Here is a 72,089-nt window from a genome sequence, read left to right as displayed (position 1 = left end):
CACCATGTTGCACAATACTCCTGAACCCTGCACTATATACACTGTGTTGGAAGCTATAATCCTGATCCCGGAACTGCATGCACAGTGTTGTAAATTATACGCCTGATGCCTGTACTGCGTTGACTCTCTTGTACATTATACTCCTAACCCCTGCACTGAATACACTATATTATACAGTATACTCCCGACCCCTGCACTGAATACACTATATTATACAGTATACTCCTGACCCCTGCATTGAATACACAATATTGTTCATTACTCTTCCGACCTCTGCACTGTAGTCACCATGTTGTCCATTATACTTCTGACTCCTGCACGGCATACAATACGTTGCATAATATACTTCTGACCCCTGCACTATATGCACTATGTTGTAACTTATACTCCTGACCCCTGCACTGCATTTTTATCGGTTGTACATTATAGTCCCGATCCCTGTACTGAATACACTATATTGTTCATTACTTTCCTGACCTTTGCACTGTATTCTCTATGTTGTACATTATACTTCTGAATCCTGCACTGTATACACTAAGTTGTATAATATACTCCTGAGCCCCCCCCCCCCCGCATTATATACACTATACACCCCCAATTGACTTCAGCTGAATAGGTTAACAGTACCCTGCCTCCATCCACCAGGGGGAGCTGACAAGCAGAAGGAGCTCAAGAGACTTGATGGTTGGCAGCATTGAATCATGGGAGATGAAATTCAGGAAAGAAAATTTACAATGACAGTTAATGGACTATTGGACTGCATATGTGATCCGGGTATAAGGGGAGAGAGTGTTGTTTTTTCTCAGGCTGAATACCGAGGAACTCTCCCTTTGGTGCGAGGAGACCGAGGTGTGGCACATCACTGCTTCTGTGTGCACAGCAACCTACCACAAGCCCGAGGCTGTGTGCTGAGGACCGGAGTCCTTCCAGGTGGATCCAGAAGTGAGCTGATGAGAAGATACTGCTGCCATTAACCTGCTGCTGCTAGCAGAGACTGAACACACAGAGACTGGCCATCTAACTAGCAGCATTATTTACTGTATGCAGCCTTTACTGGGACTGCACTCATGTGCACCACCGTACAGACTGGGCCCCAATGCTATGCTGAAGAACTAGGGCTAAAGACTGCTCACTCAAATAACTGCTTCCCAAGACCGTGACACCATGAAAATATATTGGGTTCATTTACCTTTAATGAGTTTGATGTTTGCTTTTTGATACTGCAGCACAGCCCCCACAGGAGCCGCTGGATTGGATGGGTCCTCAGCTCTTTGCCTCGACCTTCTCAAGAACTTTAGCTCCCCCGACACACCAGGTTGAGTGTATGAATATACCATATCACATAAAGTCACAATTGGCATCCAGATAGACTATAGCAAGGTCACCTAAAGTACAGCAGTGAGCAGTAGTTAGCTTGATTTACTGAACACAGGAACTATACTGACAAAGCTCACCTATGGCAACTTTGCTGTGCCTAGACCATGGGTGCTCAACCTGTGGCCCTCCAGCTGTTGCAAATCTACAAGTCCCATGAGGCATTGCAAACCCCTGACAGTTACAAGCATGACTCCCAAAGACAGAGGCATGATGGAACTTGTAGTTCCACAACAACTGGAGGGCCACAGGTTGAGCACCTATGGCCTAGACCAGGGTTCTCCAAACTGCTGCCCGAGGGCCAGATGCGGCCCTTTGCTGGCCTTCATCTGGCCCTTGGGGCACTATTGCTTCCTATGATATGAGGCACTATTCCTCCCACTGACAACAACAATGGGGGGGGGGGAATTTCTTCCACTAATACCAATGACGTGGCACTACTCCCCCTCCTACTGACCACCAACACTGAGGCTGTGTTTATTCTCACTGATGCCTGGCCCGGGGCATTTCCTACCCCCACTGGCCACAATCTGGCCCTCCTAAAGTAAAGTTAACTGTCCCTTTGAAAAGTTTGGAGACCCCTCGCCTAGACTGACTGGATGTGTACAGTCCAAAGAAATAAAGGACATGTGAGAAGGGAACAAAGAGGACTTGCAGGAAGGTTTTACAGGAGACCTTTATGTTGTTCTTCTGCTAGCTATTATTGGGGCCCTTTAAGTTCACTTAAAGTGACAGTTTTAATAAACCAGCATACAGTATAGTTTGCAGGTGCAGTATAGATGCGGTAAACTTAATGTCCTGCCTCCAGTAACTCTGTCCCTGCTAGCAGTTGAACAATGGGCAGTGCCCTCTTGCCAGTCCCTGTGGTGGGACTCTCGCTGCACAACTCTCGCTGTAGAAAGAGGAGCACCGCAGTCTCTCCATGGGATGCCTCCATATATTCAGCAGTGGGAAATAGAAATAGAGGGTGAGAAGATGCTCTGGTCTCTCTGCATTAACATTGCAGATGCGTTTGCTGCAGTCCGTGCTGCACCACCTCGGGTGTCTCCACTGGTCTGGCCTCTCAGCTGTCTGGTCAGAGTGCAGCAGATGGGCTCTCATCGGTTCCCCAAGAGGAAAAATCGAGGTCAGGGGTCACCAAACGTTCTAAACAAAGGGCCAGTTTACTGTCCTTCAGACTTTAGCCGGGGGGGGGGGGGGGAAGAAAATGTCCAATTGCTGGTGTCAGTAGAAATAATAGTGCCCCCATTGTTGGTATAAATGGCAGAAATTACGCTTCAATGTTGGGGTCAGAACTGATTTTAAAGATTCGTGTCTGGAATGGACTGAGGCAAGTGCACACTATGGAAGGATACGCTTTGTTCATATTTCATGTCTGAGGTTTACAACCACTTTAAAAGCCCCCGGGGCTTCAAGGCTAATTCAGGTATAATCACAATTGTTTCCTAAATTGTATCTATCCTGTTCACTACTTCACTACTTTGTTTTAGATTTTGTATTTAGAATCACTTAACAAGTGGTTGCATCTTTACGTTGCCTCTGATTTTTATGGACCTGTTTACCATTTTATACCTTTTTTTTAGGTTTTAATCCATGGTCATGGATCGCGCGTGCAACCTCCATTCCTGTCCACCTTTACCGTTTGGGGGGGGGGGGGGGGGGCTACTTTGGAAGCACTAAGGGGGCAATCTGAGGGCACTCTTTAGGCACTAAGGGGCTTTCTGGATGATGTAAGCAAGCACTCTAGAGGCACTAAGGAGGCACTCTAGGGGCATTGTGGAGACACTCTGGATGATGTAAGGGGCACTCTGGAGGCATTAAGAAGGCACTCTAGGGGCACTGTGGATACACTCTGGATGATGTAAGCAGGTACTCTGGATTATATAAGGGGCACTCTGGGTGATGTAAGGGGGGACTCTGGAGGCACTAAAAGGCACTCTAGGGGCACTGTGGCACTCTAGGGGCACTGTGGATACACTCTGGATGATGTAAGCAGGTACTCTGGATGATATAAGGGGCACTCAGAGCGATGTAAGGGGGCACTGTGGGTGATGTAAGGGAGCACTCTGGATGATGTAAGGGGGTACTCTGGGTGATGTAAGGGGGCACTCTGGAAGTACTCTAGGGGCACTATGGAGACACTCTGGATGATGTAAGGGGCCACTCTGGAGTCACTAAGGAGGCACTCTAGGGGCACTGTGGAGACACTCTGGGTGATGTAAGGGGCCACTCTGGGGTCACTAAGGAGGCACTCTAGGGGCATTGTGGAGACACTCTGGCTGATGTAAGGGGACACTCTGGATGATGTAAGCTGCACTCTAGGTGATTTAAGGGGACACTCTGGGTGATGTAAGGGGGCACTCTGGGTAATGTAAGGGGGCACTCTAGAGGCACTAATAGGACACTCTGGGGTACTAATGGGGCAATCTGTAGGCACTAAGGGAGCACTCTAGAGACTGTAAGGGGGCACTCTGGATGATGTAAGGAGGGAACTCTGAGTAATGTAATGAGGCAATCTGGAGGCACCAAGGGATCACTCTCGAGGCATTAAGGGGACACTCTGGAGGAGGATGTAAGGAGGCACTCTGGAGGTACATCCAGAGTGCCCCCTTATGTCCTTGCATCCTCCAAAATGCCCCCTAGTAATAATAAGGTCACACTTGTGACTGGGCCCTGATGTTTCTCCACCAAGCGGGGTCCCTAGATGGCAGGAAAAGGGCCTGCTGCAGAACATGAGAGAGAGTCCCAGGACAAGGTCAGGGGGCCCTTCACGTTTTCTTGTACCCACCAGGGCCTTGAAGGTTCTAGTTATGCCTCTGGTACAGAAGATGCTGTGGGACGGCTCAGTGTTCTCCATCTCCCGGAAGCAAACTGACCATGCCAACACAGATCTGCCTCCATGCTTGATGGACAAACTGGAGGAGGAAGGGAGGGGGACTGGCAGGATCACTGAGGACGCCAAAGGAAATTACTAAGAAATGACATGTAAGGCCGCGTACACACGGGCGGACTGTTCGCCCAACTTTGTCCGCTGAACAGTGTTTGGGCGGACAGTCCGCTCGTGTGTGGGCTTTCAGCAGACAGTTTCAGCGGACAGTTTGACGAACAAGGTTTTTCGGAAATTCCGTAAAACTGTCCGCTGAAACCTTGTTTGAGCGAACAGTCCCCTCGTGTGTAGGCTTGTTCGTCAAACTAAGTTCCGCGCATGCTCAGAAAGGCTTTACACGCCGAAAGTTGTAATGCAGTGTATAGGACGTCGTATTTTTCGTCCCGTCGTACGTGCCGTTCACGTCATCGCGCACGGTTTCAGCGGACTGTTCGTTTGTCGTGTGTGGCCATGTCCGTCCATGCTAATTTTGAGCGGACTGTTTGCTGAAACTGTTTGACGGACAAAGTTGGGCCAACAGTCCCCGCGTGTGTACGCGGCCTAAGGCAAAATTGATAAGATCATATATGAAACCGCCAATGTACACTCCCCGGCCACTTTATTAGGTACACCTGTTCAACTGCTTGGTAACACAAATTGCTAATCAGCCAATCACACGGCAGCAACTCAATGCTTTTAGGCACCAAGATGTGGTGAAGACGACTTGCTGAAGTTCGAACCGAGCATCAGAATGGGGAAGAAAAGGTATTTAAGTGACTTTGGGCGTGGCATGGTTGTTGGTGGCAGATGTCTGAGTATTTCTGGGATTTTCACACGCAACCATCTCTCGGGTTTACAGGGAATGGTGGAAAAAGGAGAAAATATCCAGTGAGCGGAATTTGTGTGGAGGAAAACGCCTTATTGATGTCAGAGGAGAATGGGCAGATGATAGAAAGGTAACAGGAACTCAAATATCCACTTGTTACACCCAAGGTATGCAGAATACCATCTCTGAACACACAACACATCCAACATTGAAGCAGATGGGCTACAGCAGCAGAAGACCACACCGGGTGCCACTCCTGTCAGATAAGAACAGGAAACCGAGGCTACAATTGGCACAGAGCACCAAAATTGGACAATAGAAGATTGGAAAAACGTTGCCTGGTCTGATGAGTCTGGATTTCAGCTGCGAGATTCAGATGGTGGGGTCAGAATTTGGCGCATGGATCCATCCTGCCTTGTATCACCGGTTCAGGCTGGTGGTGGGGGTGTAATGGTGTGGGGGATGGGGTATCACTGGTTCAGGCTGGTGGTGGGGGTGTAATGGTGTGGGGGATGGGATATCCCCGGTTCAGACTGGTGGTGGGGGTGTAATGGTGTGGGGGGGTATTTTTTTGGCACACTTTGGGCCCCTTAGTAACAATTGATCATGGTTTATACACCACGACCTACCTGAGTATTGTTACTGACCATGTCCATCCCTTTATGACTACAGTGTCACCATCTTCTGATGGCTCCTTCCAGCAGGATAATGCACCATGTCACAAAACTCCAATCATCTCACCCCTGGACAATGAGGTCCCTGTCCTCCAATGGCCTCCACACTCACCACATCTCATCCAATAGAGAACCTTTGCAATGTGATGGAACGGGAGATTCGGCATCATGGATGTGCAGCCGACAAATCTGCAGTGACTGTGTGATGTCATCATGTCACTATGGAGCAAAATCTCTGAGGAACATTTCCAACACCTTGTTGTATCTATGCCACCAAGAATAAAGGCAAAAGGGGGTCCAACCCGCTACTAGCAAGGTGGACCTAACAAAGGGGGTCCAACCCAGTACTAGAAAGAGGGATCTAATAAAGGGGGTCCAACCCGGTACTAGAAAGAGGGATCTAATAAAGGGGGTCCAACCCGCTACTAGCAAGGTGGACCTAACAAAGGGGGTCCAACCCAGTACTAGAAAGAAGGATCTAATAAAGGGGGTCCAACCCGGTACTAGAAAGAGGGATCTAATAAAGGGGGTCCAACCCGCTACTAGCAAGGTGGACCTAACAAAGGGGGTCCAACCCAGTACTAGAAAGAGGGATCTAATAAAGGGGGTCCAACCCGGTACTAGCAAGGTAGATCTAACAAAGGGGGTCCAACCCGGTACTAGCAAGGAGGACCTCTTAAAATGTCCGGTGATTGTGTATTGTTTTTGTGATGGTCGGGTGTCTACACATTTTTAGCCATATAGTGTACATCGGTTGTTGGTTTTTCTCCACAACGTAGGTCTTGCCTAACCACTAATCAGCCCCCAGGATGGTTCCAAAGGCTTCCAGAATACGGAGTCACTGGCGTGATTTACAAAAGGCATATTTAAAACTAGTGTGGGGGAGGCATAATGGGAGGACAATGTACCAAATGAACAATCCAACACAATTTTCCAGCCATTCTTCCTGCACCAACCTCTCTGCGCCACTAGATGTCACCAACATCTCAGTGTAGCTCCTCCGATTCTTCAACCGCTGGAAAAGAAGGATTCCCTCTCCTACCCCCTGCAGGAAAGTTTTATAATAACACAGCCGATGTGACTTCAGCACAGTTTTACAACTTATTTATTTCTATTTTGTTGTTTGGGACAGTTTTCCTTTGAAATGAAAAAAAAAATATATAAAAATCAGGAGATATCAATCACCATTTACCACCATATGAAAGCCCAATTTGTCCTGAACAAAACCCGGTATGATCCACCTTGATGCACAAAGTAGTTGTGATGATATGTACGGTTTTACTAACACATGTCAAAGTTGCAAAATTGTGCTGAGGCATTAACATTTGTTTTACCCTTAGGTGGGAAGGGGTTACACTTTATGCCTGTGTGTAGTTTATGGTGGCAACTGCACAGCATATATGTCACCCGTCTTACCCGCTTAAAGCAGAACTTCAGTCATTTTTTTTCAACTTTCCATCTATTAAATCTTCTGCCCTTGTTGTTGTCGTTGTTTTATCTTTGAATAGTAAAACTTTTTTTTTTTTTTTTCTGCCAGTAAATTCCTTATACAGCCCTCTTCCTGTTTCTTGTCTGGTCATTGGCCTAGGATGATGACATCATGCACAGCTCTCTCTTTCACTCTCTTGAAAGTTTGCCAGGAAGGGACGGAGGATGAGTCATAAGAGGACCAATGAGAGCTGCAGAGCTGGAGGCGTGCCTCTGCGTAAATCCAAGAAGTGAACGGGCAGCAGCTTCAGCTGCCCACAGTTAAAATGGCTGCAGCCAGACTCAGTGGAGGGAGATTTCTGCAGCATATTTTAGGCGAGTACAGAATCACAGTATAAATTAAATAATATGCAAAGTGGTTGGAGGGAAGCTTCGGAACGGCAAAGATGTTTTTATTACAAATTATGTGAGCGGACTGCAGTTGCGCCTTAAGTATTTGTGACTCTGCTCAGTCAGTTTTGTGATCCAGGAACCCCCTGCTGGGCAGCTTAGCCAGGATCTGGACCTCCCTTTGACATCTCTATAGACAGTCTGCAGCTGAAGCAATACAGCCCGGTCCCAGGAGCCACCGCCAGCCTCTGATTGGCCAGTGAAGAAGGAACAGAAGAATGATGAGACTGTCACTCTGTTTTCCCCTTACATAAGTTATAGTATGTCAGGCTGAGAAAAGAAAAAGAAGAAAAAGAAAAATGTAACCCACAAACTCCAGTTTGAAGCACACCAAAAAATAAAATAAGGGGGACAAATTGCTTAAAGAGTAACTCCCCTTTTGTTGAGAAAAAAAAAATCCTCCCCCCTCCCCCTGGGAGATCTCTGTACATTCCAGGGATTGTAAAAACCTTTGTTGCAGATTCGTACCTTTTGTTATTCTGAAGACCTGTGTCCATGCGCGGAGTGAATGTGAATGGGAGCGACTTTATAAATGTCAATAAGCTGCTGCACCTGCAGGGCTCTATTGAGTAAAGCGGCAGGGTCTGCATCCCTTTAGAAGTGATTTCCCCTTTGGGAGTACCTCACCAAAAAAATTACATTTTTGTTGCAGGGGATGCCCAAAATCTGACTTGTATCTTAGTGCAGACTTTTGGGTAAATGAGTGAGCCAATCACTGCAGGAAATTACATTTCTGGGGGGGGCTCTGTATACCATCTGTGTACAGAGCGTCTCCAGGTGGCCATATTGCTTTGAAAAGCAAAAGTAATTTTAAATAACATTCAATTACAATATGACCTGCATAGCAATTGTATTCGCTGTATTGTTATTATTTTTTATTTACTTTTTGTTATTTTTTTCCCCAAGTTACCCTTTTAAAGATGGCAACAAACAATCATTTCAACACAAAATAAAAAATAATAAAAATAATAAAAATAATACAAAAAGTATAAACAAATGATTAATGAAAGAACCATGTCAGAGTAATTTTTTTTTCACAAAAACAATAAATATAATAAAACAATGCTCACCATAAGGATGCTATAATGTAATGAGAGATCCCTTTTTATTGCATTTTTTTATTTTTATTTTATCATAAATGTTTTCATTATGTTGATTATTTGGTGTTTTGTGTTGTAGTATTAGACCATCACAGTCTTTAACAAAGTGAGAAATTTGATTAGCTCCCGATACTTCTCTCCGGCTTCCAGTCCCAGTGATGGAGTGTCAAGGATTACCAAGTCGGAGTCGGAGTCGGAGTCGGGTGCAACTGGATTAAGTGATTTATTTTATTAGTTAAGCTGCATTGGCTTTAATTCTTCCACAGAGAATAAGAGAAGACTTTGGGGGACAATTGGACTATATGAAGGGCCTGGAGCTTGGAGGACTTTCCTAAGGTATGTGTAGGTAATTCCTGTGTACCTTTAAAGAGGACCATGAAAAGTATATATTATACTCCTCTCTCCGGTGTCTCCTACCTCCCCTCCATTCCCTGTAATAGAAGAGGTATTATACTCTCCTCTCTGGTGTCCTGTGTCTCCTACCTCCTCTCCATTCCCTGTAATAGAAGAGATATTATACTCTCCTCTCCTGTGTCCTGTGTCTCCTACCTCCCCCCCATTCCCTTTAATAGAAGAGGTATTATACTCTCCTCTCCAGTGTCTCCTACCTCCTCTCCATTCCCTGTAATAGAAGAGGTATTATACTCTCCAGCCTCCCGTGTCTCCTACCTCCCCTCCATTCCCTGTAATAGAAGAGGTATTATACTCTCCTCTCCGGTGTCTCCTACATCCCCTCCATTCCCTGTAATAGAAGAGGTATTATACTCTCCTCTCCGATTCTCTGTATCTCCTACCTCCCCTCCATTCTCTGTAATAGAAGAGGTATTATACTCTCCTCTCCAGCCTCCCGTGTCTCCTACCTCCCCTCCATTCCCTGTAATAGAAGAGGTATTATACTCTCCTCTCCGGTGTCCTGTGTCTCCTACCTCCTCTCCATTCCCTGTAATAGAAGAGGTATTATACTCTCCTCTCCGGTGTCCTGTGTCTCCTACATCCCCTCCATTCCCTGTAATAGAAGAGGTATTATACTCTCCTCTCCGGTGTCCTGTGTCTCCTACCCCCCCTCCATTCTCTGTAATAGAAGAGGTATTATACTCTCCTTTCCGGTGTCCTGTGTCTCCTACCTCCTCTCCATTCTCTGTAATAGAAGAGGTATTATACTCTCCTCTCCAGCCTCCCGTGTCTCCTACCTCCCCTCCATTCCCTGTAATAGAAGAGATATTATACTCTCCTCTCCTGTGTCCTGTGTCTCCTACCTCCCCTCCATTCCCTGTAATAGAAGAGATATTATACTCTCCTCTCCTGTGTCCTGTGTCTCCTACCTCCCCCCCATTCCCTGTAATAGAAGAGGTATTATACTCTCCTCTCCATTGTTCTATGTCTCCTACCTCCTCTCCATTCTCTGTAATAGACCCCTCATTTCTGCACTGCCACCTCCATAATGACCTTGCAGTTTGACACTTCCAGGAGGGTCAGATGATTGAGGCTCCTTCCTCCAACATCTACAGTATTGTAGGACTCAGCAGTGACATAGGGCTCGGCCTGCATTTGTTTAGGGACCTGTCAGGGTTTTTTTACATATCGGGTACACCGTCAATAACTAACATATTAAGAACGAACATTTTTACATGAGCCTGACTGGGGACCGAGGTTTGAAAGCAGGAAGTCATCTATAACTCCGTCTGGTTAGTCGCCAACCTGCAGGAATGTCGGTGTGTGTCTGTTCAGCTGCTTTTATTGAAGAATAATTGTGACAGGTTGTTATGGGAAGGCAAAGGAACAGCGAATATTGGGGAAGCTGCAACATGGATACATCCCATCAGTTCCCATGATATTTAATTAACCCCTTACAGTGACCGGCATACAGAGAAGCCCTGCATGGACAGTTGGTGTCTTGCTTACCATTGTAACTCCTCATAAGATTAACAATAGTAGAGTTGGCCCGAGACCCCCCCCCCTGGCCCCCCCGGTTCAGGTTAATGCCAGAAATCTCGAACATTGCAAAAGTTTGGGCCCGCAAACCCTAATAAAATCTATGGGACCAGAACTTGAAAAATCAAATATCCCCATTTTGAAAGCTTATATGCAAGTTATTGGCCTTAAAAAGGATATGGAGGTCCCGGGTACTGTCCAGGGAGACATGTATCAAAGAAAACTTTTAAAAACATAACTTTTAAAGGAGCAGCGATTTTAATGATGCTTAATGTAAAATGATAAAAATGAAAAATTCCTTTAAATATAGTGCCTGGTGGGTCCCCTAATGCCGCGTACACACAATCAGACTATCCGGCGGACTTAGTCTGGCGGACAAACCGGCGGATAGCCCGCCGGACTTTCCAAACGAGCAGACCTGCCCACACACGACCGGACTTTTCCGGCAGACTAGGTCCGCCGGACTATGGCGGGAGTCCGCCGTACTTTTGAAATGAACAGACTTGCCCACACACGGAGGAAAGTCCGTTCATTTCAAACGCGGCTCCAGGTAGCCGGGACTAGCGAAGAAAGTCAATATCGCCGCCTTTGGCGGCGAGATTGACAAGTCGCTGGCCCCGTTACCTGGTATGAACTTAAAGGGGAAGCCCTATGCCGAAAAAACGGCATGGGGTCCCCCCCTAGGTCCATATAAGACCCTTATCCGAGCACACAGCCCGGCCGGTCAGGAAAGGGGGTGGGGACAAGCGAGCGGCCCCCACCTCCTGAGCCGTACCAGGCCGCGTGCCCTCAACATGGGGGTTGCTTTGGGAAAGGAGGGGCTCTGCGGCCCCCCCCACCCCAAAGCACCTTTACCCCATGTTGATGAGGACAAGGGCCTCTTCCCGACAACCCTGGCCGTTGGTTGTCGGGGTCTGCGGGCGGGTACACACGGTACCATGTACCCCTACCCATTCACCAGTGAGAAAAAAGTGTAAAAATAAAACACAACACACGTTTTTAAAATGATTTATTGCACAGCTCTGTCTTGGGGGGTCTTCTTGCCAGACTCCTCCGCTATCTTCTGCTCTTTTACTAGCTCTTTTACTAGCGGAGGAGCCCGGCTTTCTTCTTCGTCGCCGCAGCCGTCCGGGGGTCTTCTTCCGACTTCAGGGGGTCTTGTCCCCCTCTTCGGTTCTGCTTGCCGGGCCACCGTGCCTTCTTCCAGCTCTTTTACAAGCGGTGGCCTGGTCTTCTATTACCGCCACCACCGCGGCGATAGAAGACCGGGCCACTGCTTGTAAAAGAGCTGGAAGAAAAAGTCCGCCGGAGCCCACACACGGGCAGATTGTCCGGCGGACTCTGGTCCTCCGTACTTTTCCGCCGGATAGTTTGATCGTGTGTATGCGGCATCAGTCTGCCCGTAAAATGGCACATCTGTATCATGTATAGAACCTGCTGCAGCAAAACTAACATTTTTAAAGACAAAAAAAGACTTTTAATTGCCGGTGTTCAGTCAAATATCCAATTCATCGAGATCTGCAATCACATCATTTCCGGTTACTGTAAAGCCTCAGTAATTGGAGATTTAGACGAGTTGCTGTTTTGACACAACACTGGAAAGCGTGTACACTGTGGCACATGAACAGTTTACTGTTTTGGCAGAACAGCGGCTAGGGAGGATACATTTGTCGCCGCCTTGGAGGCGGCCATGTTGTTGGTTAGTATCGGGCGGACTAACAATGTCCGCTCATAATATTGTCTGCGGGAGTGTACATGCTTTCCGGTGTTGTGCCAAAACAGCAATTTGTCTAAATCTCCAATTACTGATGCTTTAGAGTAACTGAAAGTGACGTGATTGGAGATCTCGACGAATTGGCTACTTTGACAGAACACCAGCAATACAAACGTTTTTTTTTATAAACGGTGTGGGGACCCCTATGCCTTTTTCTGTAACACTTTTGTATTGCAGGTAATGGTATTGTATTGCCGGCAATTTAAAAGACATTCATTTTTCTTTAGAAATTTCAGTTTTGCTGCAGCAGGTTCTATACATGGTACAGACATGCCACTTTACAGGCAGACTAATGCCCCGTACACACGAGAGGACTTATGTCCGACAGACCTCCAAAGGAGTTCCGCCGGAGTTCCGCCGGAGTTCCGACGGAGTTCTGGCGGACTTTTCGACCGAACGGACTTGGACACACACCATCACACCAAACTCCGACGGAGTCGAACGTGATGACGTACGACTGGATTCGAATAAGGAAGTTCATAGCCAGTAGCCAATAGCTGCCCTAGCGTCGGTTTTAGTCCGTCGGAGTAGCATACACACGAGCGGATTTTTCGAAGGGGACCGGGTCCGGCGGAGTTCCGTCGGGAAAATTTGAAGCATGCTTCATTTCTAAAGTCCGTCAGACTTTAGCGAAGCTAAAGTCCGTTGCAGCCCACACACGATCGAATAGTCTGACGGACTCAGTCCGTCGGACTTTGGATGTCGAAAAGTCCGCTCGTGTGTACGGGGCTTAAGAGGAACACCAGGCACTATATTTAAAGGAATTTTTCTTTTTTTTTCACTTTAAGCATCAAAAAATCTGAAATCCTTAGTTATGTGGGAGACTTTTTCCGGTGACAACTGTCTAAAAGGGAATTTCCCTCACACAATTCTTCTCAGTTCCTGCTTTCTACAGAAGGAAAATCTTCCCATAGGGCACAGCGAGATACAAAACTACCCTAAACTACAACAAAGTTTTGCATATACTCTATTCTCCTATTTCCATCCTGTAGAGTCCCGTGGCTGTAGACGTGATACCTGCCATCGTCTTGATTCCAGTGAAGGTCTTGACGCGGTTCATATCTCGAGTCGCCTGCAGCCACTCCAATTAAAAGTGAATTGTTACATTATAAATGAATGGACGATTAAGCCATCACCTCAGCTATTCGATACGCTCAGATAAATATCATCCGGCTTCCAAGCCTTGTAAATGTTTGACATCAAAGATCCGGCCTCACGTACACCCAATGCCATTAACTGATGAGAAAGATGCTGGATTTTCCGTGGTCACGTCATAGATTGGCCGAACTGTCAGAGATTTCTCTCCAAACTTTGCTGGGTCCCTTTTTTAATTAACATTGCTTACCAATGATCCAGAATTCCTATGGATATGGGACATGATAATTCTTGGGATAAATCTGACTTGCTTATACAGCGCAGCTCACAGCATCCTCTAACTCCTAAAGCACAGGCAAAATCTGGAAACTATTTTTATTACATTTATAATTATTATCATCATACAGGATTTATATATTATTATTACTATTATTATTATTATGGATGTATATATTATTAATATTATTATATAAAAAAAATAAGTATTGTTATTATTATTATTATTATTATTATTATTATACAGGATTTATACTATTAGTAGTACTAGCACTAATAGTATTCAGGATTTTTATAATTATTAATATTCAAATTCAGGGTTTATATTAGTAGTAGTAGCAGTAGTAGTAGTAGTAGTAATATTATACAGAATTTATATTATTATCATTATTATCATTAGTAGTAGTAATATTATTATTCAGGATTTATATTACTGTTATTATTATTATTATTAGTTGTAGTAGTAGTATACAGGGTTTATATTATCATTATTATTATTATTATTATTATTATTATTATTATAATCATTCAGCATTTATATTATTATTATTACTAGTAGTAGAAGCAGTATTATCATCATTATTCAGGATCTATAGTATTATTATTATCATTATTCAGGGTTTATATTATTATTATTAGTAGTAGTAGTAGTAGTAGTAGCAGTAGTAGTAGTAGTAGAAGTAGTAGTAGTAGTAGTTGTATACAGGATTTATTTTATTATTATTATTATTATCATTATTCAGGATTTATATTATTATTAGCAAAAAGTAGTAGTAGCAGTATGATCATCATTATTCAGGATTTATAGTATTATTATTATTATCCTCATTATTCAGGGTTTATATTATTATTATTATTAGTAGTAGTAGTAGTAGTAGTAGTAGTAGCAGTAATAATATTAGTATTCAGGATTTGTATTATTATTGTTAGTAGTAGTAGTAATAGTATTATACAGTATTTATATTAATGGTATTATTTTTAGTAGTAGCATTCATGATATATATTATTTCTATTTATTTTTATTATTATTATTAGTATTAGTAGTAGTAGTAGTAGTAGTAGTAGTAGTAGTATACCGGATTTATATTATTATTATTATCATTAGTAGTAGTAGTTATAGTAGTAGTAGTAAGTAGTAGTAGTAGTATTCAGGGTTTGTATCATTATTGTTAGTAGTAGTAGTATACAGGATTTATATTATTAGTATTATTTTTAGTAGTAGCATTCAGAATTTATATTATTTATATTGATTATTGTTATTAGTATTATTATTAGTAGTAGTAGTAGAAGTATACAAGATATATTATATATTATATTATTATAGGTATATATTAGTAGTAGAATTATTGTACAGGATTTATATTCTTAGTATTAGTATTATTTTTAGTAGTAGCATTCAGGATTTATATTGTTTATATTGATGATTATTGTTAGTAGTAGTAGTAGTAGTAGTAGTAGTAGTATACAGGATATATATTAGTAGTATTAATATTTTTTATCCAGGATTTACTGTATGCTATATATTATATACTGTATATTGAATATTATTATGTAGGATTATTATTATTATTATTACGCTCATGACAGCTTACAATATCATAGGGTACACGTAAGCCTTTATTGAATTGCATTTCGTTTTCCATTTGTTCTAAGCTTGTTTTTCTTCCTTTGCCTTGCAGCCCCTTTGCAGCCACTTCCTATCTACATGGCTGTGATGGTTGCATGGCATTTTCAGGGCGAGATTCCTGATGGTAACACCAGTGGACCAAGGTTGCGTAATGTGTGTTGACGTGACTCCCATCCTTCCTCCTCCCCCTTCCCTCTCTTCCCAATGGACATTTTGTTTTTTACAATGCACTTTATTTGTGCTACAAAGCAGCACTTCTGCCCGAGGCAGCGGTGTCACCCTGTAATAGGAGGTGCCCAAACAAGGACCTTCTTGGCAGGATCACCGGGTATTATGTAATGGAAGCAGCAGAAAGTCGATTTTTATCTCAGTTGTAAAAACATCCTCTTCCAGTATAGTGAGCGACAGAACCGTCATCTAAATCCCATCTGAGAAATATTCTACAACATTTGACATTTTGAAGAAGGATTTTGGGGAAAACAAAGGTAACGCGGGATTTGGGCCCCCCGGACTGTGCCGGCTCCACCCCAAACCTCACATGATAAATCACACCTTGAAGCGCTTAGTAAAAGGTCACAACATAAACACATTCCCAAGCCATCTCCAAAGGCCTTTTTTAGAACATCGGCCTCGGCACTCCGTCAGTCTTGAAGAGGTCTGGTTACCGCTGGTAGAATTACAGTCTTCTCCGAAAATGGGTCTGCCAAGATTCCAGAGAGATCACGGACCCCCGGGGGGGAGCGGGGCGAGTGAATGCCTCTTATTAATAACTAATCTGCCACGGTGGCATTATAGCCAGAGCTGTGGGTTGGGTCTGGCCTCCTCCATGCTGACCTCCAAGAGGAAACGTGCTTTGTGTATCATGAGACTTGTGTGTGGAGGAGGAATCTGCTACATGAGATCCAGCCCCATTCATGAGCTGTCATTGGGATCTCCGACCTCATCTCATAACTGACATAACTTCAAGGAAACTTAAGCTTATCATATTAACATCTCACAAAATCATTAGGTTGTCCTATATACTATGGGCTCAGTTTACAAGGGAGGGAAGAACAGAGTAGAGCAGTATTAGGCAGGCATGTACTGGCCATCGGGACTACCGGGAGTTTCCCGGTGGGCCGATGGCTCAGTGGGCCACTCTGATGTAAGGGGGCTGGTGATGGGACACTCTGATGTAAGCGGGTGCTGATGGGACATTCTGATGTAAGGGGGCTGGTGATGGGACACTCTGATGTAAGGGGACTGGTGATGGGACACTCTGATGTAAGGGGGCTGGTGATGGGACACCCTGATGTAAGGGGACTGGGGATGGGACACTCTGATGTAAGGGGGCTGGTGATGGGACACTCTGATGTAAGGGGGCTGGTGATGGGACACTCTGATGTAAGGGGGTGCTGATGGGACACTCTGATGCAAGGGGGCTGGTGATGGGACACTCTGATGTAAGGGGGCTGGTGATGGGACACTCTGATGTAAGGGGGCTGGTGATGGGACACTCTGATGTAAGAGGGCTGGGGATGGGACACTCTGATGTAAGGGGGCTGGTGATGGGACACTCTGATGTAAGGGGGCTGCTGATGGGACACTCTGATGTAAGGGGGCTGGTGATGGGACACTCTGATGTAAGGGGGTGCTGATGGGACACTCTGATGTAAAGGGGCTGCTGATGGGACACTCTGATGTAAGGGGGCTGCTGATGGGACACCCTGATGTAAGGGGGCTGGTGATGGGGCACTCTGATGTAAGGGGGTGCTGATGGGACACTCTGATGTAAGGGGGTGCTGATGGGACACTCTGATGTAAGGGGTGCTGATGAGACACTCTGATTTAAGGGGGTGCTGATGGGACACTCTGATGTAAGGGGTGCCGATGGGACACTCTGTTGTAAGGGGGCTGGTGATGTGACACTCTGATGTAAGGGGGTGCTGATGGGACACTCAAAATGTAAGTGGGCCGGTCTGGATGAAGTCCAGGGCCAAATTTCTGTCCCAGTCCAGCCCTGGTATTAGGACATGGTGGGCTATAGCTGAACCTCTTGGAGGCTTTAAAGTCCAGCCTTGGAGGGGGCACCATTAGGCGCTTACTATTACCTTTAAGGCTCGTGTTGATCGGCATTCATGTCAAACTGGCCAGCTTTGTCTGCACCTCAATGGGGCCCATTGTGTCTGAATCCAACGCAAACAGCCTCCAAACTATCATCTGCACCAGCGTTCCTCAACCAGGGATCCATGGGAGCCTAGGGTTCCTCCAGAGGTTGCTAGGGGTTCCCTGAGCAATGAGCAATCTCTGACTCTCAGTTAAAGGCGGACCTTCAGTAATTCAGTTAAAGGCGGACCTTCAGTCATTTTTTCATCTTTCCATCTATTAAATCTTCTGCCCTTGTTGTTTTCACCTTGGAAAGTCAAAAAAAGAATAATTCTGCCCGTAAATATCTTATACAGCCAACTTCCTGTTTCTTGTCTGGTCATTAGCCTAGGCTTATGACATCATGCACAGCTCTCTCTCTCACTCTCGTGAGAGTTTGCCAAGAAGGGAGGGGGGCTGAGTCATAAGAGGGCCAATGAGAGCTGCAGGGCTCTGTGTGACTCTGTAAATCCAGGAAGTGAACAGGCAGCAGTTTCAGCTGCCCGCAGCCAGACTCAGTGGAGGGAGATTTCAGCAGCATATTTGGCAAGTACAGAATCAAGTACAGAATTGCCACTTGCAATTCCGATGTGCAAACACACGCTCTGCCCTATTGTTGTGTACAGGTGACTCACCTGCAGACCCTGTGTTTACATGTATATAACGGCCAATCATATGTAAATAGGGACGACATTCATATGTAAATAGCTGCATCCGGCAAATAAAGGTGGCATTCGTATGTATATCATGCCCCCCTGCAGTGAGGAGATGATGTGCTGTAACCTCTAGCAACCAATCAGTGAGCAGTATTACTGTACAGTAATCTCTAGCAAACAATCAACAAACAGAAACCACGTGCTTTAACCTCTAGCAACTAATCAGTGAGCCTTAATGTGTGCTGTAACCTCTAGCAACCAGTCAGTAAGTGGTAATAATACACTGTAACCTCTGGCAACCAATCGCTGCCTGATTTGATACAGTAAACTGATTTTAAGTCTAGCTGCTATTTATTGTATGTCTCAGAGCAGGTGGAGAGCGAAATTGTATGGGGGGTGGGGCAAGAAAATGTTTGCCCGGGGTCCAATCAATATTAAAGACGGCCCTGCTAGAGGTGGTTGTGTTTTTGTGTCAAATAAAACTTTTTCTACTTTTATAAATAATGTGATTGTAGCCGTATTAGTGCAATTGTGACAGAGAAAATTGAGTACTGTCCATGATACTTTTTTTATTTGCACTAACATACAATTTTTCAGGACAAGCTTTCGGGGTATGTCCCCTTCTTCAAGGTCCAAGCAGTACTGATTTACAAATTTTTAAGCAGAATGTAGAAAAAATTTAAAATAAACACCTCTGAGAGAAAGAAGAGAAAAAAATAAATAAAAGAAAAAAAAAAACAACAACAAAAAAAACACATACAAATCAATGGCAATAAAGATAAGAGAAGAGTTCGTGAGATAAGACAGAGGGAGAGCTATGTAATGGAGGGGGGGTTGCTACCACCAAAAATACTGGCCTGAATTTAGATATAGGTTTCCTTACTCATTATACTAAAGTTTTACAACCCCCTCTGTGACTAGCACCCCCCCCCCCCCCCCTCCATTACATAGCTCTCCCTCTGTCTTATCTCACTAACTCTTCTCTTATCTTTATTGCCATTGATTTGTATGTGTTTTTTTTGTTGTTTTTTTTTCTTTTCTTTTTTTTTTCTCTTCTGTCCCTCAGAGGTGTTTTTTTTTTCTACATTCTGCTTAAAAATTTGTAAATCAGTACTGCTTGGACCTTGAAGAAGGGGACATACCCCAAAAGCTTGTCCTGAAAAATTGTATGTTAGTGCAAATAAAAAAAGTATCACGGACAGTACTCAATTTTCTCTGTCTACTTTTATAAAAAATATATTCGTTCTGAATCTAATTGCTGCAACAAAATCCCATGGGAGACGCCTTCTTTGTTCTTGTCAGTGCGGGGACGGAGCAGCTATGTAACCTGCATTACATTCGCCGTTTTCTTTCTTTGGGTTTTAGCACTAATAAGCCCCCCCCCCAATTTCTTACATGACAGGTGCACTATAAAACACAGGAAAAGATACTTTGTAATCTGTTTGGAGAAATATTCTACAATGGAAACATAAACCGCAGGGGATACAGTATCCGTTCACAGCAAAGTGTCCTTGGAAATTCTTCAAAAATGTTGCGAGCTATGAGATGTTAGCCTTACATGATCTTCCAGAGACCATTCCATCTCTGTAACGATAGTCCGGGCAGGTTGGAGTCCCCGAAGCGCGGACCTGAGCCGACTTGGCCATATTCAGGATGGCTAAGGTGAGAGGCCACAGAGGGGCCCGCCGTTTCTACAACAGTAAACACGTGTCATGCAAAAAGGGCCCTCGTGTTACACCACACGGGTCCAATCTCGTTATAGCCCGGCATGCGCACCATTAAGGACGCATATCGGACACCCAAGCTGTCAGCGCCCTGCAGTTTGAGTGGAGCTGTCAGGAGGGCCAGACAACAGGCTGTATTTTTATTGGAGCATTACGTATTGCCCAACTGCTTGCAGCGGACCTCCGAGCAAATATAAAGAGAGGCCCTTTAGTCCGGTTGGTTTTTCATAGAAAAAAGAAAAAACTAATCCAAGTAGAGAAAAAGACAGGCTGAGGACAAATGAAAAAGCCACCGGTGTTGTCTGAAGTCTCCCTGCAGCGAAGGGCAAAGGACTAGTCCCTGACATTGACTGTGGTCTCCCTGCAGGAGAGGACAAAGAACCATTCACCCTTATTGCCTGTGAGCTCCCTGCAGTTGATCGTTTCCCATTACTGACTTACCATGCCTTATTCTGTTCTTTATCTCTGTGTGGAGGTGGCCATCTTGGCAGAGGCAGGGCTTTGCTTCCTCATGTAAGAGCTTCCCTTCTGATGACTGGTGGGGTAATGGTAGAGGTGAAAGGAGATCAGGTCTACACAGGGCCAGATTAACGTAGGGGCTATTGGAGCTGCAGCTCCAGGCCCCTACCTTAATATATCCCCAGCAGGGACGGACTGACCATTTGGATACTGCACTGCATGAGACGCTCCTTGTACCTCCTGCAGCAGGGGGAATCTGAAGGTCGAGGGTGATCGGTGCGGCGGGCAATCACAAGCACCATCACCATGACAGCCTCCCTCTATGGCTCTCCATGAGGCAGCTGAAAGCCACTCCACCTCCTCTAGAGGGAGATCGGTGCTTGTAATTGCGCCCCCCCTTCCCCCGTACTGATCACCCCAGACTGTCCATTAGATTCCCCCTGCTAATAATAAATGAAGAAAATAATTATTTTTTTTTATAAATAATTAAAAAAAATGAATGGCTCATTCACATGGGTTCTCTTGCACATACAGTGTGAATGAGTGGTTTGTTTAAATGATTTAATTTAATGTTTTCACTTTATTTATTTCCATAAAAAGGCCCATCAAAATCCTCAGCACCCGGCCCATGATACTCTTAATCCGACCCTGGGTCTACAGAATGGATGAAGCAGAATCAGGATGATTCTTGCAGTGCAGATCCTCAGGTACGGCTTCCTCTCCAACAAAGAGAACAGTGGTCATCACAGATCCACAGAATAGATAAATCAGAAGCAGGGAGATCCTTGCACTGCACGTCCTCGGGTATGGCTTCCTCTCCAGCAAGGAGAACATTGATCATCACAGATCTACAGAATGGATGAAGCAGAAGCATGCGGATTTGTACACTACATGACATCAGGTACAACTTCCTCTCTAGCAAGGAGAACAGTGGTCATCATAGATCCACAGAATGGAAAAAACAGAATCAGGGACATCCTTGCAATGCAGGTCCTCAGGTATGTCTTCCTTTCCAGCAAGAAGAACAGTGAGCAGCACAAATCCACTGAAAGGATAAAGCAGAACCAGGGACATCCTTCCACTGCAGGTCTTCAGGTACAGTGTCTTCTCCATCAAGGAGAAGAATGTTCTTCACAGAACCACAGAATAGATAAATCAGAAGCAAAGAGATTCTTTCACTGCAGGTTCTAAGATACAGCTTCATCTCCAGAAAGGAGAACAGTGATCATCACAGATCCACAGAATGGATAAAGCAAGGAGATTCTTTCAATGCAGTTCCTCAGGTACAGCTTCCTCTCCAGCAAGGAGAACAGTGATAAGCACAGTAGTGTAATCACCAATTCTTACTTCAAATCTCCTGAGACAAGCAGTCATAGGCAGCGGTGCCCTAGATGATCTCATACTGCAGATATACATCAGAGGATCACTTCATATTAATGCTCATCGCATGCCCATATCAATGGCTATGGTTCTGGAGTGAGATTTCCAATAAGCCCATTTAAGTGTGATGGCCAGATGTCCACAAACCATCATTTAGTTTGGGTTATAAATCTACTGAACCAAATGTTTTTGGGTTTTCATCTAAAGTTGACAGCTGTCCAATACAATTTGGACTTATTTACAGTATTATTAATGGGAAATAAATCATAGGCTTTGCTGAATCTTGTTTAAAATTTGGTGAACCTGAACTCAGAAGCAAATCCCATTGAAGTCTATGGGAGCTGAAACTTGTAATTCAATTCTGTCCACTTTTAGGGCCAGGGAAGGGGCTGACTTAACCAAGAGCCCCTTATTGGCCCTTATAAGCCGTCTGGCCATGGTTTAAGACCCCTTTCACACCGAGGGCGTTTTGCAGGCGCTATATCGTTAAAAACAGCGCCTGCAATCCGCCCTCAAACAGCTGCTCCATTGTCTCCAGTGTGAAAGCTCGAGGGCTTTCACACTAGAGCGGTGCGCTGGCAGGGCGTCAGGAAAAGTCCTGCCAGCAGCTTCTCTGGAGCGGCGAAGGAACGGTGGGTATACCGCTCCTCCACCACTGCTCCCCATTGAAATCAATAGGGGAGCGCGGCTATACCCCCCTATTGCGGCGCATTGCGGACAGTTTTAATCCTTTCTCGGCCGCTAGCGTGGGGGGGGGGGGGTAAAAGCAGCTCACTAGCAGCCAAATCTGATGGTAAAACCGTCGACGCTATGGGTGGCACAGTGTGAAATTGGTCTTAAGGCCATGCAGTGCATTGGGTAAATCTGCACATCATTTCTCTGGGACCTCAATTCTTGAACCTGAAGGATTCTCCCGACCCCCATGGTAGCAGTCAACCCAAAACGTATCCCTGATTGCTATTTTCTTGGAATTGCCAATTCACTGACCCACAACCAAGCATGCCAGTAAATTCTGAACATGTGATTAGAGTATGCGTTCCAACTCAGACTGCATGGACGCCTTTGGATCAATATGGCTGCCAGTCAATGGGCATTTTAAATGGCAGAGCGTAGCAATGGCACCTTTGTATTTTCTCAGTCCAGATCTCCTTTAAAAAGGCCTGCGGCTCCTGTCAGGCACTTCTCTCCTGTATATAATTGCACATGTAACATTTGTTTTCCCTAGCAGCCCCAGAGTTCATTTTAGTGCGAGTGACGTCTATTATTGTCCCTCCGCTTTACTTAATGAGGGAGGGAAATTCCTGAGGTGTCCAAAGATAAAGTGGAAGGCTGTGCGGTAAACAATTTACATTTTGCGGAGGGAGGCCGGGATCACATGACACGGCGGTTGTCACCTATCCTGTACTGACCCAGTCACGTAAGCTTCCTGGCTGGCCCATACTCTGGGTAACCCTATACCCAGTACAGCATGAGGAGGGGGGAGGAGTGGCAGCAGCTGGCTCTGTGTCCTCTATGTGCAGAAAACACACAAAGTCCATCACAGCCAACATGAAAACCATAAACCACATCGACGCGGCGAGAATGACCTTTCACCTTCTGATCCCCGACCTTCCTAAATAATACTTGTGCTTCCAATCCCTAAAACCTCGTATCAGCTTTACCATGCTAATGAGGGCCCTAACATTGGTCCCAGTGGGTCCATTGGACCCAGGCAGCACTTTAAGTGGGGCAGAAAATTGAACCGCGGCTGCCTCTCCTTCTCTTCTATTTACCCAGCAAATTGATGACCAAGATTATTTTTCCAGCAGTTTTGTGTGCCATGATGACAACTGCCCCCCCCCCCCCCCCCCAGGCTGCTCTGTCTGCCCCTATACTACACTAGCCACTAGCCCACCCCTATACTGCCCCAGCCTTTGTATATTTGTATATACTACTCCATACTGCCTCAATACCACCCTAGCCTGTCCATATACTACCCTAGTCTGTTCACATACTATCCTAGCCTGTCTATATACTGCCCTAGCCTGTCTATATACTACTGTAGCCTGTCTATATACTACTGTAGCCTGTCTATATACTACACTAGCATGTCTATATACTACCTTAGAATGTCTATATACTACCCTAGCATGTCTATATACTGCCCTAGCCTGTCTATAAACTACTCTAGCCTGTCTATATACTACCCTAGCCTGTCTATATACTACCCTAGCTTGTCTATATACTACCATAGTCTGTCTATCTACTACCCTAGCCTGTCTATATAATACTCTAGCCTGTCTATATACTACCCTAGCTTGTCTATCTACTACCCTAGCCTGTCCATATAATACTCTAGCCTGTCTATATAGTACCCTAGCCTGTCTATATACTACCCTAGCCTGTCTATATAATACTCTAGCCTGTCTATATACTACCCTAGCCTGTCTATATACTACCCTAGCCTGTCTATATAATACTCTAGCCTGTCTATATACTACCCTAGCCTGTCTATATACTACCCTAGCTACCCTACCCAATGCTGAGAAATCCAGGCAGATACTTACCCATCATGCCATACCATCAGGGAGAGGAGCAGGGAGCAGGACCAGGGCGGGAACGTGGGGGAACACAGTTCCGGCACCTCCAGTACTGACTGTATGTAATGGCAAGAAAAGCTGGGGTGTGCTGCTGAGTCTGTTGATTGGGGGGGTCTATTCTAGTTGGAGGGGGTCTATTTTTGCTGGGGGGTCTTTTGTTGCTGAGGAGGTCTAATGTTGCCGGTGGGAGACCTATTGTTGCTGAGGGTGGGTCTTATATTGCTTGGGGGGGGGGGGGGGTCAGATGTTTCTGGAAGAGATCTACTGTTGATGGAGGGATCTATTGCTGTTGGCTGACAGAGAGTGGACATTTTGTTGCGTATGGTCCATTGTTGGTAGGGGGATCTATTGTTGCTGGCGGGGGGTCCTATTGTTACTGGTTGCAGGGTATATATTTTACTGCTTTTCTTGCTATAGTTACCAAATTCCATACAAATTACTGAGCACCACAAAATTATATGTGGTTCTGTATTTTTTAAAATGGGGCGGTACTGGGAGGTGGGTAGGGGATGGAACCAAGGAATAGGACTCGGAGGTGGGTTGGGGCGGAGACAAGGGGTGACTCAGAAAGGGGGAGTTCCTGCACCTACTCTCTGAGAAAAAAAAGCCCTCAGCAGGACAATCACCCTAAACATATAGCCTTAGTCATTAAGAACGATCTTCAGTGTAAAGAAGAACAAGGACCGCCCGGAAGTGATGGTTTGGCCCCCACAGAGCCCTGATCTCTTTATCATGGAGTTTGTCTGGGATGAAATGAAGAGACAGAAGGATTGGAGGCAGCCGACAGCCACAGAAGATCTGTGGTTGGTTCTCCAAGATGTTCATAGAGCGACCTACCTGCCGAGTTCCTTCAACAACTGTGTGCAAGTCTACCTAGAAGAAGGAACGGGGGGAGGGGGGCACCCCAAATATTGATCAGATTTGGATTTCTCTTCATTTATTTTCCATTTTATTAATTGATAAAAGTAAAATATTAACACTTCTATTTCTGAATGCACTCTTCATTTACAGCACTTCTTCTTCACACCTGCTTAAGACTTTTGCACAGTACTGTATATATAATTACCACCCTCGACCAGTATAACTATACAATACAGATCAAACCTGGACTGCGGCTTCAACCTCCTACCGGCCGCGCTATAGCAGAAAGTCGGCTACAGCATGGGCTTCCAATATCAGGAGGGCGTCCATGGACGTCCCCCCCATGACCGCACTGTCCGTGCGCCCTCTGCAGCACACAGGTGGCAGGCTCTGTGTCCTTTGGACCCAATCAGTGCCCACCAATGCCACCTATCAGTTCCCATTAGTGCTGTCAAGCAGTGCCTCCTCATCAGTGTCACCTATCAGTGCCACCTCATTAGTGCCGCCTCATCAGAGCCAACCAATGTCGTCTTATCAGTGCCACCTCATCAGTGCCACTGCATCAGTGCCCCCTATCAGTGCCCATCAGGGCCACCTATCAGTGCCCATCAGTGCCACCTCATCAGTGCCTCCTCATCAGTGTCACCTATCAGTGCCCATCAGTGCCACCTCATTAGTGCCGCCTCATCAGAGCGCACCAGTGTCGTCTTATCAGTGCCACCTCATAAGTGCCACCTATCAGTGCCCATCAGGGCCACCTATCAGTGCCCATCAATGCCACCTCATCAGTGCCTCCTCATCAGTGCTGTCTTTCAGTGCCACCTCATTAGTGCCACGTCATCAGAGCCCACCAGTGTCGCCTTATCAGTTCTTATCAGTGCCGCCTCATCAGAGCCCACCAGTGTCGCCTTATCAGTACCACCTCATCAGTGGTGCCGCATCAGTGCCACCTATCAGTGCCCACCAGTGCCACCTCATCAGTGCCTCCTCATCAGTGTCACCTATCAGTGCTGTCTATCAGTGCCCATCAGTGCCACCTCATTAGTGTCACCTATCAGTGCCCATTAGTGCCGCCTCATCAGAGCCCACCAGTGCCGCCTTATCAGTGCTTATTAGTGCCACCTCATCAGAGCCCACCAGTGTCGCTTTATCAGTGCCACCTCATCAGTGCCACCGCATCAGTGCCACATATCGGTGTCCATCAGTGCCACCTATCAGTGCCCACCAGTGCCACCTCATCAGTGTCACCTATCAGTGCTGTCTATCAGTGCCCATCAGTGGCACCTCAATAGTGCCGCCTCATCAGAGCCCACCAGTGTCGCCTTATCAGTGATTATCAGTGCCACCTCATCAGAGCCCACCAGTGTCGCTTTATCAGTGCCACCTCATCAGTGCCACCGCATCAGTGCCACATATCGGTGCCCATCAGTGCCACCTATCAGTGCCCACCAGTGCCAGCTCATCAGTGCCGCCTCATCATTGCCACCTATTAGTGCCCATAAGTGCAGCCTCATCAGCGCACATCAGTGAAGGAGAAAAATTACCTGTTTGCAAAATTTTATAACAAACTATGAAATTTTTTATTAATTTTTTTCAAAATTTACGGTCTTTATTCGCTTGTTTAGCAAAAAAAAATTAAAAACCCCCCAAGGGGTGATTAAATACCATCAAAAGAAAGCTCTATCTGTGTGAAGATAAAAATGTAGTTTGGGTTACAGTGTAGCACGACCGCGCAAATGTCATTCAAAGTGCGACAGCGCCGAAAGCTGAAAATTGGCCTGGGCAGGAAGTGCCCGGGCCAATGGGGGGGTGGGAGGAAGTGGCGGTAGGCAAATGGTTATTCATTCCCTACTGCGTCCATAATGAAGAAAAAAAAAGGGGGGGGGGTTCCCTTTATATACAGACATTAGCATGCTAATGATTATGTGATTTGTATTGATTTGGAATAGATCTAGTCTATATCTGTAGAACTAAAGCAGGCAAGAACATGCAATAAATCTGCTAAAATCTTTACAGTGCACGTAAATGATTATTTTTTATTTTTTTTTGGTTTGTGTTACGTTGTATTTTTTACTTTTTTATTTAATGAAAACACAGGTTGTGCTAATAATAAAGCGCGTTGCCTCAAATGATGGGCGACCTTGTTTTCTTCCGCTCAGTACTGGAGAGAAGTTCCTTCTCCTCCCCAAACGACTTGGTTTGACTTCTCCGCGTGTCTCCAGCAAGTCTGAGAAGTAATGAGATGACAATTGACATCCGCGCTAATTCATCCCATATTAACAATTAATTTCATGTCATCCTCCTCATCTCCCCGGCATATTAAGGCCGGGCATGAAAGGGGGACTCGGCGAGGAGGAGGAGGCTCTGATCTCCTCTGTGCCTGGCATCGGGGAATAAAGGAGTTCTGAGCGGCGTGGAGAACAATGGCAGACAACAGCCACCGGGCCGGGGCGAGACGCAGCACCGATCTCCGGGGACCGGTGACTTTGCAAAGTTGATTAAAGAAGTAATAAGGTAAAAACTCTGTACGGATTTTAGTATTCTGAAAAGACGAAATTTCATCAAGTGGAGGAAAATCCGTTAAAGTTTATTTCAGGTAAAAAAAATAAAAATATTCATTAAAGGGGAACCCCGGGCAAACAGCTAGACATAGTTGGGCTATAAATATGGGGCCAATTATAGAGCGGTACAGGCTGCCCTTCCGTTTGGGGATCGGGACCCCCTGCTAACTCGTTGGGGACTGGGGCTGCCTGTGGGTGGTCTCAATGCAACGTCATACAGGACCCCAACACCAGGGGTCAACTCCAGAGGAGAACAATAAACCCAGGGTCCTGCCCACCAGATGCTGATTGGAGGTTGAGGGTTCATTGCATACACCTGACCCCAGCACTATTTACTTTACACAAACCTGACACCTGCACTCTGTGCATTACCCGCTTCTGATTTCTACAGTCTATACATTGCATACATCTGACCCCTCCACTATTTACTTTAAACACGCCTGACCCCTATACTGTATGCTTTAACTGCTACTGACCCCCCACCCTGTACATTACATACACCTGACCCCTGCACTGTGTACTTTCCACACACCTGACCCCTACGCTATTTCATTTACACACCTGACCCCTGCACTGTGTACTTTACACACACCTAACCCCATACACTGCATACTTTATACACACCTGACCCCTACACTGCGTACTTTATACACATCTGACCCCTACACTGTGTACTTCACACACAGCTGACCCCTAACCTGTGTATTTTACACACAGCTGACTACTACACTGTGTACTTTACACACACCTGACCCCTGCACTGTGTGCTTTACCTGCTACAGACCACCATACAACTTTACATTACATACACCTGACCCCTGCATTATTTACTTTACACACACCTGACCCCTATCTGTGTGCTTTACCTGCTACTGACCACCACACCATGTACATTACATACACCTAACCCCTGCATTATTTGCTTTACTCACACCTGACCCCTGCACTCTGTGTGCTACCCACTACTTATCACCACACTCTGTACATTACATACATCTTAGCCCTGCACTATTTACTTTACACACACCTGACCTCTGCACTGTGTGTGTTACCTATCACTGACCCCCACTGTCAGTTAGCCTCTACTGACCCCCACACTCTGTACATTACATACACCTGACCCTTGTACTATTTAGTTTACTCACACCTGTGCCCTGCACTCTGTGTGTTACCTGCTACTGACCCCCACACTCTACATTACATTCACCTAACTCCTGCAATATTTACTTTGCACACACCTGTGCCCTGCACTGCTATACCCGCTTCTGACCCCCGCACTCTGAATATTACATAAACATTACCCTTGTACTATGTGCCTTACCCACTACTGACCCCTACAATCTGTACATTACATACACCTGACCCCTGCTCTAAGATACCCCCTACTGCACACAGGGACTTTTGGGACCAAAGTCCGTATAATCAGGGTCTGAAGGCTCTTTTCCACCCAAAGACTCTCCAAATTTCAGGTCCCAAATGAGAACTTACCAATCCAGAGAGCATTGTAGATCAGTCCTTGCAATTACATACACCTAACCCCTGTACTATTTACTTTACACACACCTGACCCCTGCACTGTGTACTTTACCCTATACTGACCCCTGCACACTGTACATTACATACAGTAACACCTGACCCCTGCACTTTGTGAACGATCCACTACTGAGCATTGGAACCTGGGACTTTTGGGACCAAAGTCCCTGTAATCAAGGTTTGAAGGCACTTTCCCTGGCCAAGCATTTCTCCAGACCTAAAGCCTATTGATCATCTGTGGGGCATCCGAAAACAGAAGGTGGAGGAGCGCAAGGTCTCCAACATCCACCAGCTCCGTGATGTCATCATGGAGGAGGGGAAGAGGACTCCAGTGACAACCTGTGAAGCTCTGGTGACCTCCATGCCCAAGAGGGTTAAGGCAGTGCTGGAAAATAATGGCGGCCACACAAAATATTGACACTTTGGGCCCAATTTGGACATTTTTACTTAGGGGCGTACTGACTTTTGTTGCCAGCGGTTTAAACATTAATGGCTGTGTGTTGAGTTATTTTTGAGGGGACGGCAAATCTACACTGTTATACAAGCTGCACACTCACTACTTTACATTGTAGACAAGTGTCATTTCTTCAGTGTTGTCACATGAAAAGATACAAGAAAAGATTTACAAAAATCTGAGGGGTGTACTTACTTTTGTGAGCTACTGTATATATATATATATATAAAATGGCATCCCAGTCTTAGTATTGGGACGCCTGCCTTTACACGCTCGTGAACTTTAATGGCATCCAAGTCTTAGTCCGTAGGGTTCAATATTGAGTTGGCCCTCAAGGTTTAGGAGTGTGTCTATGGGAATGTTTGACCATTCTTCCAGAAGAGCATTTGTGAGGTCAGGCGCTGATGTTGGACGAGAAGGCCTGGCTCGCTGTCTCCGTTCTAATTTATCCCAAAGGTGTTCTATCCGGTTGAGGTCAGGACTCTGTGTAGGCCAGTCATGTTCCTCCACCCCAAACTCATCCATGTCCTTGCAGCCTTCAACTCATCATGGCTCCTCAAATCATCATGGACTGTGGAAACATTTGCATTTCATTTGGAAATCAAGGTCCCAGCATCCGGAGGAAGAGTGGAGAGGAACAGAATCCAAGTTGCATGAAGAGGAAGAGTGGAGAGGCACAGAATCCAAGTTGCATGAATAGGAAGAGTGGAGAGGAACAGAATCCAAGTTGCATGAAGAGGAAGAGTGGAGAGGCACAGAATCCAAGTTGCATGAAGAGGAAGAGTGGAGAGGCACAGAATCCAAGTTGCATGAATAGGAAGAGTGGAGAGGCACAGAATCCAAGTTGCATGAAGAGGAAGAGTGGAGAGGCACAGAATCCAAGTTGCATGAAGAGGAAGAGTGGAGAGGCACAGAATCCAAGTTGCATGAATAGGAAGAGTGGAGAGGCACAGAATCCAAGTTGCATGAAGAGGAAGAGTAGAGAGGCACAGAATCCAAGTTGCATGAATAGGAAGAGTGGAGAGGCACAGAATCCAAGTTGCATGAAGAGGAAGAGTGGAGAGGCACAGAATCCAAGTTGCATGAATAGGAAGAGTGGAGAGGCACAGAATCCAAGTTGCATGAAGAGGAAGAGTGGAGAGGCACAGAATCCAAGTTGCATGAATAGGAAGAGTGGAGAGGCACAGAATCCAAGTTGCATGAAGAGGAAGAGTGGAGAGGCACAGAATCCAAGTTGCATGAAGAGGAAGAGTGGAGAGGCACAGAATCCAAGTTGCATGAATAGGAAGAGCGGAGAGGCACAGAATCCAAGTTGCATGAAGAGGAAGAGTAGAGAGGCACAGAATCCAAGTTGCATGAATAGGAAGAGTGGAGAGGCACAGAATCCAAGTTGCATGAAGAGGAAGAGTGGAGAGGAACAGAATCCAAGTTGCATGAAGAGGAAGAGTGGAGAGGCACAGAATCCAAGTTGCATGAAGAGGAAGAGTGGAGAGGCACAAAATCCAAGTTGCATGAATAGGAAGAGTGGAGAGGCACAGAATCCAAGTTGCATGGAGAGGAAGAGTGGAGAGGCACAGAATCCAAGTTGCATGAAGAGGAAGAGTGGAGAGGCACAGAATCCAAGTTGCATAAATAGGAAGAGTGGAGAGGCACAGAATCCAAGTTGCATGAAGAGGAAGAGTGGAGAGGAACAGAATACAAGTTGCATGAAGAGGAAGAGTGGAGAGGCACAGAATCCAAGTTGCATGAAGAGGAAGAGTGGAGAGGCACAGAATCCAAGTTGCATGAAGAGGAAGAGTGGAGAGGCACAGAATCCAAGTTGCATGAAGAGGAAGAGTGGAGAGGCACAGTATCCAGGTTGCATGAAGAGGAAGAGTGGAGGGGCACAGAATCCAAGTTGCATGAGGTCCAGTGTGAAGTTTCCACAGTCAGTGTTGATTTGGGGAGTCATGTCCTCTGCTGGTGTTGGTCCACTGTGTTTGATCAAGTCCAAAGTCAGCACAGCCCTCTACCAGGAAATTCTACAGCTTTTCACGCGTCCCTCTGCTGACCAGCTTTATGGAGATTCTGATTTCATTTTCCAGCAGGACGTGGCACCTGCCCACACTGCCAAAAGTACCGATACCTGGTGTAATGATCATGGTATCACTGTGCTTGATTGTCCACCAAACTTGCCTGACCTAAAGCCCATAGAGAATCTGTGGGGTATTGTCAAATGGAAGATGAGAGACACCAGACCCAACAATTCAGATGAGCTGAAGCAACCTGGGCTTCCCTAACACCTCCAGCTGATCACCTCTATGCCATGTCGTATTGATGGAGTAATTCATGCAAAACGAGCCCCAACCAAGTATTGGTATAATGCATAATACACTGTACATGGACATGCTTTTCACTAATGCCGTGTACACACGACTGGACTTTTCGACGGACTAGGTCCGACGCTCTTCCTGACGGACTTTCGGCGGAGGTCCGACGGACTTTCTGAACGAACGTACTTGGCCACACACAACCAGACAAAGTCCGTTCATTTTGAACGTGATGACGTAAGACGGGACTAAACAAGGAAGTTCAATAGCCAGTAGCCAATAGCTGCCCTTGCGATTCGTATTTGGTCCTCCGGACCAGCACACAGACGAACGGTTTTACACGGCATAAGCCAACATTTCTGTATTAAAAATCCTTTTTTTCGCTTTTTTTTTTTTTTTTCTGGTTTTATGTAATATTTACATTTTCGGGTTTTCACTCGCTGTAAGCCCCAATCATCAAAATTAAAAGAAAGAAATGCTTGAAATATATAAATATATTGCTCTGTGTGTAATGCATCTACAGCATATAAAATATGAGTTTTACTTTTTGAACTTAATTACTGAAATAAATAAACTTTTTGATGATATTCTAATTTTAGGAGATGCACCTGTAGATATATATATATATATATATATATATATATATATATATATATATATATTTAAAATACATATTATGTTATTTATGTATTATCATTCATTATATATATATATATATATATATATATATATATATATATATATATATATATATATCAAATTAATAATAATACATAAAAAAAAATATGTATATTAAATATAATAATTGCAAGCAGTATTTTTAACTTTAATGTTTTATTATGATTATATGATTATTTTTTTGATTTTAATGTTTTATTATGATTATATGATTATATGATTATTATTATTATTTTTATGTAATATTTAAATTTTCGGGTTTTCACTCGCTATAAGCCCCAATCATGAAAATTGATATTCTAATTTTATGAGATGCACCTGTAGATATATATATATATATATATATATATATATATATATATATATATATATATATATATATATATATATATATACAGTATATCTATATATATATATATACAGTATATCTATATATATATATATATATATATATATATATATATATTAAAATACATATTATGTTATTTATGTATTATCATTCATTATATATATATATATATATATATATATATATATATATATATATATATATATATATATATATATATATATATATATATATATATATCAAATGAATAATAATACATAAAAAAATATGTATATTAAATATAATAATTGCAAGCAGTATTTTTAATTTTAATGTTTTATTATGATTATATGATTATTTTTTTAATTTTAATGTTTTATTATGATTATATGATTATTATTATTATTATTATTATTATTATTATTATTATTTTTATGTAATATTTACATTTTCGGGTTTTCACTCGCTGTAAGCCCCAATCATCAAAATTGATATTCTAATTTTATGAGATGCACCTGTAGATATATATATATATATATATATATATATATATATATATATTAAAATACATATTATGTTATTTATGTATTATCTTTCATTATATATATATATATATATCAAATGAATAATAATACATAAACAAAATAATATGTATATTAAATATAATAATTGCAAGCAGTATTTTTAATTTTAATGTTTTATTATGATTATGATGATTATGATGATTATTATTATTTTTTTTTTTATGGCTGTCTCATACAGCTGCTCTAGATTGTATTCTTTAAAATGCATTCAGAATTCCACTTTGTTTTCCATTGTTCCTTCTCCTTTAGACCCTCAGCTCCTACAGAAACTTTTAGTACCCCTCGCAGTAAACGCCAGCTCCTCTGTCGGTGGCGCTGGCACATGGCGCTTCCTGTGACTTGTTTTCTCTGCTGGGTGAGGGTTTCGCTTGGGGGGGGTCTCCTCCCTTTAGGTGTTAATAAGTCCTGTTTACACTCTCTCTCCAGCATCTGCATTAGTACATAGCACCTGCTTCCTCGCACCAGTCATTAGGGGTGGGGGGGCTCCGTCATAATACAGATGACAGATGGCGCGGCAGAGATTTGCCCTCCAAAACTGGCAGAGGTGAACGGCTGGGTTTTTTTTTTTTTTCTTTTGAGGGGGGGATTTACAAGTCCGGGGAGGGCCGAAACAGATGTTCTTACTGTAAGTCAGATTTAAAGTGAACCTGTCATGAAAAAAACAAAGCTGCTACCAGATATAAGATGCAGACGCTTACACCGACCTGCGGGGTCAGAGTTCCGTCCACCAACCAAGATTGGCCTGCCGCATTAGGGACCAAAGCATGGCCAATCAGAGTGGTCCTGTATTTGGGGTGTTGTAATGAGGCAACTGCAGGCATGTACAGATACTTCTAGGCTTTTTACACTTTATAACTGGCTGTTTATCCCAACCGCAGCACAAGATGATACTCATTTCTAACACTAAGGGGTCTATTTAAAAAACAAAAAACAAAAACAAAAAAAAAAAACATTTGTTGCACGAATGTCAGAAGCCTTTGTTCAAGTAGAAAAAAATGTCCCGTAAGTTTTCACCGAGATTAACTCCTGTCAGCTCCATCTAGTGGCCAAAATGCAGTATAGTTTTCAATTTGAGGTATTTCGGAAAGATATATTGCATTTTCACCACTAGATGGAGCTGCCAATGCTGACATTATGGTCTTAATATGGGGAGTTCTGTTCAACTGGCACGAATGCTATTGACATTCGTGCAACAAATGTTTTACAATTAGACCGCCATAATTAGGTTCATGGCTTTCAGTGTGTTGTTGACGTACATTTGTACGTTTTTAACAACTTCAATACCGGGCACTGACCCCCCCCCCCCCCCCCACCCCCCCACCTTCCTGCCCAGGCCAATTTTCAGCCTTTATCGCTTTCACACTTTATGACAATTGAACAGTCATACAACACTGTACCCAAATGAGATTTGTATAATTATTATTTTTTTTTTTTACACAAATAGAGCTTTCTTTTGGTGGTATTTAATCACCACAGAATTTTTTCTTTTTTGCTAAATAAATGAACAAAGACCAAGCATTTTGAAAAACAAAAAACAAAAAAAAAACCCTTTTCATAGTTTTATATAAAATTTTGCAAACAGGTAATTTTTTCTCCTTTATTGATGTGCGTTGATGAGGCGGCATTGATGGGCACTCATAGGCTTCAGTGGTGGGAACTGATGTGGAGGCAGTGGTGGGCACTGATAGGTTGCACTGATGGGCACTGATGGACACTGATGAGGCAGCAATGATGGGCATTGATGGGCGCTAATAGGCTGCATTAGTGGGCACTGATGTGGAGCTACTTGTGGGCACTGATAGCCAGCACTGATGGGCACTGGTAGGCAGCACTAATAAGTGACACTGATGAGGAGGCACTGATGGACACTTATTGGTAGCACTGGTGGGCACTGATTGACAGCACCGGTGGGCATAGATTGACAGCACTGGTGGGCATAGATTGACAGCACTGGTGGGCACAGATTGGCAGCACTGGTGGGCACAGATTGACAGCACTGGCGGGCACAGATTGGCAGCACTGGTGGGCACTGATTGGCAGCACATTTTTATCATTTTTTTGAGAGATAGAACTTTGTTTTGGTGGTATTTATTTACCACTGGGTTTTTTAACCATACATTTTGAAACAAAACAAAACATTTTTTTCTTAGGTTCTGTTATAATATTTTGTAAATAAGTAATTTTTCTCCTTCACTGATGGGCACTGCACTGATGAGGTGCAACTGATAGCCACTGATGAGGCGACACTGATGGACACTGATGGACACTGATGAGACGACACTGATGGGGTGACACTGATGGGCACTGATGCATATTGATGGGGTCACACTGATGGGCACTGATGAGGCGACACTGATGGGCACTGATGGATACTGATGGGGGTGACACTGATGGGCACTGATAAGGCGGCACTAATGGGCACAGATGGATACTGATGAGGCGACATGGATGGGCACTGATGAGGTGACACTGATGGACACTAATGAGACGACACTGATGGACACTGATGGATACTGATGGGGTGACACTGATGGGCACTGATAAGGCGGCACTAATGGGCACAGATGGATACTGATGAGGCGACATGGATGGGCACTGATGAGGTGACACTGATGGACACTAATGAGATGACACTGATGGACACTGATGGACACTGATGAGCCGACACTGATGGGCACAGATGGATACTGATGAGGCAAAACTGATGGGCACTGATGAGGTGACATTGATGGACACTGATGAGATGACACTGATGGACACTGATGAGGTGAGACTGATGGGGTGACACTAATAGGCACTGATGGACACTGATGAGGTGAGACTGATGGGGTGACACTAATAGGCACTGATGGATACTGATGAGGCATCACTGATGGGCAGTGATGGACACTGATAAACACTGATGCATAATGATGGGGTGACACTGGTGGGCACTGATGAGGGGACACTGATGAGGCGACACTGATGGGCACTGATGAGGGGGCACTGATTGGCATCACTAATGGGCACTGATCACAAACGGGGACAGATTGGCTTTACTGCTGGGCACTGTCTGGCATCACTGCTGGGCACTGTTGGGGCTGCACTGATGATCAGTGCCCTAAATATCTGTACAGGTCTCCTCTGTGAGGAAATGCCACCGATCTGCTCTCCTCATGTCAGTGTGAGAAGAGAAGATCCGAAAATGAGGATTTCCTTGTTTACATGTGATCAGCTGTGATTGGACAGAGAAGATCACATGAGTAAAAAGCCTCATTATTCGCTCTTCACTGAGATCGGGGTCAGTGAGAGTGTGGCAACGTTATATGACATCGTCCCAGAACGAGAGAGCCACCTTGCGCCCGTCACTTTACTGTCGGGCAGGCAGGAGGTGGTTAACGCACATTTTCTTGTGCTGCTATTGAAGTCTATAGGTCCAAAAAAAAAAGCACCTACAGTATAGCATTTTCCCTAATACAAAAGAATGAAAATCCACCGGTTGTGCGTTGTCACGCATCAGGCAATATGCGTTAAATCGCAGAGATGTGAATCGGGGGTTACATCAACCCCACTATGTAAAATACTTACCTAATTCTGTGCATGAGCGCCCCGCACCCACACAATTCTGTGCCGAAAAGTGAGATGCCGGAATCAAGAACGCGTAACTCCGCCTATCGGAAACCGCCTGCGCTATTTGAATCTTTCCCAAGGCTGTTTTGTTTTTCTGCAGGACGGAAGCCTCTAAATACCGACCCCGGACAAGTCAGATGTGGCCTCGTCTCATTAATAATACAATGATGTTGACGGAAGGAGGAGCTGACATTACAGGATGTTTCTGCATGTTTGGCGCACCGCGGTAAAAATAAACAAAGGGGCGAAAAGACTGTCGTGGAATTGCGGTAATTGGCTGGCAATACAATTAAAGGTAACGACAAGCCTCCTTTAACCCATTTTTCGCCCCGACTCTTTTCCCCCGCAGGATTTATGGCTCCTTATTAACACGGAACGCCATGAAAGCGATCGAGCGGCAAGCGAGGCGTTAACAATATTTGCATTCTTTTGGGGGCCGCCGCAGGAGGGGGACAGCAGAAATAAACAAGGAATCCAAAGGTCAGGCTCCAGATCGAGTTTCTGGGGGCCATTTGCGGAGATGAAATCCCGACTGTCAACACAATGAACGGACGCGGCGACCTGCCACCTAAATATGGAGCCTTGTGTGTGGGATGGCTGGACGAGCGGGGACGGTCTAAAATGGGGACATCATATGCCGAGGCGAAGAAAGCGAAGGATATTGTTTACAAAGAGCATCGCTGGATGGAACAAACGGAATGCCACGGCCAATCACAGCCACACTGATGAGTTTACTGGAAAGAAATGGCAACATTGTTCCCAATGATGGAGGAAGAAATAATAGTTACAATGTAGACAACCACCTGCCTTCCACGCTTTTTCTGCCACTTTATTTTTTTTTTACAAGTTTAAATCAGTATTTACTTATAACCCCCAAACATGACCCTAGGGAATAAAACGGAGATCGCTGCAATTTTTAATGTCACACTGTATGTGCGCAACGGTTTTTCAAACGCAATTTTTTTGGGGGAAAAAAAAATATACTTTAACCACTTGGCTTCTGGGCACTTTTACCTCCTTACTGCCCAGGCCCATTTTCAGCTTTCGGCGCCGTCGCACTTTGGATAACGATTGCACGGTCATGCAAACTACATTTTTATAAAAAAAAAATTTCCCACACAAATAGAGATTTCTTTTGGTGGTATTTAATCACCTCTGGAGTTTTTTTTTTTCTAAATAAATGCATAAAGACCAAAAATTTTGAAAAAAAACACCAGACTTTTTCATAGTTGTTTTTAAAGTTTAGCAAATAGGTATTTTTTCTCCTTCATTGATGTGCGCTGATGAGGCTGTACTTATGGGCAGTGATTGGCTACACTGATGAGGCTGTACTTATGGGCAGTGATTGGCTACACTGATGAGGCTGCATTGATGGGCACTGACAGGCTCCACTGATGGGCACAAATGGGCACTGACGAGGCAGCACTGATGGGCATTGATGGGCACTGATAGGCTGCATTGGTGGGCACTGATGTGGGGGCACTGGTGGGCACTCATAGGTTGCACTGATGGACTCCGGTGAGGTGGCACTGGCACTTATGGGCAGTGATTGGCTGCACTGATGAGGCTGCATTGATGGGCACTGATGGGCACTAATGGGCACTGACAAGGCAGTACTGATGGGCATTGATGGGCACTGAGAGGCTGCATTGGTGGGCCCTGATGTGGAGGCACTGGTGGGCATTCATAGGTTGCACTGATGGGCACCGGTGAGGCGGCACTGATGGGCATTGATGGGCACTGATAGGGTGCATTGGTGGGCACTGATAGGGTGCATTGGTGGGCACTGATGTGGAGGCACTGATAGGCAGCACTGATAGGTGACACTGATAAGGGCACTTATTGGCAGCACTGGTGGGCACAGATTGGCAGGACTGGTGGGCATCAATTGGCAGCACTGTTGGGCACCAATTGGCAGCTCTGGTGGACACAGATTAGCAGCACTGGGGAGCACTGTGGGGCTACACTGATAATCAATGTACATGTCCCTTTTAGAGGAGCCAGTTATCGGCTCTTTTCTCCTCTCCTCATGCTGTCAGCAGAGGACACGAAGCTGCTGCACCACGCTGCCTGCCACCCGGGGTAAGTACTGGATCGACCAGTGGGGTGGTGGTTGCCGCTGGGGGGGGGGTTGGTTGTTTTTTGCCACCCCCCTCCGAAAAAAAACACCAGCCGCCTCTGCTGACCAGAGTTATCCTTTAATAGAGATTTAACTTTCCATTATTTGAGTTTATCCCTCCCCGTGGTTTCTTTATAAAGTTTTCTATGTATAATAAAAGCCACATCAGACTGTGAAGGTAGGAAGGTAGTCACTTTACGACCACAATGGATTGCGGCCCAAGCAAACCCCCCAGCCTTGCTCCAGACATGTGGCCCACCATCCGTCGTAATGAGCAACCGGACTACGACCGCGCAGCTCCTGCCAGCCACAGAGCCATAAACTAATCCTTCAGGAATGACGCTTGCACAAAAGGTACAAAGGGTCCCCCCATGACTCATGGGGAGTAATGACCAATTATAGGGCTTCTAACATTCTGTCTTCATTTGTTTCAAATTAAAGTCGATGGAAATACTTACTATCAATTGCCATGTTTTTATAAAAAAAATGTTTTATAACGTATTGTTTTCCCATTTTTTCACCTTTTTTTCTCATCTCAGCATCCCAGTGCTGGTCAGTGGTGGCTGGTGGGGGGGGGGGGGGGGGGCAAACAGTGCATCCACAGCCACCACTCTGTGGTCGGATTGCCCGCACCACCCCCAGGTCCGGTCGGTCGAGTCATCTGCATACCCACCCTCCCATCAGTAGTTACGTGTCTGGCACTTACTCCATCTAGCGCTTCCCTCTGGGCGACAGGCATCACACAACTGGGTGGGCTCAGGGCGTACAGCCCACCCTTTTTTTTTTAAAGCCTATCAGAGTCTCAGGCTGTAATAATGAGCTTAAAAAAAAGAACATGGACGGGGGGCGGTGCCCGTGCACCCTGCATTATGGGCCGCCATGCAAATTCCCCTGCAGTTCATTCATATGGCAAACTGAGGGAAGCGCTTCCTTGGCACCAGCCAAGGGAAGGACTTCTTACTGCCATTGCATCTCTATATCCCTCTAGTAGATGAGCTTGAAGGGGGGAGAGGGGCTCTGTACTGGAGGAGAAAGGAGGTCAATACTGGAGGAGGAGCTCTGTACTGGAGGCGAAAGGGGAGGTCTGTACTGGAGGTCAATAATGGAAGAGGGGCTCTATACTGGAGGAGAAATTAACTGAATATTGGAGGAGGGGATCGGTACTGGAGGAGAAAGGAGGTCAGGTCATTACTTGAGGAGGGTCTCTATACTGGAGGAGAAAGGATGTTAATACCAGAGGAAGGGGCTCTGTACTGGGGAGAAAGGAGGACAGTAATGGAGGAGGGCTCTGTACTGGAGGAGAAAGGAGGTCAGTAATTAACTAGGGCTCTGAACTTAAGGAGAAAGGGGGTCAATACCGGAGGAGGGACTGGAGGGCAAAGGAACTGAATACTGGAGGAGGGGCTCAGTGCTGGAGGAAAAGGGAGGTCCTTATTTGAGGAGGGTCTCTGTACTGGAGGGGAAAGGAGGTTAATACTGGAGGAAGGGGCTCTGTACTGGAGGGGAAAGGAGGTTAATACTGGAGAAAGGGGCTCTGTACTGTAAGAGAAAGGAGGTTAGTAATGGAGGAGGGCTCTGGAGAAGAATGGAGGTTGATACTGGAGGAGGGGCTCTGTACTGGAAGGGAAAGGGGGTCAATACTGGAAAAGGGGCACTGAAAGAGAAAGGAGGTCAATGCTGAAGGAAGAGTCTCTGTACTGGAGGATAAAGGAGGTCAGTAATGGAGGAGTGGCTCTGTACTGGAGGAGAAAGGAGATCAATACTGGAGGAGGGGCTCTGTACTGGAGGAGAAAGGAGGTCGATACTGGAGGAAGGGCTCTGTACTGGAGGAAAAAAAGGTCAATACTGGAGGAGGGGCTCTGTACTGGAGGAAAAGAAGGTCAATACTGGAGGAGGGGCTCTGTACTGGAGGAAAAGGAGGTCAATACCGGAGGAGGGGATCTGTACTGGAGGAGAAATTAGGTCAATATTGGAGGAGGGGCTCTGTACTGGAGGAGAAAAGAGGTAAGTAATGGAGAGGGGGGGGGGGGCTCTGTACTGGAGGGGAATGGAGGTCAGTAATGGAGGAGGGGCACTGTACTGGAGGAGAAATGAGGTCAGTACTGGAGGAGGGGCTCTGTACTGGAGGAGAAAGGAGGTCAATACTGGAGAAGGGGCTCTGTACTTGAGGAGGAAATAGGTCAGTAATAGAGGGGGGGCTCTGTACTGGAGGGGAAAGGAGGTCAGTAATGGAGGAGGGGCACTGTACTGGAGGAGAAAGGAGGTCAATATTGGAGGTGGGGCTCTGTACTGGAGGAGGAAATAGGTCAGTAATAGAGGGGGGGCTCTGTACTGGAGGGGAAAGGAGGTCAGTAATGGAGGAGGGGCACTGTACTGGAGGAGAAAGGAGGTCAATATTGGAGGTGGGGCTCTGTACTGGAGGAGGAAATAGGTCAGTAATAGAGGGGGGGCTCTGTACTGGAGGGGAAAGGAGGTCAGTAATGGAGGAGGGGCACTGTACTGGAGGAGAAAGGAGGTCAATATTGGAGGTGGGGCTCTGTACTGGAGGAAACATTAGGTCAGTAATGGGGGGGGGGGGGGGGGCTCTGTACTGGAGGGGAAAGGAGGTCAGTAATGGTGGAGGGGAAGCTCTGTGGTGGAGGAAGGAGGAGCATGTTGAAAAGCCCTGCATGCTACATCCTTGGTGTCCTGCCTAAGGCCCCAGCCACACATTCACAGCTGTGATCCTGCCCACATTTCCAAATCACTGTAAAATTGCACAACGTGCGTTTGGATGCTATTCATTTTTAATGGCACCCCAAGCATGGTGTGATTTTGCCGTGATTGTCGCAAAAACTAAATCGCATTGGAGATCAGAACAAAACACGCCTTTAAAATTCACACAAAGCTCCTTGCCCAAAAAAAGGACAGGAGCTTCTTTTGAACAACAAGCCTGCATAGGGCATCATGTAAATTGCAAACAGGAATGCTCATTGCCCCCAAGCAAGATATGAACGGGGCCTAATAATCAAACCAAGAAACGCACCTTCCATTGAAATCCATGAAAAACGAATGCACCGCACTTGGGTATTTGGTGTGCGTTTTGCCTATGTTTCACAGGTGAGTCAGGCAAGAAAATGCACCAGAAAAAAACGATATGCATTTTTTAGTGCGTTTTTCAAAAGACTGGTTTGAAAGAGCCCTGAGCCATGCTGTGTGAATGAGAACCCATAAGAAACACGTGTAGGGGTGGGGGGGTGGGGGGGGGGCAGTTCTCAAATTTGGCTCCAAAAGTGGAAATACACTTTAGGTCTTTCTCCAATTTGCCCCAAACCTCTCCCAGAACCCTCAGGGTATTATCTTTGCTTTGGTGCTGCCGGTAAATAAAAGTAAATAACTTCATCCCGTTCAGCTCCTCAATATTTGGCCGTCTCACTGACACTGCTGGTTGATTGCTCTATACAGTCCATTGGGATGCATCCTGTTGATCCAGAAATATCTGTAGGGTAGACAGATCCATATTTCATTAAACTGATTCCAGAAGAAAGCGTGGGATTGTGAAGGCTGCATTGTCCTCAGCCCGGGCCTCAGCTCGCGGGAAGTTTTCCCCGGGACTCAGCGGGAAGTGAATACAATGTTATGGAGAGAGTACAACACAACAGGAACCGCAACGCTCATGGTGTAGCATCTATAAAGATGGGAAAGACTCTGATAAGGGAGATCATTTCCTATGAAGTGTGAGAGAGAAAAGAAAGCCGGAGTTCTGACATCAGGAGACGTCCGATGATCTTCGGAGGAGGCCGAACAATCCCGGCTCATCATACAACACTCAAATCCTCATTTATGAAGAAGTATTGTCTACACCAGGGCCCTACAAACGTTTCATTATGAGGGCCACATCGTATATCTTACAATTATTCAGAAAATTTTGTTTTCTAAATGAATAAATATAATCGAAATGAATTAAATAGATAGAAAATGGAGAGGGCGCGATCTAAGTGTAGTAAAAACCGTATTACTCATTCGCACGGGGGAGAGGAAAGTCCCGATCGCCGCACACCAAACCTATACAACTAATTCCCGTGAAAAGTCCAGCAAAACGTATCGAAAGACATGACTATGGTATTCAAGGAGTTTGCAACAATGGCAAAAGGAATATTGGGACTTTATATGAAGCATAGCTAAGAACAAAAAAAGATTTAAAATCACGCGAGGCTTTGATTCCCTTATGACATCCTCTACCTTGAACAATATTACCTTTACACTTTTATGTAATTATAGGTAAGAGCGTCTAGCATATTCTTGCCTCTTTTTCCGTTTTTGTCCAGCAACTTTTCCTCTGGTAATCCTCTACTTTTTATTATAGAATGCTGCACCCGTTTTATTGCTCCTGATGAGTGGGAGTCCCCACGAAACGCGTAGAGCCTTAGCCTTATGCTACACCTTCAACATCATGTGATCTTGAGACTCCGAATTAGTGATATTAATTTTATCATTTATACTCTTATTTATTTATTTTATTTATTTATTTAATCTTATATATATATATATATTTTTTTTTTTTTTAATTGCTTACATGATTGTTTTTTATGAAGCAGTATAATTACATTACCGTGTACCAATGTCTCTATTACCCATAGATTGGTTTTATACTTTATTATTACCAACTTAATCATGTTGTTTATGAATTATTATTACTTTATTACTTTGTATTAAGATAATTATTTTATTTTTTATTATTTTATTTTTTTCTTTGTTCATCAATTATGTCATTATCATGTAACAATAAATTGCTGAGATCTTATTGAATTATATTATCATGTTATTTTTCTGATTTAATGTTTATTTTTGGAGCTCATGATCACGTGATTTTAAATCTTTTTGTTCTTAGCTATGCTTCATATAAAGTCCCAATATTCCTTTTGCCATTGTTGCAAACTCCTTGCATATAACAGGGATGGAGGTAGATGAATTTACCCATTCGTTACCACATATAAAGTCCCATTAATCCCGTCCTCCCCTTTTTTTCGTCATGACAATGGTATTAACCATGGCTTGTTACCTGCTATGCCAATGACCCACCCCCCCCCCCCCCCTTACTTCTAATGACCACACCACGCATAACTGGGATAAACTGCCTGTAGCAGCCGTTTTATTAACCAAATATATAAATATCCAATAATTAACATATCAATAACCTTTTAAACTTTACATACAGCTTTGTTACCAATAATGGAGCCCAAGGTCCCAACAGCATAAGCCAGATCCGTACCTGCTAGTCACTTCTAAGGCCTCCAGTTGCGTAGCAGCGACTCAGAGACAACTAGCAGGTATACATACCAACTGGGAGCCGTACCTTAGACGGGTCCCTACACCAAACCTTTTAAGTGCCTGTATGACCTAAAAGGATCTTGCACCCTGCCAAGTGCCCCACTTTTTTCTCGGGGACACTCCAGTCCCCCAACCCCAACAGAACAAATTACCGCCAACGTTTAGGGTGGGAAGCGACTCCGCTCTATTCCGTTTCCGACTGAGGCTGCCTCCCTCCTCGTACGCGTCACTTCCCCCTCCAAGACTCGGCCCCATCTCCGTTGCCCCACCGCACTCCTCCTTCTCCTCCTCGGTTCCTGATGCCCCGTCATGCTGGCCCTCCGTTATGGTTTGGGGGAGAATCCGGGCATCTCTTGACCTGGACAGAGCTAGGCTGAGGCTGTTATCATTCGCATGACCACCTGGGTTTTTTTTTTCTTCTTTTGGCTGTGTGGCGATCAGGATTTTCCTCTTTTCTATCTGAATACAAGGAGCTGGTACGACTTTTTTAGGTTGCTTTTGTCATTAGATACGTCTCATAGTTTAACGATCGGGGCAGGCATGTACTGGCCATTGGGACAACCGGGAGTTTCCCGGTGGGCCGATGGCTCAGTGGGCCACTCTGATGAAAGGGGGCTGGTTATGGGACACTCTGATGTAAGGGGGTGCTGATGGGACTCTCTGATGTAAGGGGGTGCTGATGGGACACTCTGATGTAAGGGGGCTGGTAATGGGACACTCTGATGTAAGAGGGCTGGTAATGGGACACTCTGATGTAAGGGGGCTGTTTATGAGACTCTCTGATGTAAGGGGTCTGCTGATGGGACACTCTGATGTAAAGGGGCTGCTGATGGGACTCTCTGATGTAAGGGGGCTGGTGATGGGACATTCTGGTGTAAGGGAGTGCTAATGGGACACTCAAAATGTAAGTGGGCCGGTCTGGATGAAGTCCAGGGCCAAATTTCTGTCCCAGTCCAGCCCTGGATCGGGGGGATAAATTGCTGATAGTGAGACCATTTGACCTGTGATTGCTACTAAGTTCCTGGTGATTGTATCCTATCTCATCCTATCTCATGTTGGAACTCATGTCACCGTACCATGGATGGTAGCTGAAATAGATATAGTGGCTGGGCTCCGGTGTGCCGCGTTTCCACCTTCTATCTTCTTATCTGTTTTAGCTATGCTGGGTGAGCTTGTTTGAACGTTGGCACCAGATCTGTGCTTTGGACTTCGGGGGGGGGAGTTTTGCTGTGTTTTGAGCGACGCTTGTTTTGATATATGTGTAGCACCCTCTTAAGTAGTACTAGAGAGAGAGTATAGTTTTGGGTTTCCCTGCATACCAAGGTAGGGTGACCAGACAGTCCCCGGATTGAGGACACTGTCCCCAGACCAAGTCTGTCCCCGGTTTTGTCCCCGGATCGGATTTGAACAGGGGCTCGGGCGATTTCAAAGACAGTCAGTGCAGAATAAAAAAAAAAAAAATCTGAATTAAACCCCCCGCTCTGCCGCTCCGCCACTCCTACTAGCTTAGGGAAGTGTATTTTATTTCCATTATCTGTGCCCGTTTTTGATGATCATGTGCTGGGGGGAGTGGAGGGAATATTTCTTTAGTTTCGGGTGCATGCCCATCCAGCTCTATTCGCATGTTCTTCTGCCTTGGCTCAAGTCCCGGCCAACCGCTGGCTTGCCCGCGGTTGGCCGGGATAACCGGATAACCTTATCTCCTTGCCTTCCCTGGCGGAGTGATTTTCCTCTGCTCCCCACCCAGTAGCAGCCCGGGGGCCCAGAGAGTAAATATGTCCCCGGATTTCATTTTAAAAAATCTGGTCACCTTATACCAAGGGGGCTGTTAGGTAAATGTAGGTGCTCTCTGCCTACCAGGGAGCAGTGATCCATTGGTATGGTCTGCTCAGTGTGCTCAGATGCTGCTCATGTTGTCTGCCTGTTTCACACTGGTCCAATAGGGCGAGGCGTATTGGACAGTGGGGGGGGGGGGGTGGAAACCTGACAAATGGGAGCATAGGCGTAGTTACAGTCCTGGCCAGTGGCAGAAGCAGGTGCCTCAAGGCATGCTGGGTGATTGTATAGGGCACATGTGCTCGTCTTCAGCTGGAGAGCGGGGTTCAGGAGGGATGGAGCTGTTTCCCCTCCTCGTCAGCATACCCAGGGCTGTCTTTAATATTAATTGGACCCTCCCCATAAAATTTCGCTCTCCACCTGCTCCGAGACATACAAGAAATAGCAGCTAGACTTAAAGCGGAGGTCCACCCTAAAGTGGCCCTTCCGCTCATTGGAATCCTCCCCCCCCCTCCGGCGTCACAATTGGCACCTTTTAGGGGGGAGGGGGGTGCAGGTACCTGTACAGTACAGGTATCTGCACCCACTTCCGGCGTAGATTCTGCAGAAGGTACGCCCCTTTCCGCAGAATCTACGCCCCTTTCCGAAAGTCCCCCGCTGCCTGCTGGGAAACACACAGATCCCAGAGACAGCGGGGACCATCCTTATTGCGCAGCGCGACTCGCGCATGTGCAGTAGGGAACCGGGAAATGAAGCCGAAAGGCTCCACTTCCTGATTCCCATACCCAAGATGGCGGTGGCAGCACCCGAGAGACGATCAAGAGATCGGCTTCGGGTGCCGACATCGCGGGCACGCTGGACAGGTAAGTGTCACTATTTTAAAAGTCAGCAGCTGCAGTATTTGTAGATGCTGGCTTTTAAAAAAAAAAAAAAACAGCGTAACTCCCGCTTTAAAATCAGTTTACTGTATCAGATCAGTCAGCGACTGCGTTTGGTTGCCAAAGGTTACATATCATTACCGCTCACTGACTGGTTGCTAGAGGTTACAGCACACATTAAGGCTCGCTGATTAGTTGCTAGATGTTACAGCACATGATTTCTGCTTGTTGATTGGTTGCTAGAGATTACTGTACAGTAATACGGCTCACTGATTGGTTGCTATAGGTTACAGCACATCATCTCCTCACTGTAGGGGGCATGATATACATATGAATGCCGCCTTTATTCACATATCTATGCCGCCAGATGCATATGTCGCCGCTATTTACATATGATTGCCGGTTATTTACATGTGAACACAGGGTCTGTAGGTGAGTAATTTGTACAAAACAATAGGGCAGAGCTGGGCAGCATTAGTAGCAGCACTTCATACTGAGATATCAGGACACAGAATGGGACTAAAACGTCAAGGGGAAAGGGAATTTAAACTGGGATAATTGGCAAGTATGAGGCAGCTGCTTTGGGCCCCACAACAATGACAGGGCCCAGGGCAGCTGCCCCTTTTGCCCTGCCTTAAAAACGGCCCTGAGCATACCAAGACATTTTGGACAATATCATACTCCCAACTTTGTGGGAACAGTTTGGGGGACGGCCCCTTCCTGTTCCAACGTGACTGCGCACCATTTTTCTGATGAAGACGAATTAATTGCAAAACAAAAATGTAATTTGCATCTCTGCGGATGTGCACAGCTGTGGAGAAAGTTGTCAATTCCCATAAACGAGATCCCGGTTATATTGCGACGTGTAGAATCTGTCAGGAACAATCTTCTGGGGAGTTCTGACAGCTTATCAATGTTCGGCTTCCTCTGGGCATTGCTGGGCTGAGTTCTCAGAATTCTCCGACATATTAAAGGGAAAAGACTCTAAAAATGTGTTTTCGTTTTCTGCCCCCCCCCCCTCCCCCCTATTTATCTTCTACCATTTCCCCTCCTTGGCACCTCACCCCAGTTTAAATACATCTCATATACCCAGAGAAAAATGACCTCCCCTTTGATTAAACTTCACCCCTGCTTAGATACATCTCATCTACCCAGAAGTTCTTCACCCCGTCACAGAGCCTCAACCCCACTTAGATACGTTCCTAGAAATTCAGCTCTCCTCCACAGAACCTCGCCCCATCCTAGATATATTTCACACACCCAGAAGGTCACCTCCCCTACACGGCACTTTGCCCCTGCTTAGATACATCGTACATACTCAGGTGTTCACCTCCCCACCACGACATCTTCAGGGCCGTCTTTAATTTTGATTGGGCCCTGGGCAAACATTTTCTTGCCCCCCCCCCCATTCTGAGACATACATTTACTGCAGCAGATCACGCAGTGATTGCAATTGTTTGCCAGAGGTTACAGCCTATCCTTACTGCTCGCTGGCTGGTTGCTAGAGGTTACAACACATCATTTCTGCTTGCCGATTGGTTGCTAGAGGTTAATGCACATCATTACCACTTACTGATTGGCTGCTAGAGATTAAAGCAGATCACTACTGTTCGCTGATTGGTTGCTACAGGTTAATGCACATCATTACCTCTCACTGAGCAGTGGGGCAATCCTAAATAATTGAGCAAGTAAAGGGGCACATTAATACACATACTACAGGAGAGTGTCAGAGAGTGCAGACATACTACAGGAGACAATCAGAGACTGCGGACATAGTGCAGGAGAGGTTCAGAGACTGCAGACATACTACAGCAGACAATCAGAGACTGCGGACATACTGCAGGAGAGGTTCAGAGACTGCAGACATACTACAGCAGACAATCAGAGACTGCGGACATACTGCAGGAGACAATCAGAGACTGGGGACATACTGCAGGAGACAATCAGAGACTGGGGACATACTACAGGAGACAATCAGAGACTGCGGACATACTGCAGGAGACAATCAGAGATTGCGGACATACTGCAGGAGTCAATAAGAGACTGCGGACATACTGCAGGAGACAATCAGAGACTGCGGACATACTGCAGGAGACAATCAGAGACTGCGGACATACTGCAGGAGACAATCAGAGACTGCGGACATACTGCAGGAGACAATAAGAGACTGCGGACATACTGCAGGAGACAATCAAAGACTGCGGACATACTGCAGGAGACAATCAGAAACTGCGGACATACTGCAAGAGACAATCAGAGACTGCGGACATACTGCAAGAGACAATCAGAGACTGCGGACATGCTACAGGTGATGGTCAGAGAACTTTCAGCAACGCACAGCTTGACAGTTGAATAACACAGCTCAGGGTTTAAGCAGTCAGGCATTTTATGGATGCAAGGACATACCTGGGCAGCCAAAACTCACTACATACATTTAGAGGTATGTGGGCGGGGCTTCCATTCTCTGATCTCACTACAACAGCCGGGAGCTCGTTACCCGTGAATTGGGGCCCCGATGAAGGTTTTGCAGAGTGCACAGAGGACACGGGAGGCTGAATTCCCGCGCTAGCCAGCTGAGAGGGGGCGGGGCCAGGAGCTCCACTGATGCTCTGAGAGCCAGTGATCGGAGTGGGAGCGTCAGTGGAGCTCCCGCCCCCGCCCCCTCTATACTGGCTGGGGAATACAGAGGTCCGGGGGCGGGGCCGGGAGCTCCACTGACGCTCTCAATCCGATCACTGGCTCTCACTACAGCCGCACTGTTCCGAGCATACAGGCTGCACGGGGGCGGGTCAGAGCGTCAGTGGAGCTCCCGGCCCCGCCCCCCCTCAGCTGGCTAGCATGGGAATACAGCCTCCCGTGTCCTCTGTGCACTCTGCAAAACCTTCATTGGGGCCCCAATTCGCGGGTAGCAGTGCGGGCCCCCCCCTACAAACATTGGGCCCAGGGCATGTCCCCCGTTTGCTCTGCGCTAAAGATGGCCCTGGACATCTTGCCCCCAGTTAGATACAGCTAGATCAGGGATCTTGAAAATTGTAAAACTCTGACATTCACTGACATGACTAGGCATGATGGGAACTGTAGTTCCTGAACAACTAGAGGGCGGTAGTTTGAAGACCCCTGAGCTAGATACATCTCACGTACCCAGATGTTCTCCTGTCCTCCACGGCATCTCAGCCCCGCTTAGATACATTTCACATACTAAAAGGTTCACCTCCCCACCTGACACCTTGCCCCCGCTTAAATACAGCTCATGTACCCAGAAGTTTACCTCCACAGTATCTCATAACTGCTTAGATACAGCTCACATATCCAGAAGTTCACCTCCCCTCCATAGCACCTCGCCCCTTTCTTAGATACATCTCATATATCCAGAAGCTCACCTCCCCTCCCCGACACCTCACCCTGCTTAGATAAATCTCTCATAACCAGAAGTTCACCTTCTGTCCACGGCATCTTGCCCCCTGCTTAGATACATCTCAGATACCCAGAGGTTCACCTTTCCTTCGAGGCACCTTGCCCCCACTTAGATACATCTCATATATTGCAGAAGTTCACCCCCCCCCCTCCCAGACACCTCATCCCTACTTAGATACATCTCACATATCCAGAAGTTCACCTAACCTCCATGGCATCTCGCTGCTGCTTAGATACATCTCTCATACCCAGAAGTTTACCTTCTGTGCATGGCATCTTGCCCCCTGCTTAGATACATCTCAGATACCCAGAGGTTCACCTTTACTTCGAGGCACCTTTCCCCCGCTTAGATACGTCTCATACATCCAGAGGTTTACCTTCCCTCCCGACACCTCACTCATGCTTAGATACATCTCACATATCCAGATGTTCACCTCCCCTCCACGGCCCCTCACCCCTGTTTAGATACATCTCAGATACCCAGAGGTTAACCTTTCATTCGGGGCACCTTGACCCCGCTTGGATACATCTCATACATCCAGAAGTTTACCTTTCCTCCCCGACACCTCACCCCTGCTTAGATACATCTCACATATCCAGATGTTCACCTTCCCTCCCCGACACCTCATCCTGCTTAGATACATCTCACATATCCAGTTGTTCACCTTCCTTCCCGGATGCCTCACCCCTGCTTAGATACATCTCACATATCCAGATGTTCACCTTCCCTCACCGACACCTCATCCTGCTTAGATACATCTCACATATCCAGTTGTTCACCTCCCCTCCACAGCACCTCACCACTGCTTAGATACATCTCACATATCCAGATGTTCACCTCCCCTCCACAGCACCTCACCGCTGCTTAGATACATCTCACATATCCAGATGTTCACCTTCCCTCCACGGCAGCTCACCGCTGCTTAGATACATCTCACATATACAGATGTTCACCTTCCCTCCCTGACACCTCATCCTGCTTAGATACATCTCACATATACAGATGTTCACCTTCCTTCCCCGATGCCTCACCCCTGCTTAGATACATCTCACATATCCAGATGTTCACCTCCCCTCCATGGAACCTCACCCCTGCTTAGATACATATCATATATCCAGAAGTTCACCTCCCCTCCACAGCACCTCACCTCTGTTTAAATACATCTCAGATACCCAGAGGTTAACCTTTCCTCCCCAAAACCTCACCCCTGCTTAGATACATCTCACATATCCAGATGTTCACCTCCCTTCTATAGCATCTCACTCCCACTTAGATACATCTCACGCACCCGGAAGTTCACCTCCATTACATGGCGGCTTCCTTTCAGCACTTCATCTTCCCCAGCGCTTCCCTTATGGCAGGACACCTCCCCTCAATGGTGCATCTCTTCCAGGCCATCTCAACCCCTCTTCCCAGTTACCTAGATACCTTACCCCAATGTTCAGCGTGCACCAGCTCCCCCACTTACCCCTCATCTCTCCCCACTTTTCCAGTGGTCCTCTTGCTGCCTTTATCCCTTGTTAGCCCCTGTACACACGGTTGGACATTCTGCCAACCAAATCCGTTGGATTTTGTCCGAAACTGTTGCATACACACGGTCGGACCAAGTTGTCGGAAAATCCAATCATTCAGAACGTGATGACGTTATTTCGTTACGACGGGACTACGTTCAGGCTAGTAGCCAATAGCTTTGGTGTAGGAATTTGATCTGAGCATGCGTGGCACTTTGTCCGATCAAAATTCTCTACACATGATCGGAGTATGTCCGATCGGACCAGTTTGTCGGAAAATATTTCCAACAAGTTGGAAAATTGGGTCCGACGGATATTCCGACGGAAACAGTCCGATGGAGACCACACACAGTCGGATTATCCGACAAAGCGGTCCGATAGGACACATTCCGTCGGAATCTCCGACCGTGTGTACAAGGGCATAGACATAAACGAAACTATGCAAAACACAAAAAACAAAAAACAAAAAAAAACCGCACCTTCTAAAAACATGAAAGAAAAAAAGAGATTTATTTTTCAAGTCAATTTTGCCAGCAGCTTAAAGAGTAACTTTGCCTTTGCCAAAATCTCTCCACTCTTCCCTTTTACTTTACATGGCATGTTTATATACAATCAGTCCTAGGCAACGCTCTTTAAATAGACTCCATTCACAGAAAAATAGGACCATTACAATAGCGTAAATCTATATATAGAAATAAATATGACGCAACACTGGCACGCCATGAAAACATACATTGGAAAACAACACACTGAAAGAAAAAAAAAAGAAAAAAAAAATGCGATCGGAGAGGAAGGAGGTGATTGTGGGGTGAATATCTTCTACGTTTTCCACACATTATTATTACCGTATTATCACTGCAGATAAAGCCGTTCCCAGGAGGTATCAAATGCTTCGGCTTTAATAGGGGGTGAATGGAGATCGGAAACTGGAGTATCTATATATAGGAAGAGGAACCAGAGTAACAATGGCTTGATTCACCACCTGCGCAGGACCTTTTCAGGAACTGCAATCATCGCACACCAAGAAGTCATCTCGAAAGTTTCACGGAGTGACAAGTGAAGAGGATGTACTGTAGGACGGTCACCCCAATAATGTGTCACACTTTCCAGTCCTTGTGAGACAAAGCCACTTCCTTGAAGACCAGAAACAGCCAACAAGAAAATGTTGTCAAAGTAGCGATAAGGAAACATTGTAACTGTACAGAAATAAACTCTGCTTCTCTTTACACCCTCTTCACGGGTTAGCAATGCGTTAATTTGCATGCTGATGTGGGTCTCCCTCCCCCCCCGCCTCTCTCCACAGCACCAGGGCCGTCTTTAAGGCAGGGCAAAAGGGGCAGCTGCCCTGGGCCCTGTCATTGTTGTGGGGCCCAAAGCAGCTGCCTCATATTTGCCAGCTATCCGAGTTTATATTCCCTTACCATGACTGGCCCCCGACATCCACATACCATGACTGGCCCCCGACATCCACATACCATGACTGACATCCACATACCATGACTGGCCCCCGACATCTGACTGGCCCCCGCTCCGACATCCACATTGACAGACTGGCCCCCGACATCCGACTGGCCCCCGCCCGGACATCCACATTGACAGACTGGACCCCGACATGCCGCCGTTGGCGCGTGGAGAAATTTAACTGTGGCGCCGCCTACCACACTTTACACTGACACAAACACACACTGGCAGCGGGGGTGGGCGGCGCCACAGGTGTAGACCAACTTCTGGTCTTCTTAAAAATGGCGGCCGGTGGAGACATTGTCTCCGCCGTCCGCCGACCTCTAGCGGCCGGCGGCAAAAAAAATGGAAATTCTATTTCCCCGGACAAACCGAATTTCCCGGGACAAAATTAATTTGGGACAAATGTCATAATCCCGGGAATGTCCCTGGAAATTTGGGACAGTTGGCAACTATGCCTTGTCCTTTGAAGTTTTAGTCCTGTGCTGTGTCCCGATATCTCAGTGTGAAGTGCTGCTACTAATGCTGTCCAGCTCTCCTTTATTGTTGTGTACAGATGACTCACCTGCAGTTTACATGTAAATAACAGACATTCATATGTAAATAGAGGAGGTATTCATAAGTAAATAGCTGCGGCTGGCAGTATTGATATGTAAATAAAGACGGCATTCACATGTATATCATGTCCCCCTGCAGTGAGGAGATGATGTGCTGCAACCTCTAGCAACCAATCAGTAAGCAGTAATACTGTACAGTAATCTCTAGCAAACAATTAACAAGCAGAAATCATTTGCTGTAACCTCTAGCAACTAATCAGTGAGCCGAAATGTGTGCTGAAACCTCTAGCAACCAGTCAGTAAGCAGTAATGATATGCTGTAACCACTGGAAACCAATCGCAATTGCTGCCTGATCTGATTCAGTAAACTGATTTTAAGTCTAGCTGCTATTTATTGTATGCCTCAGAGCAGGTGGAGAGTGAAATTGAATGGGGGGGGGGGGTGGCCCAAGAAATTTTTTGCCCAGGGTCCAATCAATATTAAAGACGGCCCTGCACAGCACCTTGCCCCTGCTTGGATCCATCTCTCCCATACCTAGAAGTTCACTGAACCTCCCCAATGCCTCACCTCAAATTTGATACATCTCTCACAACGTTTTACCGTACTAAAGAGCAGCTCCTTTCCGCAGCACGGCAACGGAACTCCCTCAAGTTCCAAGGCCACAAATACCAGCTATTCGCCGACCTCTCCCAAACAACTATTTCCAAGCGTCAATCCTTTAAACCACAGCTCCAGGTTCTACAACAGCACCACATCAACTACAACTGGGGGTTTCTTTCCTCCCTTCTAGTGATGGCCGAACGGTTCGCCCGGCGGTCGTTTCGCGGCGAATTTCCGACATTCGCGGTCCGCACGTTCGAACGCCTTTTTCCGTCGTTCGCCGCGGCGGACTTACGTGTTTAATGTATACAAGAACTTTAACCTTTGGTGACACGTTTATCATGTGATACAGGACAGCCAATTGAGACATGACAGCACATGGACACTTGTACATTCCCCCTAACCTATAAATACACCCGATCCGGTGGCCATTTTACATTCTTTCTTCTGTTAAGATAGGGACAGGTTCCTGTGTGGAGTAGGGAGAGATAAACCACTAGCTATTTGGTACACAAAAGTTCTTTTCAGGACTGGTATAGGTGTTAGGTGTTGATAGGTTTGCTGTGCTGCTGATTCTTGCAGCAGCCTGAGTGTCTTTTGTTAGTTTAGAGAAAGGGAAAGGACGGTGTATGCTACAGGGACAGCCAGATTAGTCTTTCATCATCATCATCATCATCATCATCATTAGCTGTTACTATCAAGGTCCACAAAAGAGCTGTTCCAGTAACCACTAATCGTTCTCTTTTTTTGCCAATTTGTATAGGGACAGGAAGGAAGCAGTGTTGTCAGGCAGTGAGGGTAATTTTAAAGACTTGCTGTTATTATTAGTTCCACAAAGGTTCTTTTCAGGACTGGTATCAGTGGTACAGTAATAGGCTTGTACATGTATAATATTCTTTCTTCCAAATATAGAAAGGATATTATACTTGACTGCTGCCCTTCTGCTGCAGTCTGCTAAACATTCACAACTCACTTGTTCCACAAAAGTTCTTATAAGGACTGGTAACTTGGTATAGGGTGCTACGGTACATAGGCTTGAGTGCGGTACAGTCTGCTGTTCTGTAAGGACCGCTATCGGTCCACAATAGATAGGGTTGACGTGCACCACTGCTGACCGCTGCCCTATACTGCAGCAGTCCTTCAGCGGTATAGGGACTGACGTACAGTCTGCTAATCACTAACACACAACCTGCTTGTTCCACAAAAGTTCTTATAAGGACTGGTAACTTGGTATAGGGTGCTACGGTACATAGGCTTGAGTGCGGTACAGTCTGCTGTTCTGTAAGGACCGCTATCGGTCCACAATAGATAGGGTTGACGTGCACCACTGCTGACCGCTGCCCTATACTGCAGCAGTCCTTCAGCGGTATAGGGACTGACGTACAGTCTGCTAAACACTAATACACAACCTGCTTGGTCCACAAAAGTTCTTATAAGGACTGGTAACTTGGTATAGGGTGCTACGGTACATAGGCTTGAGTGCGGTACAGTCTGCTGTTCTGTAAGGACCGCTATCGGTCCACAATAGATAGGGTTGACGTGCACCACTGCTGACCGCTGCCCTATACTGCAGCAGTCCTTCAGCGGTATAGGGACTGACGTACAGTCTGCTAAACACTAATACACAACCTGCTTGGTCCACAAAAGTTCTTATAAGGACTGGTAACTTGGTATAGGGTGCTACGGTACATAGGCTTGAGTGCGGTACAGTCTGCTGTTCTGTAAGGACCGCTATCGGTCCACAATAGATAGGGTTGACGTGCACCACTGCTGACCGCTCACCTATACTGCAGCAGTCCTTCAGCGGTATAGGGACTGACGTACAGTCTGCTAATCACTAACACACAACCTGCTTGTTCCACAAAAGTTCTTATAAGGACTGGTAACTTGGTATAGGGTGCTACGGTACATAGGCTTGAGTGCGGTACAGTCTGCTGTTCTGTAAGGACCGCTATCGGTCCACAATAGATAGGGTTGACGTGCACCACTGCTGACCGCTGCCCTATACTGCAGCAGTCCTTCAGCGGTATAGGGACTGACGTACAGTCTGCTAATCACTAACACACAACCTGCTTGTTCCACAAAAGTTCTTATAAGGACTGGTAACTTGGTATAGGGTGCTACGGTACATAGGCTTGAGTGCGGTACAGTCTGCTGTTCTGTAAGGACCGCTATCGGTCCACAATAGATAGGGTTGACGTGCACCACTGCTGACCGCTGCCCTATACTGCAGCAGTCCTTCAGCGGTATAGGGACTGACGTACAGTCTGCTAAACACTAATACACAACCTGCTTGGTCCACAAAAGTTCTTATAAGGACTGGTAACTTGGTATAGGGTGCTACGGTACATAGGCTTGAGTGCGGTACAGTCTGCTGTTCTGTAAGGACCGCTATCGGTCCACAATAGATAGGGTTGACGTGCACCACTGCTGATCGCTCACCTATACTGCAGCAGTCCTTCAGCGGTATAGGGACTGACGTACAGTCTGCTAATCACTAACACACAACCTGCTTGTTCCACAAAAGTTCTTATAAGGACTGGTAACTTGGTATAGGGTGCTACGGTACATAGGCTTGAGTGCGGTACAGTCTGCTGTTCTGTAAGGACCGCTATCGGTCCACAATAGATAGGGTTGACGTGCACCACTGCTGACCGCTGCCCTATACTGCAGCAGTCCTTCAGCGGTATAGGGACTGACGTACAGTCTGCTAATCACTAACACACAACCTGCTTGTTCCACAAAAGTTCTTATAAGGACTGGTAACTTGGTATAGGGTGCTACGGTACATAGGCTTGAGTGCGGTACAGTCTGCTGTTCTGTAAGGACCGCTATCGGTCCACAATAGATAGGGTTGACGTGCACCACTGCTGACCGCTGCCCTATACTGCAGCAGTCCTTCAGCGGTATAGGGACTGACGTACAGTCTGCTAAACACTAATACACAACCTGCTTGGTCCACAAAAGTTCTTATAAGGACTGGTAACTTGGTATAGGGTGCTACGGTACATAGGCTTGAGTGCGGTACAGTCTGCTGTTCTGTAAGGACCGCTATCGGTCCACAATAGATAGGGTTGACGTGCACCACTGCTGACCGCTCACCTATACTGCAGCAGTCCTTCAGCGGTATAGGGACTGACGTACAGTCTGCTAATCACTAACACACAACCTGCTTGTTCCACAAAAGTTCTTATAAGGACTGGTAACTTGGTATAGGGTGCTACGGTACATAGGCTTGAGTGCGGTACAGTCTGCTGTTCTGTAAGGACCGCTATCGGTCCACAATAGATAGGGTTGACGTGCACCACTGCTGACCGCTGCCCTATACTGCAGCAGTCCTTCAGCGGTATAGGGACTGACGTACAGTCTGCTAATCACTAACACACAACCTGCTTGTTCCACAAAAGTTCTTATAAGGACTGGTAACTTGGTATAGGGTGCTACGGTACATAGGCTTGAGTGCGGTACAGTCTGCTGTTCTGTAAGGACCGCTATCGGTCCACAATAGATAGGGTTGACGTGCACCACTGCTGACCGCTGCCCTATACTGCAGCAGTCCTTCAGCGGTATAGGGACTGACGTACAGTCTGCTAAACACTAATACACAACCTGCTTGGTCCACAAAAGTTCTTATAAGGACTGGTAACTTGGTATAGGGTGCTACGGTACATAGGCTTGAGTGCGGTACAGTCTGCTGTTCTGTAAGGACCGCTATCGGTCCACAATAGATAGGGTTGACGTGCACCACTGCTGACCGCTCACCTATACTGCAGCAGTCCTTCAGCGGTATAGGGACTGACGTACAGTCTGCTAATCACTAACACACAACCTGCTTGTTCCACAAAAGTTCTTATAAGGACTGGTAACTTGGTATAGGGTGCTACGGTACATAGGCTTGAGTGCGGTACAGTCTGCTGTTCTGTAAGGACCGCTATCGGTCCACAATAGATAGGGTTGACGTGCACCACTGCTGACCGCTCACCTATACTGCAGCAGTCCTTCAGCGGTATAGGGACTGACGTACAGTCTGCTAATCACTAACACACAACCTGCTTGTTCCACAAAAGTTCTTATAAGGACTGGTAACTTGGTATAGGGTGCTACGGTACATAGGCTTGAGTGCGGTACAGTCTGCTGTTCTGTAAGGACCGCTATCGGTCCACAATAGATAGGGTTGACGTGCACCACTGCTGACCGCTGCCCTATACTGCAGCAGTCCTTCAGCGGTATAGGGACTGACGTACAGTCTGCTAAACACTAATACACAACCTGCTTGGTCCACAAAAGTTCTTATAAGGACTGGTAACTTGGTATAGGGTGCTACGGTACATAGGCTTGAGTGCGGTACAGTCTGCTGTTCTGTAAGGACCGCTATCGGTCCACAATAGATAGGGTTGACGTGCACCACTGCTGACCGCTGCCCTATACTGCAGCAGTCCTTCAGCGGTATAGGGACTGACGTACAGTCTGCTAAACACTAATACACAACCTGCTTGGTCCACAAAAGTTCTTATAAGGACTGGTAACTTGGTATAGGGTGCTACGGTACATAGGCTTGAGTGCGGTACAGTCTGCTGTTCTGTAAGGACCGCTATAGGTCCACAATAGATAGGGTTGACGTGCACCACTGCTGACCGCTCACCTATACTGCAGCAGTCCTTCAGCGGTATAGGGACTAAGAGTTTTGTCACAGGGTCATTTAAAAAATGACATGCAGAGGAAGAGGCAGGCCCTTCCGCAGGGGTGGTAGGGGTAGGGCAGGAGCAACAGGCTTGAGCCAAAGTGGGAAGTTGCAGAAGGTGCGTTCAATTACTTTAAAGGATGCACCAGACTTGGTTGAGTGGCTCGCTCAGCCTTACTCTTCTGCACCCTCCTCATCCTCTCGATCTGCACCCTCTTCTTCACTCTCTGCTATGTGCACCCCCAAAGACACTACCACCAACAACACGACCACCACCACCACCACCACATACCTTCCGCTTGAGTCACTGGAATTATTTTCCGATCCATATCAAGAGGACATTTCTGATGCGCAGCCACTCTTGGTATTGGATCAGGAAGAGGAGGTAGCAACAAGCGCTACTCAGCAGTCTGACGCCAGTACCCAGATCAGCCCAAGGAGGAGGTTGGTCCCCGGTGTTGCTGCCTACTCTACTTATAGCGGTGGGGAAGGTGACGTTGATGATGACGTGTCTAGTGATGTCACGTGGGTGCCCACAAGAGAGGAAGAGGAGGGGAGTTCAGAGGGAGATATGGACCAGCAGATAGGGAGGAGAAGCAGCAATGACTTACATTGCACAGCAGGGACAAAGCAGACTGCAAATGTATCAGGAGCGAGTCATCGACCATGTACGGTCACATCTGGCGCTCCCAGGACACCGGCACATGGCTCCGCAGTGTGGGCTTTTTTTAACGTGTCCGCTGCTGACAATAGCGTTGCCATCTGCAATCTTTGCAGTCAACGCGTTAGTCGCGGTAAGCCCAATACTCACCTAGGGACGACCGCCTTAAGAAGGCACATGAGCAGCCATCACCGAGCCCAGTGGGAGCAACGGAACACACAAAGCCACACTGCAGGCTCTCACCGTCCAGCCTCGTCTTCTACTTCTCCTTCTCCTCTCTCCTCACAATTGTCCTCCACTCCACCTTCCATCACGCCAAGCTCACATTTTTCTGCAAAAAGGCAGGCTTCCGTGGGCCTAATGTTTGAGCGTAAAAAAATGATGACGCCGGATAACCCTCTTGCCCAACGGTTGGCGGCTGGCTTGTCAGAACTCATAGCCCGCCAACTACTGCCATATAAACTGGTGGACTCGGAGGCCTTTCGCAAATTTGTGGCCATTGGAACACCACAATGGAAGGTCCCAGGAAGGAAGTATTTCTCAGAGAAGGGCATCCCAGAGCTATATGGCCATGTTCAGCGGCAAGTGAATGTATCTCTGGCACACAGTGTCGGTGCCAAGATACATCTGACCACAGACACGTGGTCTAGCAAACACGGGCAGGGAAGGTATATCAGTTTTACTGCCCACTGGGTGAACCTTCTGACGGCCGTCAAGCATGTAACCCGTGGCACCCGTGTAGATTTGGTTTTACCGCCACGGATTGCATGCAGGCCTGACTCTTCTTCTCCTCCTCCTACTCCATCCTCCTCCCTCTCCTCCTCAGCTGCCTCCTCCTTTTCCGCTGCTAGCGTCTCTTCCACTGCACCGCCCAAGCTCCCCAGAACCTATTCCACATGCCAGGTGAGACGTTGCCATGCCGTGCTGCGTCTGTTGTGCCTGGAAGCAAAGAGCCACACTGGCCCGGCACTCCTTTCAGCTTTGCGTTCACAGGCAGATGAGTGGCTAACACCGCTCAATTTGACAGTTGGTAAAGTGGTGTGTGACAACGGTGCCAATCTGCTTAGCGCATTGAAACAGGGCAAAATCACGCACGTGCCGTGCATGGCACACGTCTTAAACTTGGTCGTGCAGCGATTCCTTGTCAAATACCCTGGGGTCCAGGACATCTTGCGGCAGGCAAGGAAAATCTCGGCCCATTTCAGAAGATCTTACACGGCCATGGCTCGCCTTGCTGACATTCAGCGGCGACACCATCTGCCGGTCAGACGTCTTATTTGCGATTGCCCGACGCGATGGAACTCAACCTTCTATATGCTTGATAGGCTGCTCCAGCAGAAACGTGCAGTTAACGTCTACCTGTATGAACTCTGCGAAAGAAACGGTTCTGGGGAGCTGGGTTTTTTTTCACCGCGCCAGTGGCTGCTCATGCGCGACACATGCAGACTTCTGCGGCCATTTGAGGAGATCACCAAACTGGTCAGTCGCAGCCATGGCGCCATCAGTGACATGGTACCTTATGCCTTCTTTCTGGAGCGTGCATTGCGTCGTGTCATTGATCAGGCTGTGGAGGAGCAGGAGCGGGAAGATGAGGAAGTCGCAATGCTGGATGAATTCCCAGGGGGGGCTACTCTATCTGAGACAAGTCAACAACAGGAGTCTGATGAGGAGTCAGAGGAGGATGGTGCCGGGGCGGATGAGCAGGAGCAAGAAGAGCATGCTTTAAACCTTTCTGGGATCCCTGTTGTGCGAGGATGGGGAGAGGAGAATGAAGAGGACGACATTATCCTGGATGATGAGCAGGAGCCAGGCCACCACACCGCTTCCACTTTAGTGCAAATGGGGGCCTTCATGCTCCAGTGTTTTAATAGGGACCCCCGTATAAAAAGCATGAGGGTCAAGGACCAGTACTGGGTGGCAACGTACTTAGACCCCCGGTACAAACACAAAATGGCGGAAATGTTACCGCCGTCGCAGAGGGCTGTCAGAATGCAGCACTTCCAGGCCTTGCTTCGAGAAATGCTGCATTCTGCTTTTGCGTGCGCTGGCAGAGGAGCAATTCCCACTCCCAGAGAAGGATTTGCGGGTACCAATCCAACAGCGCCTGCAAGAAGAGGCCGGTTTGAAGATGTGTTGGTGACTTCGGATATGAGGTCATTCTTTCAGCCGACCCATCGACAGGTGTCATCCGGATCCAGCATCAGGGAACGCCTAGACCGTCAGGTGTCCGACTACATTGGGTTAACGGCCGATGTGGACGCTCTGAGGAGTGATGAACCCCTAGACTACTGGGTGGGCAGGCTTGACCTCTGGCCAGAGCTTGCCCAATTTGCAATCGAACTGTTGGCTTGCCCCTCATCCAGTGTCCTGTCCGAAAGGACGTTCAGCGCAGCAGGGGGGATTGTGACCGATAAGCGTACTCGCCTAGCTCACCACAGTGTTAACTACCTCACATTTCTAAAAATGAATGAGGCATGGATCTCGGAGGAATTCAACACATGTGATCAGTAGACCATGTATATGTCTATAAACAATTTTTGGAATCAAGCACACAGACCTTCTTAATTCATTTGGCTCACTTCCCTGACCCAAAAAAGCACACCGTACTATATGCCCCTACCCTCCTCTTTGAAGAGGTTGAGCGGTGTCATATTTCTACTGGGGCTGCTTATTATGAGGGGTTCCCACCATCCCTGTGCTGTGCTGACTTCCTCCTGGGTGTTCTTATTATGAGGGGCTCCCACCATCCCTGTGCTGTGCTGACTTCCTCCTGGGGGTTCTTATTATGAGGGGATCACACCATCCCTGTGCTGTGCTGACTTCCTCCTGGGGCTGCTTACGGTGCTGCTGTCAGCGCTGTATGTCACGGAGCTGCTGTCAGCGCTGTATGTCACGGAGCTGCTGTCAGCGCTGTATGTCACGGAGCTGCTGTCAGCGCTGTATGTCACGGAGCTGCTGTCAGCGCTGTATGTCACGGAGCTGCTGTCAGCGCTGTATGTCACGGAGCTGCTGTCAGCGCTGTATGTCACGGAGCTGCTGTCAGCGCTGTATGTCACGGAGCTGCTGTCAGCGCTGTATGTCACGGAGCTGCTGTCAGCGCTGTATGTCACGGAGCTGCTGTCAGCGCTGTATGTCACGGAGCTGCTGTCAGCGCTGTATGTCACGGTGCTGCTGTCAGCGCTGTATGTCACGGAGCTGCTGTCAGCGCTGTATGTCACGGAGCTGCTGTCAGTGCTGTATGTCACGGAGCTGCTGTCAGCGCTGTATGTCACGGAGCTGCTGTCAGCGCTGTATGTCACGGAGCTGCTGTCAGCGCTGTATGTCACGGTGCTGCTGTCAGCGCTGTATGTCACGGAGCTGCTGTCAGCGCTGTATGTCACGGAGCTGCTGTCAGCGCTGTATGTCACGGAGCTGCTGTCAGCGCTGTATGTCACGGAGCTGCTGTCAGCGCTGTATGTCACGGAGCTGCTGTCAGCGCTGTATGTCACGGTGCTGATGTCAGTGCTCTGTATTACGGTGCTGCTGTCAGTGCTCTGTATCTCCTGCACCCTCTTGTTTGCCTACCCTGGTCCCTGACCTTCCCTCTCCTCCATTGCCTTCATTAGCTCCATAGTCCTGAATTGTCAGAACAATTTCCCAAATAAAAAAAAAATGCTTGTAGTTATCGATCCCAAATTCACCTCATACATGTATTATGCTATTGTCCAGGTGGTGGGACTACGTGCTACCCCCTAATAATTACCCCGTGGCCGCAAATTCGACCTAAAGGTTTGCGAAATTCGCCTCCCATTGAAGTCAATGGAGCCCGCGGCGAACGGTCGTTTTCGCGAACGTTTGTGTCCGTTCGCGTTTCGCGTTCGCGAAACGTCCCGTCGGAAGTTCGTCCATCACTACTCCCTTCGATTCACCTATCAAGGTCGCAGGCATTCCTGCAAAACCCAAGAGGATCTACAATCCTTCTACCCAGGATCGGCACCTTGCTACTCCATCATCTCCGCCCGGGGATTAACGACAGCGCCGACGCTCTGCTTTCGCCTCACCGCCGAAGGCCCCCTCCGCTACACCCGCAGTGGACAAACGAGGCTCTTCCAAGCGAGACAGATCCGTGGCTCCATCTGACTCCATGGACTGAAGGTGACCTCCACCACTGCTGAGCATCCCACTTCACACCCCTGTGGGTACCCTCACTTTTGTCCGGAATGGCACTCGGACACCTCTCCTCTTTTTCCTGGCAATAATGACCTCCCTCTATGATGGTAGACACGTCACCATTCCTACTGCCCCTTTTACCCGCTTCTGGGTGCAGTATGTGGTCACTAGGAGAGAAGGAAGTTGTCCAATGAAGCTTAGTATTGTTCTGTTACTTTTCAGTTCTTATTTCCTGTATATCTTCTGTTTTAATGTTGCCAGCCCGTGGTCTGTTTTAATGTTGCCAGCCCGTGGTCGCAAAATTTAATTCTCTGCTCTAATAACCAATAACATTTTGCTATCCGATTTTGGGGCCATATATCTCGGGGTCACTTATAGCTAGAAACCCCAAATTTGGTATGCAAACACAATAATACTAGCACTACAACATATCCGAATTTTAAGTGTCTAGCACCAAGTTACCCCGAGATACATGGCCTTAAATTCGGGTCAGAAAATATTTTCGAATGCGGTTGAAATAATGTCGAATCATGTTGAAATCATTTCGAATGCAGTTGAAATAATGTCGAATCATGTCGAATTCATTCAAATTCATTCGTTATATTTCTTTCGTATTTGTTGTAATTTGTTATTTTTTTATTCGGACATTCAGATGCATCCAAATGTCCGAAAGATGAAAAATTTGGCCGAATTTCGATTCGTTACGAAACGAATTGCACAAGCCTAGTCCCGTTAAACATAATCACCCTCAACGTCCAAGGCATGAACAACCCACATAAACGAGTCAAGGCCTTCCGATCCTTTGCCTCAACCAAAGCTCATGTAATATGTTTGCAAGAGACACACTTCACTAAAAAGCACACCCCCAAATTCTTTGGCCTGGCCTACCCTCGGGTATTTACTGCTTCTGTGGACACCAAGCAAAGAGGGGTCTTAATCGCCTTTCATCGTCTAACCCCCTTTACGCTCTGGGCAGAGACTAAAGATCCAGAAGGCAGATACATAATTCTCTCAGGGCGCCTTCTTGACGAAGAGGTAACAGTAGTTTCCTACTATGCACCTAACCGTAATCCTACTTCATTTCTTTCCCACTTGCTGCAAGTTATCGCCAAGCATAAACCGGGCACCTTATTGATTGGCGGAGACTCCACGCAAGTGATTTACCCCTTTCTGGATAAAACACCTTTTTCACCCTCCTCTAGCCACAAGAAACTCACCTTTCAGCAACTACTACAGCAACACTCCCTTCTTGACTCCTGGCGAGAAAACAACCCTGCAAGGCGGCAATTTACACAATATTCCCACTCCCACAAAACATTCTCTCGTATAGACCACATACTGATATTCATCGGGACCTCTCTAGCTCTCCTTTCATCCACTATCCTACCCTACGCATAGACAGATCACAATGCCGTCCTCACCTCACTCGAATCCCTAGTACAGCGACAAGTTGATCATTCATAGTGCCTTAATGACACCCTCCTTGCACATCCCTCACACAGAACAGACATTACTTTGGCTATTAAGGATTACCTATCTCATAACTCCACGGATAACACACCTCTAACATTATGGGAAGCCCAAAAACCTGTCCTACGCAGGGTTTGTATAAGCAAAGCCTCATTTCTTATGAAAGAACGCCAAGCCCTACATCGCCAGCTAGAATCTGTCTTCTATCGATCCCATACGGCATTCCAAGACGACTCCTCACCCCATCATAGACAAGCCCAAAACAAAGCTAGACTGGAACTAGACCTCTTCCTAATGGAATCTGCTGAAAAAACACTTTGTCGATCTAGGCATAAACTATACTGTACATGGAAGGCAATAAGCCAAACACTTTCTTCGCTCTGCCCCTTAGAAGATTTGACTGCGCACACAAACCTATCTGCTTGGAACTAGCGAATAATACCTACTCCAGTAATCCTATAAAAATCCTGACCCTGTTCCGTAAACAAGAGACCTGTATTCCGCAAAAAATACTTTTGACGAAACACGCGCAAAGGCCCTGTTCTCCAATCTTCCTCTCCCCACTCTATCAATGACGCAGTGTATGACCCTTGAACAACCCATCTCAGATCTAGAGGTCCGCACTGCAATCAAAACCTTAAAAACGAATAAGCGCCCAGGCCCAGATGGCTTTATGGCCGCCTACTATAAACAATTTGCAGACCTTCTTACCCCTCTACTAATAGGAGCCCTCAATTCCATCCTGAAAGCCCACTCTTTTTCGACCCGACTACCTGTCAGCCATTATTTCCATGCTACCCAAACCCAAATCGGATGACTCATCCTGGAATAATTACCGCCCCATCTCATTATTAAACATAGACATCAAACTGATGGCCAAAATGATGTCCTCACGCTTGACTTTGATCATTGGGTCTCTCATTCACAAAGATCAAGTAGGTTTTGTACCTCTACGGCAAGCTGGAGATAATGTCCACAGGGTCGTGCTCATAGCCTCATAGTCCTCATAGCCCATGCAGCCCATAAGCACAGCAACTCATTGGACATAAAAAAAAGCTTTGACACCCTCTCCTGGTCCTAATTACAGTTTGCGCTTGGGGTTTTGGGCCGCACTTTTTAGCCTGGATATCCTCTTTATACACCTTCCCTACAGCCCATATTAAGTATGTAGGTTATAAGTCTGACCCTTTTCCCATACAACGAGGGACAAGACAGGGATGCCCCCTATCACCACTTCTTTTTGCCCTAGCCATCGAACCCTTAACCCAACTAATCTGTTCCAATCCTGACATCACGGGAGTAGAGCTAGGAGGCCACCACCACAAGCTCTGTCTATTCACAGATGACATTCTTCTCTTCCTATCCTCCCCCTTAAACCCCTTTCCTAATCTCCTAAACAAACCCAGACCAATTTGCGTTAATATCTGGCCTAGTAGTCAACCTTCAGAAATCTAAAGCCCTTAACATATCCATACCCCCCTCACTAATACCACAACTTCAACAAGCACTGCCATTCTCTTGGTCCCCGCAATACATAACCTACCTGGGAATCTACTTGACCGCAGACCCTAATGCATTGTATTCCACCAACTACCCAGCGATGTTGACCCATTTAACCAATCTCATGTCCTCGCGGTCCACACTCATCTATGTGGTATTTATTAAACTCTCCAGTATCTTCCAGACTATAGAAGTTCAACTAACAGGTCTATAGTTATTTGGTAAAGACTTTGATTCCTTTTTAACTATAGGCACCCCCTTGGCCCTGCGCCAATCCAGTGGTAATATTCCAGTCCTTAACAAGTCCCTAAAAATTAGAAACAACGGCTTTGAACTGATGGAGCTCAATTGTTTTAGGATCCGTGAGTGGATGCCATCTGGTGCTTTATCCACCTTTATTGTCTAGGGGGAGCATGGAGCCTGCAGTGGGGCTTTGGCCTCATGCAAACTGGGTGTTTAGCCCTGATGCATGAGATCCCAGCATTTTGGTTTGGTCAAAAGACACAGGTGCATCATGCTACCGGCAGTCAGTAAAATTAGACGAGAGGCTTAAAGCTACAACAGTTGGACAGGTCTAGATGGCTTTCATTCTGGGCATTCGTCCCTGGGCGCATATACTGCCCTAAATATTAGTATCAATCAATGTATTGTCCAGTCCCATCCAGCCGTAGCAGCTTCCAGCCTCTTATAGCGTTCTACAGGCTGCCAGTGTTCTGCCAAAAACTGTCCCCCCATCGGATAGTGTCTGCCCTGTACTGCGCAGGCATAGCGCTTGCGCAGTACGGAGGACAAGGAGACTCTGAAAGTCTCAGAAGAGGAACGGCGCCTGCGTACTTGCTAGTACCTTCTGCCCTGAGTCCAGGTTCAAGCCCCACCATGCAAGTGGACATATGGTAGCACTTAGTAACAGGCCCCCTCGTGGGCTCGCTTAGCTCGCCACGCTTCGGGCATGGCCTTGCTTCGCTTGCTACGCTTCGGGCATGGCTTCACTTCACTCGTCACTCTTCGAGCACGGTCTTGCTTCGCTCGCCATGCTTCAGGCACGGCCTCGCTTCACTCGCCACTCTTTGGGCACGGCCTTGCTTCACTCGCCACTCTTCGGGCATGGCCTCGCTTCACTCGCCACTCTTCGGGCACGGCCTCGCTTCACTCGCCACTCTTCGGGCACGGCCTCGCTTCACTCGCCATGCTTCGGGCCCGGCCTCGCTTCTCTCTGCAATTTTTTATTCTAACTCTATGTCCACTTGGATGGTGGGACTTGAACCTGGACTCAGTGCGCAGACGCCATTCATCTTCTGAGACCTTCGTACTGCGCAAGAGCAGTACAGGGCGGACACTATCTGACGGGGGACAGTATTCGACAGTACACCGGCAGTGGGGCCGGATGGTGTGCCTGTACCAAAATGCTTGGATCACCCATGAGGCCTTAAGTTGACCACTCTCCCTTTATTGTAGCTGGTATTTGGGTGCTGTGCCAATATCACGGTAGATCATTGCTCTCCTCCGATTGGGGTAGGAAAGAGACCAAAAGTTGCCAAAAAGGTCATAAAACACGTCTGCACACAATAACCAGGCTTTTGAAATTACTAGAAGATTTATATTTATTTTGATATCTTTATGGTGACCTCCTACGCAGCTGAATCTGATCATCGCAAGACAAAAATAAAGAAGACAGACTTCTTGAGAGACCGGGATCAGCCGGATCAGACGTGGCAAATGAAGGACCCGGACACTTGTGAGCTCACAAGCCCAGTGCTTCACTCGCAGACAGCCAAGTGGTTAGCAAGCCGCAGTCGGCCCGGCCACCTTCCCTGGAGCAAGAATGAGAATCGTGCTACTATTTCTGTTATCGTCTTGGTGTGTAATCTATAAAGCGGCTGCCAAATTATTTCTAGTAACTTCCAGCACAGCCCGAGCACTGCCAAGTGCTTGCGTTTCAGAAGGGGGCTTTAAGAAGGCTCCCATTTCAGAGACTTAAGGGAAATGTAGAACCAGGCTGGATGAACGGGTTATTTTGACATTATTAAATGTGACTTCTCTGCTGGTGCAGATGGATTTTCATCCCCATTTATAGACTAGTTATGACGAGTCCTTGGTTTTACCTTATCCTGATACTCCAGATTTGTTCTTCAATAAAGCTGTTGGGTGGAGAAAATAGAAAATTTTAGGAGGACTGTTCTATGTTATCTTGGTTTTGTACTGGAAGTATAATATAATCTAAAAAAAAAAAAAAAATTTTTTTAAAAACTCCATTCAATGCAGTTATGTAAAAATAATTAAATATGTTTTTAAATGGAAGTAGTAAAAGTACTGTTGTAGTGAGAGGCCCTCCCATTTTGTAAGAATAGATAAAAAAATGACACAAGGCTCTCACAAATGCAGAGCGAAGGACTCCAGAAGTCCTGTTCAGAGCAGAGAAAGTCGTTCTTGCAACTTTCTCAAGGTTTTGCAATTCCCAGATTAGGATTTGATGTCCGGAGGCTTTGAAGAGCTTTGGGAAGGAAGAAGACCTCCTGTATCCAAGTCTTACTGAAGACTGGCAGGCTGTGTGTGCAGAGTAGGAGGCTCGAGAAGTTCTGTTCAGAGTGGAGAAAGTTGACCCTGAAGCTTTCGCAAAAGGTTTCGGAATTCCCCAATAGGGTCTGGGGTTCAGAAGCTTCAAAGAGCTTTGGGAAGGGAAGAAGTCTCTAATCCTGTGTCCAGGCCTTACTAGAGATCACCATTCTCCAGTAGGGTCTGGGATTCAGAGACTTCAAAGAGCTTTGGGAGGAAAGAAGCCGGTATTCCCGTGTCCAGGACTTACTGGAGACTGGAAGGCTGTGGGCACAGAGTGAGGGGCTCCAGAAGTTCTATTCACAGTGGAGAAAGTTGACCCTGAAGCATTCGCAAGGTTTCATAATCCCCAAATAGGGTCTGGGGTTCAGAAGTTTCAAATAGCTTTAGGAGGGAAGAAGTCTCTAATCCTGTGGCCAGGTCTTACTAGAGATTGTAATTCTCCAGTAGGGTCTGGGGTTCAGATATTTCAAAGACTTTTTCGGAGGAAAGAAGCCGGTATTCCCATGTCCAGGACTTACTGGAGACTGGAAGGCTGTGGGCACAGAGTGAGGGGCTCCAGATGTTCTATTCAGAGTGGAGAAAGTTGACCCTGAAGCTTTTGCAAGGTTTCATAATCCCCAAATAGGGTCTAGGGTTTAGATGCTTCAAAGAGCTTTAGGAAGGGAAGAAGTCTCTAATCCTGTGGCCAGGTCTTACTAGAGATTGTAATTCTCCACTAGGGTCTGGGGTTCATATATTTCAAAGACCTTTCGGAGGAAAGAAGCCGGTATTCCCATGTCCAGGACTTACTGGAGACTGGAAGGCTGTGGGCACAGAGTGAGGGGCTCCAGAAGTTCTAATCAAAGTGGAGAAAGTTGACCCTGAAGCTTTCGCAAGGTTTCATAATCCCAAAATAGGGTCTGGGGTTCAGACGCTTCAAAGAGCTTTGGGAGGGAAGAAGTCTCTAATCCTGTGTCCAGGCCTTACTAGAGATCGTAATTCTCCAGTAGGGTCTGGGGTTCAGATATTTCAAAGACCTTTCGGAGGGAAGAAGCGGGTATTCCTGTGTCCAGGACTTACTGGAGACTGGAAGGCTGTGGGCACAGAGTGAGGGGCTCCAGAAGTTCTGTGCAGAGTGGAGAAAGTTGACCCTGAAGCTTTCGCAAGGTTTTGTAATTCCCCAATAAGGTCTGGGGTTCAGACGCTTCAAAGAGCTTTGGGAAGGGAAGAAGTCTCCAATCCTGTGTCCAGGCCTTACTAGGGATTGTAATTCTCCAGTAGGGTCTGGGGTTCAGAGACTTCAAAGAGCTTTGGGAGGAAAGAAGCCGGTATTCCCATGTCCAGGACTTACTGGAGACTGGAAGGCTGTGGGCACAAAGTGAGGGGCTCCAGAAGTTCTGTTCAGAGTGGAGAAAGTTGACCCTGAAGCTTTCGCAAGGTTTTGTAATTCCCCAATGAGGTCTGGGGTTCAGAAGCTTCAAATAGCTTTAGGAGGGAAGAAGTCTCTAATCCTGTGGCCAGGTCTTACTAGAGATTGTAATTCTCCAGTAGGGTCTGGGGTTCAGATATTTCAAAGAGATTTGGGAGGAAGGAAGCTGGTAATCCTGTGTCCAGGTCTTACTAGAGATTGTAATTCTCCAGTAGGGTCTGGGGTTCAGAAGCTTCAAAGAGCTTTGGGAGGGAAGAAGTCTCTAATCCTGTGTCCAGGTCTTACTAGAGATTGTAATTCTCCAGTAGGGTCTGGGGTTCAGAAGCTTCAAAGAGCTTTGGGAGGAAGGAAGCTGGTAATCCTGTGTCCAGGCCTTACTAGGGATTGTAATTCTTCAGTAGGGTCTGGGGTTCAGAAGCTTCAAAGAGCTTTGGGAGGAAGGAAGCTGGTAATCCTGTGTCCAGGCCTTAGTAGAGACTGTCAGGCTGTGTGTGTGTGTGTGTGGGTGCACACAGCCTTTATAATCATAGGCTTGGGCATAGTTTTGGGCTCCACCTTCCCCAGAAGTTCATGATGCTGCAAGGGAGCAGCCAGTGTGTGCATTTTTGCCTAGTGCAAGCAAGATCTGTGGTGGAGGCCCCCCAACAGCTGCATGTGTAACGGGAGGGTGTGCAACATTTAAAGTAATACTGAACACTCCGTTTAATTGACATTATCCCTTCTCTTTATGTATGTGGTTGATGGCATTCTATTTATTTTAATAAACCATTCATGT

This window comes from Lithobates pipiens, unplaced genomic scaffold (genome assembly GCF_037356315.1).
Source record: "Lithobates pipiens isolate NorthernLeopardFrog02 unplaced genomic scaffold, aLitPip1_a1.2 Scaffold_28, whole genome shotgun sequence".
Classification (NCBI taxonomy): Eukaryota; Metazoa; Chordata; class Amphibia; order Anura; family Ranidae; genus Lithobates; species Lithobates pipiens.
Note: the sequence above shows the minus strand (reverse complement) of the source record.